This window comes from Pistacia vera, unplaced genomic scaffold (genome assembly GCF_008641045.1).
Source record: "Pistacia vera cultivar Batoury unplaced genomic scaffold, PisVer_v2 Contig80, whole genome shotgun sequence".
NCBI classification, from domain to species: Eukaryota; Viridiplantae; Streptophyta; class Magnoliopsida; order Sapindales; family Anacardiaceae; genus Pistacia; species Pistacia vera.
The window spans coordinates 391,069-462,036 of record NW_022196668.1 but is presented as its reverse complement, the minus strand read 5'-3'; the positions used below and the strand labels follow the sequence as shown (position 1 = coordinate 462,036).

The window sequence follows — 70,968 nt, the reverse complement described above, 5'->3', positions numbered from 1 at the left end:
TTATTGCAAATTGGGTGATATGAAGGAAGCAGCTAAACTTCTGACTTTGATGGAAAAAAAAAGGAATTTCACCAGATTCCATGCTAGGATTGGAATTGCATATTTCACATGGTGATTGACAAATAGAGCTGGTTCTAAACTTGTATGGATATTGTCATCAAAGAGACTTTGTTTTTATTGGGAGGAAAGGTTCAACAACAAAAAATGACTATATTCTTTAACATTTTGATTAATTTCTCTTTCGATTGTCTGTAATGTGATTGATTTTGATATTATACTGTTAAAGTGGGATACATGGTTATGCTGTATGTGCTTTGTGTTTGTGATATTGGTTTAATGTCATATATGTTTTGTCATATAACATGAATTACTTGTGGATATGTTTTTTTCAGGGTTTTAGAAGAAAGCAGAAAATGGTAAGAGCAAAAAACACAAACACTTCGGGTGGAGGCTCTTCGTCATCTGGCGTCCAATTTCGAGACGTGCAACATAAAAAGCAATACAAAGAGATGGCGAAAAGAGATATTTGTCTTGGAAGAACTTTGGATATAGGATTTATAAGTAGTTTGGGTTTAGGCGATGAGATTAATGGTTAGATTCGTAATTTGAAATGGGAGCAGTTGGCGAGTATTACATATGACGGATATAAGCATTTGATTTACGAGTTTTTTAGTAGTTTTGAAGTTGTGGAGACAAGTACTGATGATTTCCCGCCGTATACAATGTTTTTTAGATTAAAGAATCAGAATTGTGTAGTCAGGCCACAGGACTTAGCAAACTGGATAGGGATTGATTTTGAAGGTTTGGATAGCGTACCGAGAACGTGGGATTCTAAACAAGCTTGGACGAATGTTTCTGGAATAGGGGTTTATCATCCATATAGGTGTAAATCTACGAAGTGAAGAAATCCTGCTATGAGAGTTTTTCACAAATTTTTGATATTCACATTTAATGGCAAGAAAGAGACAAATAGAAATGTGACAGTGAAGGATTTATTGTTGATGGAAGCAGCAGTAATAGAGAAGCAAGTAAATTTAGCTAAGTTATTAATTAAAAAGTTGGGAGAGATTAAAGCAGAAAAAGATGACACTTATTGGGGGATGGTTGTTACGCTAATATGTCAGAAGTTGGGTTTTGAGATCACCCCTTCAGATGAAGGCACATTTTTTGCAAATAATTTGTTGGGGGATGTCACATTGTCTAAATGGATTTGATTAAAAAGAATGTGTCAGGAGAATGGTTGCTGATTAGGGATGAAATGGAGGAAGAGGCAATGTTGTAAGAAGGTATCCTTGTTCCAAAAGGGGAAAATGAAGGACGAGTCTATGTGCGGAAAAGAAGAAGAACAAACCTGGATCTTCTTAGAATGTAGAAGAAATGTCTTCTCATACCTTAGACGAAATAGTAAGCAGAATTGATCAGATCGAAAGGTTTCAAGAAGATAGTTTTTCACGTATTGAGAGGAAAATACAAGAACAACAAGATCAGTTGCAAAGTGATTTCAACTCGTTCGTATCAAGAATAGAAGAAACGGTTGACATCCTTGGGGAACGCATGACAAAAATATCCAACATGATGAAGAAATTGTCACCAGCCTCGTCCTCCTCTAGTCAGCCTCCACCCCGTACACTAGGATGATGAACTACTGAACAACCTCCACCTTCTCAACATCTGTGTAGTTAATTGGGGAACAGACTTTGAATGTTAATTGTAATTATGTGTAGTTCAGTATGTACGAAAATATGTTAATTAATAAAGTTTGATTTCACAATAAGTTCTCAATTAGCTGAACTTCTCAAATATCATATGACTGTTAATTCTTAGTATAAATGTTATGTACGAAGATTATATTTGCCATAGTATAATAAACCATGAAATGTAGAATAATCTGAAATGAAATGTGACGATAATATATACTGAAAACATCCAGAATAAGGATAATATATACATTTATGTTATTATTATGAATTCAACACCCTACAACCATTTGTCTACTGTTAGCCAACCAACAACAGAAATGAAAAAAACAAATCAGACACATCAACACCCTAAACCTTGAAATGTAGAATAATCTGAAATGAAATGTGATGATAATATATACTGAAAACATCCAGAATAAGGATAATATATACATTTACGTTATTATTATGAATTCAACACCCTACAACCATTTGTCTACTGTTAGCCAACCAACAACGGAAATGAAAAAAACAAAACAAATATACCAAAAGACACATCAACACCCTAAACCCTGAAATGTAGAATAATCTGAAATGAAATGTGACGATAATATATACTGAAAACATCCAGAATAAGGATAATATATACATTTATGTTATTATTATGAATTCAACACCCTATAACCAACAGTCTACTCTTACCCAACCAGCAACAAAAATAATAAAAACAAAGCAACTGATACCAAAAGACATATCAACACCCTAAATCTGAAATAAAATGTAGAATAATATGAAATGAAATGTGACGATAATATGTACTGAAAACATCTAGAATAAGGATAATATATACATTTCTATTATTATTATGAATTCAACACCCTACAACCAATAGTCTACTCTTACCCAACGAGCAACAAAAATAATAAAAACAAAACAACTGATTCAACATATAGCTCAACTGCATTAGTCAGAAATTAACCATAACACGGATAATTTCTACCGAATACAAATGCAACAATGCTCCAACCGGTTAAAGATATCAAATCTCTCCCAACGAAACATGTTCATAATTTACATCCTCCTGTCCAGGATATAAATTACTATTTGCTATGAGATTCTGAACCGGACCAGTGGACAACTGTCAATGTTTAATAACCACGATTTAGCACATGTTATAAAAAACTTAAGGTTTTTACAATTATACAACATACATAACACATACCTGAGTAGCAACAATATCATTTGACAACACTAGAGTTCCCGGTACACTTTCAGCAATGTTGTCTCGCTCTGTTGATGATTCTTTCCCTATAAAGTAGCATAACACATTAAGAATCAAGTATATATTATAATAAACTTCAAATAAGTAAATAATGTTTAAAAAACAAATATCATGTCAGAATGGGTGTATAACTTATACCAAGTCTTTGTTTTCGCAATTTTTTATTTTTAGCCCTATGTACAATTTTAACAACCTTCGATCGCTTTCTTTTGCATGGAGGATGACCTTTGCTGCGAGCTACCCGTGGACTATTAATTAGACTATTCCCCTCTTTCGGAGGATTGTCCCCCTCTTTACTACCAAACCCTCCCTCACTTTCCTTCTGCTCCAACTTATTTTTCACTCCAGTCATCAATTCCATCAACATGTTACAGTCTTCCTCATTGTTTGATGCTATATCAGCTACTGTCAGCATTAGATTAGACAACTTCTCAAAACGCTATCCTTCAACGTTTGTGCTCCACTTATTATAACTTACCTTGATTTTCGTATGACATCTTTTTATGTTTTTCCTCCAACGCCGTAGAATGTACTTATCTGGAATGTGTGAAACCCTTTTATGAATCAACACAATAATGGCATGTCTGCATAAAATCCCTTTGAACTCAAACAAATGACAATTGCAGCGAATATCACATGAAATTTCTTCAAAGTAAACCAGAAAGGGAACACGCCGATTACTATCTCCAAACCAAATATCTTCTAAAACCTGATACTCCTCATACGAATCGGACTTTTTCAGAAAAGATAATTCACAATAAATCTTCCCCGCAATCTCTTCTTGAAACTCTTTAAATTTTGCAGTTGTGTATGCATTTTGAAATTGTTTCTCAATGGGGTAATTCGTTATGCATGGTATCCAAGACTTGAAAGATCTAAAATCAGCCTCCCTCTCCTTTTCCACTTTATCTCGCAATGCATTATCATATTGTTCCACAAATTGTTTCAATGTTGTTTTGGAATTTACATATCCATCGAAAAATGCATGCATACTTTCACTACGTTGGGTAGTAGACATACCTGCCCAGAATGTATCTTTAAGAAATACAGGCACCCAACGTACTCTTTCTTTATACAATCCAGATAACCATTCATTCTCATGAAGGTTATACACATCAATGAATTTGTTCCACCGTTCTTCGAACTCTTCACGTGCCAACGAATCATACACAATATTTTGTAACGTAAACTTTATAGTTTCATATTCGTTATACCCTCTTAACTTCTCAGGCAGTTTCTTCATTATATGCCACAAACACCACCTATGTCTTGTACTAGGGAAAACAATCTCAATTGCATTTTGCATGGCCTTATCTTGATCAGTGATAATTCCATTAGGAGCAACATCCATGCATTCAAGCCAAGAACGAAATAGCCATACAAATGTCTCTGTGTCCTCATGTGAAATTAACCCACAACCTAACAATGTCGAATGTCCATGATGATCAACCCCCACAAAAGCTGCAAATGGCATATCATACTTGTTCGTCAGATACGTTGTGTCGATGGTCACAACATCACCGAAATCTTTATATGAGGCCCTACATCTAGCATCAACCTATAGCACATTCTTCAATTGACTCTCTTCATCTACATCAATCATGTACCAGAAATTTGAATTCTCCTTTTGCATTTTCATAAAATACTCTAGCACTGCCGAAGCATCTCCAACTCCAAGTCGTAGCCTTCTAACTTTTTCAATGTAATTCCTACAATCTTTTTGTAGAAATGTCAAATTCTCTACACCTCCTGCCTCAACTGAACATGACTGAAAATTTTTACAAAGTCTAATCCCAGTCTGATCATTAACTTTAAGCCTCCTTTTCACAAAAGGCTCTATCGTTCGATTTACCTTGAAATATCTTCTTTTCGTCGGACTTGTAAGATCATGGTTATGTTCAAGCACAACTAATTTAATTTCCCATTTGTATTCACCATTCAAAGCTGCACTAATAAGACTCTTACAATCTGTTTTTGCAACAGGTTGTTTTTTCAAGGTATTTCTGCATTTACTTCTCTCCTTCCCAGAACAAGAACACGCCACTATAGCGTATCTCATCTCCCCATCATCTCCTTTCTTTGACGTACGTATCATTGCTTCAAAACCCATTTTATTTCCACACCTTCTGTAATACTTCACCAAACTATCAACTGAATCAAACACCATTCCAATATGAGGCTCCACTTCTTCCTCTACACATCCCGTATCTTCTAATTCATCACATTCATTTTCCTGATCCAATGGTTTTATAATAAAGAAAATTATAATGTGAACACATCATAATAAACAATACAATACACCATATTTAAAAAAGTTTCGAACACAATTTACCTCAACATCATTGAAACGAGGCAAACTGGACTCTTCTAGATTCAGTTATTTCATGCACAACTAATATCAGTTTTTGCGTTCACAAATCTAGTTCACAACTGTCACAAAAAAATATTATCTATCAAACATATATTCAATCCAAAATAGAATAGGAAACTAAATGAATATATAAAATAAATAAAAAACTCTTTACCTTAACAAAAATCCTGGCTTTAACAGGTTTGATATTTATTTTTGTTTCAAGGTTATCTCTATAAAACGAGATATTGCTGCTGGTGCTTGATTGTTGAGGAAGCAACCGACGTCGAAGCAAGGAATCACAACACGCAACGAAGGAGAAGCTAAGAAAACCAAATGGCGCAGACGAAAAACAGAAGAAAAGCAAATGGCAGAGACGAAGGAGAAGAGAAGAAAAAGATTTTGACGCTTAAAAATGAAGCGTATTAGACAAGTCATTCATTAATATTAATTAACAAAATTTTTTTTTCAACAAATATGGACGCCAATCCATGTATGGACGGCCGTCCATTTACGTTGGACGGCCATCCATTCTATATGGATGGCAGTCCATGTACTTTGGACGGCCGTCCAAATTACATGGACGGCCAGTCCATCTACTAAGGACGACCGTCCAAATTACATGGACAGCCAGTCCATCTACTAAGGACGACCGTCCAAAGTACATGGACTGTCGTCCATATTTACATTATATTTAAAAATAAAATTTAAATAATTAAAAATTTTCACAAACTGGGGACAGCAATCCATCTAGTATGGACGGTAGTTCGTAAAATATGGACGGCCGTCCACAACAGATGGACTGCCGTCCTGTTATATTTTAAAACAATTTTTATAAAAAAAATTCACAAATATAGGGACGGGTGACGGGCGTACTAGCGTCCAAATTTGTTGGACGGACGTCCATTGTTTTTTTTTTTTTTAAAAACTAAATAACTTTTTATGGACGGTCGTCCATTCTACTATGAACAACCGTCTGGGATGTATGGACGACCGTCCAAAAATGTTGGACGACCGTCCGAAAACGTTGGACGACCATCCATTTATATCAATATTCAATGGGTCCAACGTGGCGGCCTCCACGTGTTTCGGTGCAACTTTTCGGTGGATATAGCATTTTTGTCATGGGAAATATGATTTCTCTTAAACTCGTAAAACAACATAGCCGATTTAGTATTCACTCTCATGTGAATAACAAAAGTTTAAGGATAATGTATATGACTATATTCCACAACTGAAAAAAATGTAAATATCAAATTATATAGCAACGCATCAAAGTTGAGCATATTGGAACCGGCTTGCCAGATGCTCTCATAATCTATTCCACAATTCTGTTGTCCTACACCCACCAAAAAAAAAAAAAGACATCAGTTTTAAATCCCTGCAGTAAACATGGAATTCGATAAATTTAAAGATAAAACACCTTAAGACAGTTCTCAGCTGGATTTTACGTTCAACCGATTTGGAAACTAAGAAGACTGCAGAGGTTGATGCCATGTTGTTGTATCAACCTGCGTATCAGATCAAATTTAAGTTGCATGTGTAGCCTTCTCGGCTGTCAAAATTTTATTGAGAGTTTGAGACGAAGCTGCAGTCTGATGATCTGTTTACACACCATCAAATAAGTCCAGTTCCATAAAAGTTCTTGAAGTTTATCAGTCAGTTGAAACTGGATAAAGTAACCATCTGGAAATTAGCCACATTGCTCCACTGGTTAACAAGCCACTTCATCCATGTAGCCAAGCAATGTTTGACAGGTTTCGGTAAATCCGCCTACAAAACAATGCAATAATCAGATAAAGGTTTATAGACTAAAAGAACTTATGTCACTATCTGCAGTAGAGTCAAACAGATGAACATCCATAATAAAATCACAAATGAAAAGAAAATCACAAAAAAAAGGGTAATATGTCAGATTACTGGTAAACATTTTACAGATTTGATAGATAAAAGATTGAAGTTTGTTACTAGCAAAAGGTTTAGGGGAAAAAAAATAACATTCTAGTCTTAGACTCTAATAAGGATCAACATGGTTGGTTGACAAGATTTTCAGTACATCACCATGTATGAAAACATGCTTCCTCTGCTCATAAACTAGTTTTGCAGCACAAAAAATTTCACGATTCAAGTACTAAAGACTTTGCTTTTCAATGAAAGAAATTCAAAAGTTACATGATAAAGAGTATAAACTCACACTAGTCCATGATGCAGAAAACCCATCAGTGGAGAGCACCCAGCTAATACCCTAGATTGCAAATTTCGCCCACTATCTGAGGTATCAAAATCCAGCAACTCGTTGTCATAACTTTCATCATCATCATAATTCTTCTCCTCCTTTTCTTTCTATTTTTTTTCTTCTTCTTGTGCCTACTTCTATTTGACGTTCTATTATCCAATTCTGACCCACTTTCTTCTGACAATTCATCATGCTTTAGCAATACATATTTACAGTTTGCGAACTGTATCCATTGCTCACAAATAACGATCCAAGACTCCATACCAGTCTTCTCAGATAGCCTAGAATAAATGACCCAAGAATGAAGTCCCATTATTTTAATGCTTCCGCGGTACTTAACTTTAAGCCTCCTCAAAATCGAAGACAAACTTTGACTTTGAGAGAAGCTGTGCTAATCTGTAGCACGATATCTTTAATTTTTGCTTGTTCTTCCTGGTATTCACCATCATGTAAGAACCCAAGAAGTTGGCGTCTTTGATTGATAACAAATTTACAAAAGTAGCCGATCAATAGATTTACAATCACTCACCTAGAAAGTATAATCTCAAGCCAGTAAGATGTGTGTACCAAAATTTTAGCTTCCATTCTTGGTTAATATTTACACAGCAACTCCAGGAAATGCGAATTCCGCCTTCAAGATAATAGAAGGCGGTGACAAGGATGAGAAAGATTCCTCTACAAAAACTCAGTTATAACTTCCCATACATCTCTTGCATCTTCTTTATACATCAAATTAATAAACATTCTATAAAGAATTTTGTATCAATGTACAAGATCTCACCATCTTTTACCGACTCCGCAAACTCATTGAGACCAAAATTCGGCACATTTTCAAGGAAATTTTCTACTGTCCTTTGGACATCCAAATCTAGAAAGTATGGGGCTTCGTAGCAACCATGGCAGGTGATTGCCCATGTTTTCCCTTCCACTCAAGCTCCTCCCAACAATATCCCGATTAACAAAAGCAAATTGGATATGGCTTTTGCACCTTTTTGGTGTCCCAATCCTCCACCACCATCAGAAATTAGAAAACCATTGCAGTATGCGCGTGGGATTTCCTGCTTTGTTCAAACAGTGGCACAATTAGAAATCGTTAAAATCTCTCATAATAGGAATTAATATCCAATAAAACGCCATTGAAGTAAATAAACCACCATACCTTCAAAGAACTTCTCAAGCACGTAACTTCTTGGCCAAGACTCGGCCAGCTTTGTAGGCCTCTTCTCAAATATCATTTGCAAAAGTTGGAGGCTAAACCTCGACTCAGTCGCTTGACCTCAGCAATTTCAAATAGCTCACGTTGCTGGTCAGCACTGATTGAACTTATACCTGATAAGTGTTGCAAAGCCATAGTCGAGCCTCCGACCGCCTCCAGAAGTTACAGAGACCAGATACAGATTCCAATTCTTCAAAAGAGATATTATCAGTTGGCAGAGTCAATTCTCCATCATCTTCCCGATTAGGCTTCGACAAAACAACTGAACCATTCTTTTATCCTCAAACTGTTCTCACACATAACAATTAAGAAAAAACAAGTCCTGCATCACACCTTTGAATAACTATAAATTCTAAAATTAAGATTACAATCACAACTAAAAATATGTAAATTTCAAAAAAGAGTACTACATAAAAAATTGGGCGGCACATAATAGATAAACTGAATAAACTGAAATTCTCTTTTTAAATAACAAAAACTGCGAAACTGGAACAAAAACATCATACTCAAAGTAGAAAAAGTATGCAAGTTTGACACCTAGAAACCTGAACAACCAACTACTAACCCATAGCAAATGCACTAAATGAAACTAAACTCATTCATTCAATTGGGAGATGAAAAAAGAGACTACCCACCTTCTTTTGAAGCTCGAGTCGATGGTTTGCGGAAGAAGAGTCGTCAGCTCGCTAAAAGAAAGAGGACCTGAAGAGCCTGGAATTGCTACCGTTCTTATTTTGGGCTGCTTCTGGGCCATGGTTTTATATCGTAAAATAACTAAGATCAGGCCTTTGAGCCCTGGCCCACTAACTCTTAGTTTTGCGATAGTGCTACTCAGCCTTATATATGTTTTCATTATCCGCTATTAACGACACAATAGAAGGTAATTGTCGCATTACTTATATATAATTTAGAGTCTGTATGTGTGTGTTACTCTCTTACATGACCGTAATTCTACCGATTAAAATTAGATTACATTTAAATGTATCAATTCAAAATTTTAAAATTAAAATAAATTATTATCCCAAAAGTTTAGATGTCAGAGATTTTAATCTATTATTTTGATTTGTTTAAATTTTGATAGAGTGGGATCTCCATATGAATTTTTTTTTTTAAAAACCATTTCTTCTCGCAAGCAAAAAAGTTTTATTCACTTACCCAAAAAAAAAAAAAAAAAAAGGTTTTATTTTATGCAATGGTTTTTCTACACTTTTCCCTTGCTTAACCCAATTAAACTTTAAGAAGAAACTTCAATTGAGTAAAGTATCCTAAAGAGAAAAAAATATTGGTTTCTTCCTTTTGTTGTAAAAGTCATTATTCCTTAGTTCATTTTCCAAATATTTCAATTGATATGCACAAGAAATAGATCAATTCCAAAGCCTTTCATTGAACCCTAAACTTGGTAGTTACCCTACCCGTGTTGTTCACTCAACCTTTTAACTTGTTACGGATTGTGGATTGGTGGTTCAAAGACGACTACGATGGTGGAAGTTGGTGTTTTAATAGAAATTTGAAGTGTACAGTAAATGGGTATCCGCGAGTCTACCCATCCTACATACAACAGGGTTCGATCTAATATTTTGATCCTTTAGAACTGATCCGTTTTGGGTTCATACTTGTTGGGCCCGTACCCACTAGGCTACCTGTGCCTGGCCCACCTGCTTATTTTGCTCATATATAAACTCTTATAAACTCATTCATATAACCGATCTAGTATATTATTATAATATATCATTAATTCAAACTGTATATAATTATATTATTATTGAAACACTAGGAATGATTAGTTTGTATTATAATCTTATTCATAGTCTAATTTAGTGTTTTTAACTTTTTAAAGGATGATTTAGTTATAGAAGTTCTAATATAGTATAATTTCGTTAAGTGAGATAACCTAACAAGCATTTATGTTAAGATAAAATTAACAATTAGTTATAGTTAGGTGGATAAATTTCTTCTCCTAATCACTAATTACTCGGTTTTTATCATCCACCCCTTGAGAATGAGGAAGTTTCAAAGGTTTCCATAGTTTTTGAAAAATTTATATATCCCCTAGGTTCGTGGGGGTTAAATGATAAAACCCCTAATTTTCCCTGCAACTACCATGGCGCCCCGCCCGCGTTCCACCTAACATCACTGTCCACGTGCCATATCGACCGGGCCTATCGGGCCTAATGTTGGCCCATGATCCAACTCCCTTTTTATTTTAAAAACAGAAAACAACAAACTACTCTTATCGCTTTTCACTGTGGTGTCTTCTTCCTCTCTCATTTCTTCACCTTCACGCTTCAACTCTCTTTCATTTTTTCCAGAATATATTTATTTATTTTCGTTTTGATATTAGATTATTAACAGCTTTGTAATGTTGAATCATGACTTCCTCTGTATCTTGAATCTCTTATTCGCGTCGGCGTTTGGTGTAGCGCGTACATTGCAGTCGCCATTCTCTCTTTGTTTCGTATCTTGCATTCGCTTTGTCTCTGAATATCACTGAACCACTTGCTTCGTAGCTTCCGCTGCAAAAGTTGGTTTTTGCCCTTTTTTTATTTTCATGAGAAAGTAAATTTATTGTTCTTTGTAGTTAGATCAAACCTCAGGGGATGTGATAAAATTTACATATTATAAGCAATTAGATTTTTTTTTGTTTGTGGTGGTATCCAATTACCTTGCAAAATGTTACAGAAAATAGTTTAGAATTTTTTTTGGTTAAATTTGTTAGTATTATGGTGTGGCCAACCATTGTCAAGATTGTTCTTTTTAAGTGATGATTAATTGTTTATGTTGATTGATACTTCTTGTATGTCCAGTGGACCACTGATGAAAGCAACAATGTGTTTCCGCTTGTCATAGGCCTTCAAGAATTGCTTGTAGTATCTATGGTTGTTGTTGTGTTAGATGGATTTGTATAGCCGGGTGAATTTTGTACCATCATTTTCCTCCTACATCTCCATGTGTTTTATCGCAAAGTGTGGCACTCTTTTTAAACTTTTGAGATAATTGGAATTAACGCCATATCCGGCAGCGAATTTGTTAGTTAATTGCAAAGTTTTAGAAAAGAGAAAGAGAGAGGGGTTTGAGATGGCCGTGATGGATTTTTTTTTTTATATCATTGTGTCCTTCTTTGCAGTGGCGAAGATGATGGTGTGTACTTGGCGCTTGTGCTAGAGTTTCCCAAACTCGCTTGGTTTGTGTTTTTTTTTTTTTTTTCCTCTGGTTCCCGCCCTCGGTTTATGCTTGTTTGTTGATGTTTAGAGTTGGAGGGTTCCGCAGCCTTTTTTTTTACACAAGTTTTGAGACAAGTTTGTGTCCTTGGATTAAAGCCAATGAATCAAAACTTGTGTTAAAAAGAGGGTGCGGAACCCTCCCCTTTGAGTTAGTCACAAGTGCTTGACTCATTTCTGACACTTAAAGATTGAATCATAGTTGTTCTTTAAATTACTCATGAACTTCTTTGGGTAAAAATGGATGATAGTTTTGGTAAACCTTTCAAGAATAAGAAAGCATAGCTGTAAATGAGCCCTGGGTTTTGTGATTTGATAATTCTATTCCAATGGATGACCAAACGAAAAAAAGGTAGTGGATTATGGATTTGATCTCTTTTGATTTCTTTCTGTTCGAGTAATGTTTCTAGTCGGAATACCATTGATCTCATGGAAGACAATAATTAACAGAAACTGCATTCTTATTTTCTGTGACCACATTTCACATAATCAATGTGTAATATTTGTGGGCTCGCTCCTTTTGCAGTATACAGTATGTACTGGCTCAAATTGTGACCGCAGCAAATATGAAAGACGAAGAATTGAAGGTAACGACTTTGATCGTCGCTGCAGAAGATGATGAGAGGTTTGAGGACTTTTACCATGTGCCAATCCAACTGAGTAATTTTAGATGTACATATGTTATGAAGATGGCAAGTTTTTTTTTGAAACTTTTGGTGCTTGCTACAATTTGTGACATGAATTTCAACAATGTCAAAACAAATTTTCTTAGGCTTTACAATATTTGGAGTTTGATGGGCTAGTATCTCCTCTAAATCTCCTCACCTGCAAATTAAAATAAACCATAGTTCTCGCTTCAATGGGATCTTGAAAGCGCTTTCGTGGCTATATATTTGGTTTACCTAATAGTTTGATAAAAGGGCACTTAATAAGTTTTTTTTTCGGCTATTAGAAATCAACAGCTTCTTAAAATTTGTTTTTGGGCAAATTTACAAATTTTCCTTCCTCACAGAATGTTCTGTTACAATTTTGATTAAATATTATACATCAGATTTTATTAATTTACTTTGTAATTTAAATCTTGTAATATAGATATATATATATATTATTATATACATATATATATATTAGATATACATGAACATTATTGAATCACAATAATTACTTAATTAGTAATCAAGTGCCAACGTTTTCCATATAAAAAAATTAAAACCTTGAACCAATAGCCCTCTTTTGATCCGCATAAAGGATTTTCAGTAAGATAAGTTTATTTAATTAGGATGAAGTTACCGGTAAAATTAACATCTTTTGAGGTATAAATGTTTTACTTTAGTAGCCATTCATCTTATAATTCAATTAAACCAAATATATTTTATCATATCCTTCTATCACAGAATTGATCTAAATTCTGAGGGTATCTTGTCCATAAATCAATCAAACTTTTACACATTTCTGGAAATCTTTGCACTTATAACTTTTGTCAAATGATTGATTTGAAGCTAAATCCTGGAATTTTCAATAAAACCATGGTCTTATCGCACAATCCAAAAACTTCTCAACCTAATAAATGCCATGTTTTTGGATTGTTAAGTAAAATCGCAGATATAGCAAGATAAAAGATTCTAGTAAATATGCTTCAAAATTTCTAGTATTGGATTCACTCATCATCTTCATCAGCCTCAGCTGCATTCAGTGCTTTCAACCTTTCGATTAACTAACCTTCCTTTCCTCGTAAGTCAGCTTCTTTAAGTTGTACCTGTTACGCGATGAAATTTCAATCATCAATGGCTCAATACTAGGACTCACATTTTACATCCAATGCAAGAAGATGCTATCCTTCAACATAACCAAAACGCACAGAAGAATACAAAGCTGGGGAGATTTAAGGCTTAAACAAATCAAGTGAATGCATTGATCATACCTCTGTTGCTCTTTAGGAGGCTGCTTGTCAGATTTCTTTGGTGTGGGGTCAGCACGAATGGCACATGAACCTTCTTATACAAGCTTCAAGTTTATCGGCCTCAATACCTCCTTGATGTACTCACTGAATTGAGACTGGTACTTTTCTGGCTCATCTTCCATCAAAGTCTGCATAACACACAAATTGTTGTGAGAAGAAGTGCATCTCTAAACAAATAAGTTTCTTTTTTCTTGATTGGGCACCATGGTTTACAGAATAAATCTCATACTTAGCAAGAATCCAAAGCTTACCCTCATGTAGCTCGCAACATGTCCACCGTAGATATACTTGCGGTGAACTTCAGCATCTAGTTGTTTACTGTCCTTGCTGAATCCAGCAAATCTCTGTCACTGTGAGGATATCAAGGCCACAATCCGTGCACCCTAAAATTAGAATAATGAAAAATAAAGGATTATTTCCTTCACATTATCCTTTCCTTCTCCAAAATAATCCATAGTAACAATTGTAACACAAGCATGGCTAATAAGAGATTGATTCATTGCCCCATGTGAAATATAATTGCTTGAATGTCCAAATCTTCATGATGGATTTGTCAGCTAAATGGTATCGGTAGTTCAGAGCAATATCAAAACCCAGGCCCTGACAAATAGACAACACTACTTCACAGCATGAGAAAGCTCATGGCGATATTACCTTCCTAAGAAAATCCACTATATATACTTCACAAAGCTTTAATTTCATGACATAATTTTATCTATACATTTAGGAATGGAATATCACAAGATTGAGCGAATTCGCCATCCACGAAGTAAGGCTTACGGAAATTGCAAACCATTCTAAACAGAACTATAGAAAGTCATCATCACCAAAACTTTCCACTGCAGAGTGCAACTGATCTGGTCTGCCCAGGAGCTTGGGCGGCTTTTGCAGAGGGATAATTAGGCTGAAATAATATCAAACTAGAATATGGATTAACTTTGCATGAAAAAAGCAGATAGATATTTTTTTTGAAAGGGAGGATCTTCAACTTTTTGTTGGCAGTACTGCTGAAATCTCAGATCTTACTAATTCTAAATAATTGCGCACTCTATTTGATTCAAAACTTTATAATATTTGCAGGTTCGTAAGTATCCACAAAGTACCCAGATGTCACACAGCATAAGCATCCGCAAACAAAATTCTTGTTAAGAAAACCAAGATTAAATCAAAGATCATGTAATTGGACTGAGATATCCAATATGTAAGAAGCCAGGCCAAAGCACTCGTATAAACATATGGGCACCAAAGAATTAAGCAAGGGGATTCATAATACCTTGAGAGCACCGAAAACACAGTTTCCGGTAGTTTTCTTCACAAGACCAACATCAAGGAGAGCACGGAAAGGTCTCCTGGTATCTGTTGGCTCGACAGAGTAATCCTCCCCAGTTGCCTGTCGCAATAGATTTGAAACTTAGCTTTCTATTCAATAGGATAAAATAATTTTTGTCAATGAATACAAATATACACCGTACCTCCACATTTCCTTCATACTCTTCATCCTTTCAAGCTTTTTTAGGACTCGGCGAGCCAAGAGAGTCCAGTGCAGTAAGCAAGGATCATTGAATAAGCAATAAGGACCTTTCTGATTGCAAGAAAAGGACCACGTCTAGAATAACAGTGAATCTTATTAACCTGCTGCATAATTTGTAAGGCCCACCTCAAGCCCATATGAGGAAGCTCATGAGCATAAGCAGATGCAAGGATCATATCACCAGCAATGCTAGCAGATATGATTGTGCAGTTATATCTTTATTGGTCTAACAATGGAGTTAAGGGTAAGATGTAAAATAAATATTAACAAAACAATTAAACATACTTGAGGTAAAAAATGCTATAAGAAAACCTCAGTGACATGTAAGCCAAGTTTATATTAATTTCTCTTTAATGATTCACACCAGGTTCAAATCACAAATTCCATGCGGCACAACCAACTTTTCCAAAGTAGCCACATGAATATAAGTCTCATAGTACGCTATCACTTCAGAGAAAAGACAGCACAAAATAATTATAGAAATAGTCAGGATACACGCACAACAAAACATATTTCGGAGTGTTGTACTTGTTCTTGTCCTGAATGAGGCGAATCCTGGCACGGTAGTCAGTCTTTCCCTCTACAAAAATTCAAGCAAAAATTAATTATAAAAAGTAAAATAATCAAAATAAAGTACCATCATACCCCAAAAAATAGAATAAAAAAACCTCGTCTCCTCTTGTACTTCACTTGAAACCGCTTAAAGTAAGCTCTCGACTTTTGTGCTTTGACAAAAACCTGTAATCCATAAATTTCATTCAGAGAGAATCACTACAAGGGAGGAATCCCATATAAAATTGCATCGACCTAAATCATGTTAGGCCTCAAAATTCCAAACCTAAAACCTCTAGAGGTTAGATTTGAAGTGCATACTATTGTAAATAAAAATATCCATCTAAGTAGATATACACAAACCCTCTTTCTAATCCTGTAATCCATAAATTTCATTCAGAGAGCAATCACTACAGGAGGAATCCCATATAAAATTGCATCGACCTAAATCATGTTAGGCCCAAAAATTCCCAACCTAACACTCTAGAGGTTAGATTTGAAGTGCATACTATTGTAAATAAAAATATCCATCTAAATTAGATACACACAACCCCTCTTTCTAATCCTCACAGCTGACGCAGAGAACTCTCAGCACCTAACTAACTGATAAAAGAAAAACACAAGAAAAAACAACTAATTGAACTTACTAATAATAAGAACGAACCCACTTTTTTTTTTTTTCTCAGCTGGGTTTTTTTTTCCTTTTTACTCCACTTGGTAAAAAATAATATAAATCAAACTAACAACAGAACCCACTTCTCTTATCACCGAAACTCGAATGCATAACAAAGATCCTACACAAACGTGAACTACGAAGCCGTAAAATGTAAAACAAAAAAACGAAACGAAATCAAAGATCAAAAGTAATATCAGCGAAATTAGTAGATATGCAAATTCGAAACACAGAGGGTAATTACCTTGTTGAAGCTCAAGTGTTGCAGCAGCAAAAACTTGAAGACGTAAAAGAAACGAAGAGCCACGGCTAAAATACTAAAACCCTAGCTGTATTTTACAAGATAAACCAACGCCACGATTCATTTTCTATTACATGGTAGGGTTTTTTAACTTTTATCGTGAAGTTGGCGACTTGGCGGGTGTGCCTCTCGTGTACAGTGTAACGGTACACCTTAGTCCTTTAAAGGACACGTTTTTTCTTGAAATCAATTTAATACAAAGTACAAATTTTGCCCTCCCAAACAGGTGTTTGGGTCACAACCTTAGGAGTGATTTGTGTGCACTGTGCATACATCTTCATGTTTCTATTATTTGAGTTATTTTTAATTGATAATTTAATTTAAAAATATATTTTTAGACAAACTAAGCTTTGTATTTTTAAAATCCTGAAATCATGTAACACATATTTGATTTTCTGAATACACATAATATATATCATTATTTTAATTTTTTTCACAAACACAAAACAAATTTATAAATGGTTGGTATACTCTTTAATACTATTTAGTTTTTCCAATAAGCTAAACAGAAAATCAATCCAAAATGTATTTGTTTCATATTCTCAAAATCCTATATACTTTTTCATCTCACAAAACGTTAATAATTTTTTTCGTAAAGATATCCCAATTTTTTTTTTTCAAAATACTATATAAAAATCATCCAATAATAACCAACGAAGCATATCTCTTGATTGATTAGTTCACTAATATAAAAATACATTTTTCAAATATTATGTGTTTTGTTTTATAATCAGATTCATGGATTTCTTTACTAATTACTTAAGTCAATATCAAACATTTCATTTTAATTTGTTTTTAAAGAAACAAGAAAGATATTTTTGGAAAAATGTAGAAATTAAGAATTCTAGGTTTGATATGTTTTCAAGTATCATTTTATTATATTATTATTATTATTTGATATTAGTTGACATCCGTCTCATATATATAAAAATACAAATTGGGTGCGCTTTATTTTGATAATGTTTTTGAAATATTATATTTGGTTCACTATTTTACTTTTTAGAATAGTTTTTTTTGAAAAAACTTGAGTTCAGTTGTATTTAATAGATAGAGTTTGAATTTGAAATGTATTTGGTTCATTATTTGAATATTATATTTGAGTTAAATAAATTGATGAATAATTGTTTGATAATTTTTTCAAAAAGGATTTTAAGATAGATATTTTTGTGCATTTTATTAAAAATTTTTATTATTTGATTATTGAACTTTTCAATTTACATTTAAATAACTTAATTAGTTGTTTGGTAATTTTTTTTATCATGAATTAAAAACAAATTCTCCATAATAATTTCAACTACTATATATCATTTAAAAAACACCACATTATACATCTCAACTTAATAATACGAAGCTACTAATATCATCCCTTAGAATTCTTCGTACCCAAATTTCAGTTAACAATACAGATAGACTTGTTATGCCCACATAACAGTAGTTATGCCATCCCATAGTTCCCATGTCGTATGTATTACGTTGAGTCTTGTTTCGAACCCGTCCCATTTCCTTCCTCATAAACTCCATCAGCATTAAACTTTTGGAAGATAGGTCGTTCATATCAAACCTTCTGATAAAATTATGAATTACACAACATCCATAACAATTTTAGCTTACTTTTCCAACGGGTAATTGTTCACCCATCAAGAATGTGGAACCTTTTTTTCAAAACACCAAAGGTCCTCTCCATAACATTTCGAAGCGATGCATGTCTATAATTAAACAACTCCTAGGTCCAGAAAGGTTATGACGCGAATCGAGAACATGATAGGAACCTGTCTATGTGGGGCAAGGAACCCACCTTTCTTCGCATAACCCATCCCCTAAGTAATATTTGCCTATAATGAAATACTGAAGTTATTTGAAGAATCATAAAAAAAAAATGTTTACAGTTTAGCTAGAATACATAAAGAGTTAGTTATACTTGAGGAGGATGTGGGAAACCCGAATCAGGATCATCTAGAATTGAATTTAACCCTTGCTCATGCATATCCCTTCCCAGCCTGACGACTATGTGAACAACTATTGAAGTCGCAGACGGCCATCACATTTTGCGACAATGCCCCTTTACGATTTGGTACTATCGGCTACCTCAACTAGTGCCCACGCATGTACATGTGTATCATCAATCGCTCCAAGACAATCCCATCAACAAAATTGCATTTTAGTAATATGTGAAGACGATCAACAATTATGAAACATGAACTTAACTATCAACTAATTAAAAATAATTAAGTACCTTAAAGATGGGTATTACTTTGGGTTGATCGATACTCCAATGGAACATCAGTGAAGTCAGTGGGCTTGATAAAGTCTAACGTCAACTCCATATCGCATCACAAATTGCATGGACATATCTAGAGACTATCTATCGGAATGTTGGTAATCCTCCATAGAATCACTATTTGACACATTTTTCCCAACTGTGTCAAAAATATCATTACTTGCTCTTCAATACTTATGTGCCTGGTTACCGCAGTTTGCCTTGTCCAATATATAACATAAGGTCTAAACATCGTTTGCTCAAGCGACACTTATTGTATATTCTTGTATGATGACCATTTAGTGTTCCACCATATAATCATGCCATTTAATGTAGATATATGTATAGGTTTTGGTTCCCTGCATGCTGAACTCCATTTCATATGTAATAGCCCCACACAATGTGGCTGCAGCATGTATATATAACTTTACTTCCTCACTTTCATTATCTCGGTTATGGTTTGTATGGCTAGACAACACCATCTATACCTGTCCATTAGTTCATACTTTTTTAATACTAACCAAAGGATAAATAACATTCAATTTTAAAATCAGTTGACCATATCCAACATATATGAAACATTGCACAACAACACATGGTGTATGGGTTCTTAGAACAAAGCAAGTTAAGTCTTTAATATGAAGAAAGTAAATATAAAATATCTCAAATGTCAAAGGAATAAATAAAGACTAACAAGTGAAAAATACAAGTTTAACAAGGAAGTCAAACGCCGTCATCTACATATTACGAAAGTCATTATAAACCCAAAATTCCCTTGTCTCTGGTGACATGTTCACCATTAGCTGATGCCACTCTGGGTTGGCAATTAAGTACTTCACAACATCCAAATATAGTTGCGGTGGAAGTTGCACACTTTCCAAAATTGCTTGACAATTTTCTAGGGAATATCGATCCATCTTAGCACTTGTGGTCTCTTGGGTCCTATCACCGGCATTGCGATTTGATGTCGCAGATCCCATAGTCCTATTGGAAATAGCTTCCGCCAACTGACCAATCACACCCAATAATGGTTTTCCCTGCACCTCCTCCTCCTATTTACGGATCTGCTATCTCTAGACCTGTTAGATCGTTTTTCCCTAGTTGATCTATCTGGATCAGGATCAAAGTCATTTGGATCCATGTCTGCCTTGATAGGATCGGGAAAACCCATGTTGGATGCCGGAGTTTGAGACGCAAATGTGTAAGCAAATTTATTAGTTGCATTTTGCTTCTCGAATATGACCTCATATTTTCCCTTATGTAGGAATTGCTGTGCACTAGGGTTTTGCTATTAATGAAAACAGACATACATTAATTCATATTTTCCAAAAAAAAAAAAAAAAATGCATACCGACTACTGCGTTATAAGAATTGGAAAAAAAAAATGATGGTTACCTTTATATATTCTTCGCATATCTCTTTAGGACATGTTGGAGTTTGGGACTCGTGATCCCAACCAAACCCCATATGTTCTATTAGTGCATGCCAAGACTTGTATGTCGATTGCAAGCATTGGTATTTAGAAGACAACTGTGACACTTCCAGTTTCTTGTTCGCTACATTTTGTAATTGTTCACTAATCCTCCTGTGGTCAGAAGATTTTATTGCGGTACCGTGGGCTATTTTCACCCGCTTAGCCAACAGTTCAAAAAACCTATGGGTGAGTTCAGTAGTCTATTGAACAAACTCACTCATCTAATAATAATAGGGTGGGAACAACAACCAGGATTGAAATATTGTAACAATCAACAAACATATCAATATGAACATATGCAACATACAACATTATAAAAAAAACATATAGAAAATATTACCTTGCTTGACCCAACACTGCTTTCAATGGAAAGTACGGGGGACACTATGGTAAAGGTAGACCAACAAGGTCTTCTGTGTACCAATTTCAGAAAAACGTCGAAAGTAATCATCAATTCTGCGTCGGCGGGCTGAGTGACACGTACATTTGTTCATCGCATCGTAAGTAGCTATTACGATCAACTTAGAGTTATCAACTTACAAAATGATTAATACATAAGTTAGACAAATAATTTCAGCCTTTTGCTTCAACTTGGAGTTATCAACAACCACTGATATGTGGCTTGGCAAGATTTAAAATCAAACCTACCCCAACCAACACCTGCTTCTGTTAACCATTCAAATTCAGTCCATCTATTAGAGTGTTATAACCTAAAAGGCATGTTAATGGCTCTAAAGAAAATCTTACCACCATATGCAAACTTATAATAATTAGTCCAAAGGATATAGTGTTTACTTTACCTCATTTTAATTTTAAAAAAAAAAAGTCCAAGCTCTAATAATAACAATAACACAAATTCAAAGAAAGAAAAGTTTGCAAGAAAATAATTTGGTGCAAATGGAAAAGCCACCAATCTGTAATAACTTATAACATGGGGGCAAAAAAATTCAAACATACAAGGGAGGCAATAAGTATGAAACTGGCCATAAGGCCACCATTCAATTGAAGTGATACTTAACCTTCCAAGTGTAAATTCCTACATTTATTGTACACCATGGAATGAATGGTCTAATCTAACAGACATTTACATATACAACATATCACCTTTGGCCAAGCTTTGCCCCTTAGTTGTAAAAGCTGATAGCTAGAAATCAATTTTCTCAACATCAGAAATTTACATGTTATTGCGAAGCCAAAATTTGCAATGGGAACTATACAATGACCAGATCTCATTCTCAAAGTACTCACCCCCAAATTAAACTTAATTTGTCCAACGCAACATAAGAGAATATAAAACAAAAGATTAAAGAGAAAATTAGCCCCTTATCGGAAAAAGCAAGTGTTGATTAGTAACTAAAAGCAACATCAATGTGACTAACCTAACAGTAAGGGCAAAGCAACTGTGCAACATGAATGTCCATTTTTTTTAACATGCATTTGCTTCAAACCATGATGACATGAAGCAACATACATTCTTTTGAAGAGTATGAACTATCAAGTATTTGCATCAAAGAATATATGAGAATGTAGGCAGTGTTCACTGTACATAGCAAAAATACTAAGGAAAAATGAAAGAAAAAAATAATAAAAAAACAAACAAAGGGTTAATGGGCTTACGTATGTGCATCTAATCTAAGATATTGAGGACGAAATCGGAGAGATGAGCTCAGTTGCATTTGGATCTGAAACGAAATTGATTCCAGGAAGGATTCTTGACGGAAGGAGAGAGAACACACAAAAGAGAACTAAGGTGGCCTTCACGGGAGTGATGAAGTTATGAGGAAAAGCCACAATTGGTGCAGATTGGTTGTTGTCGGAAGGAGGGAGAGAGAGATCGCAATGGAGAAAGTTTTCTATGGGTTTCTATGGGTCTGAAACTTTGAGTGAAGAAGGAGAAGAAGAAGGAAAAATGGTCTCTGAAGGTGTAAGAGGAAAAGTGCAGGAAACCTTTTAAGTGAAGAATAGAAGAAAAATGGGTGCTTTGTGCTTGGTTGATGGACTGAGAGACAGGAAGGGATTCACGGCTGTGTTCTGGTGGAGAATAGGCAGAGTAAATAAAGAGAAGAAGATGAAATAAAAATGTCAGTAGGAGTTGGGAGAAATAATCAGAAAAGTTATTGACAAAGACTTGACACAAACGGTCAAAAATATTATGAGTAATATTTTGAATTGTTTGGATTGATATGTGAACCAAAGACCAATTTTACTGTTTAACTTTATTGGGAAAACTAGAATTATATTTTAAAGAGTGAACCAAAGGGGCCCTAAGAGTTGGGTGGGAATAACGAGGTAGGATTTGAAAACTAACAAAAACACCCCATAGGTTTGTTAATTTACTAAACACCCCTGTAATAAAAACATTAAAAATTATAAAAACACCCCCACCCACCCATTAAATACCGACAGCTAGCCACCACCGTCGGAGGGTGGCCGGAGTCACCGTATCGACGCACAATTAGTTGGACATGGCCGGTCGTGCGTTGAGATGACCTTTTCCAGCCATATCCACTGTGGATCTGGTTGAAAAGGCCAGATCTACGGCTAGATCTAGCCATTAATGGCTAGATCTGGTTGTGCTTGGTCGTTGAAAAGATCTGGCATCAACGACCAGATCTTTGGCCATAGATCTAACCTTTTCCAACCAGGTCCATGGTAGATTTGGCTGAAAAAAGCTATATCAGCGCACTACCGCCCAGATCTAACTGATAGTGTGCCATTAAACTAGATTCCGGCCACCTTCCGGCGGTGCTATCCAGAATCTAGCAAATGTGGGTGGTAGGGGGTGTTTTTGTCAATTTCTAAACTTTTTTTGGGGGTTGTTTAGTTAAATTAACAAACTTAGGGGATTTAAAAAATGATTGTATTTTCATAATAGGGAAACAAATGTGTATTTTGAAAATAGTAGGAATAGGATAGGGGAAAATATTGAAACAAACGGACCCATATTACTTTGCAAAATCTTATATAATTAATGGAATGTTAATACATCAATAATCACATGAATTATTAAGCCTTAAATTTCCATCTTCATGCTAAATTTTTTTATTTTTTTGCATGTGAGTATTGTGTGATTTTGGTATACATGTTGATTTTATTGGGCTTATGTTCCTTGTAGACTAAACCATTGTTATAGCTTTTTAGTAACATGGCTTACCCTAAATTGAAATTGCATAAAAAATGGTTTATCATAATAAAAATGATTATATAAATTAAATGGAGACTAAGTGAAGTCTTCATAAAATACTCCCCCATAAAGAAGTTCATTGAAATCATCTAAGAGAAACTCAAAAGTTTCTCCAGATGTTGATCCACAAGGTATATATGTCATGAATATAATAGAGGCAGCTAAAGTAAAGAATTCCACAGAGTTATGGGGTCTAACACAATTAAACATTACATCCCCGACTCTATCACAATCAATAAGTATTAAGTAGTTTTGCTTTTGCCGGTGACCCTTGTGTGTTGTAGACATGTTTTAACTTACGGGGACTGAGCGCTCAATTACTAATACTAGCAACATGACAAACTTTGATGCATTGTCATTTCACCTATCAGAAAGTAGCAAGACATAGTGAGAAACAAGATTATTCACTAAAGTTTCTCCATGTTCGTAGATTTCTTATATGGTGTGTACATTGCGACCGTTAATTATGGTTTGAATAATGTACTTAATTAATTGTAATATTTCTAGATGAAGAAGCTAGCTAGCTTCATGTTAGTATTAGAGTTATTATATATTTACTATAAGGGTAGTTTAGTCTTTTACTATTTTTTGCCTTGTAAGACTATATTATTTCTTTTTCTCTCTTTTGTAGATTTATTGTATTTTCCCTTCTTTTGCAATGAGAAACCATAGCCCGCATTTTCTCTTTTCTTTAGTCTCTTTGAATCTTTGATTTTGCTTTTGGATAAATCACATGGTATTAGAGCTTTGATTATTGAAGCTAGTTTAATCTTTCTAAGAACAAGGGCAAGGTTTAGGAGTTTTCAAGCTTCTCATCTGATTCAAACTTCTCCGGTTTGTTCTATGGCTTCAATCAAGTAAGGATTTGCTATTCTAGTATTGGATAATCAATTTCTTTCTAGTTCCACAAAGATTGAGCATGTTTGGATAGAGATCGGGTTGTAATTTTGACATATTAGGGCTATTTCGAATGTGTGCTTATATCTTGGATTGTTGCTGCTCTGTTGAGAAACTGATTATTGTTTGAAGATATTCTTATTTGGGGTATTCTATATTAAGGGGATTGAAGAATTTACAAGGGTTATTCTATTAAAATTTCAAGATTTTTGGGCTTGTTTGTTTTTGCAATGGCTGGTAATAGAGATGATTCGCTTTAGTCCATTACTGTAAGGTTGGATGGAAAAAATTATTCGTATTAGAGTTTTGTTATGAAGAATTTTTTGAAAGGGAAAAGGATGTGGGGTTATATTTTTGGAACTTTGGGTAAATCCACAAATGAGAAAGAGGATGATTATGAAAAGTTGTTAGATATTTGGAAAGTAGATAATTAAAAAATTATCACTTGGATAAACAACTTTGTTGAATACTCAATAGGTACCTAATTGACAAAGGATGAAACAATGAAGGAGGTTTGGCAACATCTGACAGGACTGTATATGAAAGACTTAATTCCTTTACCAAGTGAATTAAACCTAAAGCGGAATGGGTTGCTATGTTGATTTTAAGAGTTCTTTGATCATAAACATAAAGCAATAAAAATAAACCAAGGAAAAACAACACCATATTTTTACATGGTTCGACAACATGCCTACATCCATGGGACCTCGTCCAGATGAAGCCAATCTACTATGGTAAACATTTATAGTTCAATTACAAAGCCAAAGTTAAGCATTAGGTACAAGAACATTCCCTGTTGTGCAACGCTTCAAACTCCACCATTTGGTTGAACTTCAAACTACCATAGCAAGCTTCGTGTCCACAAGACCACCTGGTCAGCCTTGAGCTTCTCTCAAGGATCAACACCGAAGATGCACTTCAGCTCCAAAAGCTTGAAATCCCATCAAGCATCACCAATAGAAACCCATGTTCTAGCCATAAACAAATAAACAAAGTTTGTGCAAGGTATTTGTAAGCCTACCTAAGGCATATGAAACCTAATTCAAAACAAAAGAAACCTCAAGGAATTTTCAGAGTAATATTAGAGGAATAATCAGGCTTGAAAAGAGTTGCATTGGAGGAGACGAATATATATAAAACTTGGGCTCTAATGCAAGGGGACATGTGGCAAGGAATAACTTTATTGAATTCACCTTTATAAAAGTTTATTCTAATATCAAGATGCCACATATCAAAGAGAATAAAACTTTCCAGCACATTGAATATGAAATTGACAAGTGTTATGGACCACACAAATATCTCAAAAGAGAATATAACAGCTCATATATTCTAGAAGCATGACACGTGTTACCCAAATAAAATTTGCCAGATGCATTGTGACCACTTTGACTTAGAGGTGCTCACCCGATATAGCAGATAAACAACATCATAGAAGGTGGTCATTTTTAACACAAGGTCATCACACTGGAAATTTAAACAAGAATGATTGTGCAATAATCAAAGTGAAATGTTCATACCATGACTAGTGTTACACCACAAGAATCTAAGTTGAAAAAATAACTTACAATATATATAGTCTAACTTTGCAAAGCAATTCTAGTTAGAATCTGACATTCGAGCTCTTGAGCAAAAAGACATGAATATTCAAGATTTCTATTTTCAAATGACAAATCTTGGAATTAGTTGGCTTTTATAGAATTAACATAACTACAAGCTTGTGCAGCTTATATTGTTGATAGAGAGGAACAATGTTTGGTTTAGTTCTTGATGGCACTTTGTAATGATTTTCAGAGACTTCGTGGTTCTATTCGGCATAGTAGCCTGCTTCCTTTTGATGATTTGATAGTTAGCAAACTTTTGGCTGATGAGATACAACTTAAATCTGAGGCAGGAAAAGGAATTCTCCTGGCACTCAATTCGTCAGTTATGACAGTTCCTTCTAGACCTCTTGCTCACTATGAGAACAAGCCTCACTCAATGGTTGAGATTGATGACTGTAGCTTTTTTGCAAGCAAAAGGGTCATTGGAAGCCTAATGTCCTAAGCCATTGAATAGAGAACCACAACCACACTAGCAAAAACATCAATTCAATCCCCCATAGTTTGATAACCAATAGCAACCACAACCATATCGACCTTCATAGTTTAACATTGCAGCAATTGTACCACCATCAGACTCCTTTGGATTTGGAGCCTCATCCTCAAATCTCACACTTGATGCCTTTACTGAGTAGTTTAAGAAGTTCCTTGCTACATAGTCGTATGTTATGTCCATTTTTTCTTCGATAGGTCAGTTACCTTCTAGTTCTTCAAGTTTGTCTTCCTCCATATGAGTTTTAGATTTTGGAACTTCACACAATATGTCTCATGATTCGAAATCCTTTGTTTCCTTGTATCCATCATCATTGTTTCTTCATAACTACTGATTCACCCCTTTCCATTAGCAGGATTTGGTTCTATTGTCACACCTCATTTATTTCTTTCTAATGTTTACTATATTCCTAAGCTCAAATTGAACCTTGTCTCTGTTAGTTAATTGTGTGATTTTGGTTACTCAGTCTATTTTTCTACCTCTTTCATATGCAGATCCGCAATCCTAGAAGCTGATTGGGACAGGCTGTAGGGAGAGGGATTATGTTTTAAATGAGCTGAGATTACTAGTATTTGTAGCTCCCAATGCTGACTTGTCTTCGTTTCGTTTGTGCCATTCATATTCTAACTTTTATTTATGGCATTTCATCTTGGTCATGTTTCAACTTCTTGCTAAGTTTTCAGGGTAGTTGGTAGTTCGATTGGTGGCTGCATTACATCAGGTTGGTGGTTTTTTTAGACTACTGCATGTTGATTTTTTTGTAAGCTATTATAGGTCTTGATGTAGATTTTGTTGCGATGGGCTTTTGTTTGGAGTTTTCCCTTTTTTTTTTTTTAATTTTTAGTTTGTATAGACTCTTCTGTTTTTGATCTGGTTTGGGGTGTTAGGAGCCTACTTTTGGCTTGCTTTCTTGGATGGGTTTTCGAGAGTGTGATCAAAGGATAGTTTTATCCTTTCTCTTTGGTTTCTTGTTGCTTGAGTTGTCTCTTTGGCTTGTAAAGGGATGCTTTGTGGAGGGGTCCTCCCCTTTTTTGTTGTATTCTTTATTCTTTATAAAATTACCAATTACCAAAAAAAAAAAAAAAAAAATCACAATTCAGATATCAAAAAAGATACATGTATATTGTGAGGTTTAATTTAATTTAATTTATTTATTTTGGGTAGGAATGTGATTATGAGTTAAATGAGTAATATTAGAAATGAAATAACTTCCATCACAGTAGACTTGTCATGAGTTTTGGACTGTGCAATGCAACGCAAGGTTTATAGTTAAATATTGAAGTTATTGACAATGATGGTAAGGGTTGTAGTTGTGAGTTGCCTCATGCGGTAGAGTGCAATGATGTCATCCTTGTAGGTTTTCAATATAATAACAATAATGACCACACTAGTCATATTTGTACTAAGTTTGCTCATATGGTTGGAGTGATGATTCATCATGGTGAGTTTTTGCTGATTTTCTGTTAGGTGTTTTATCTAGTTGTAGTTAGCAATGTTTTGATAACCAACTCGGGTGAAACCGACAAAACTGGTCAGGTCCTGGTTGGGTTAAACGTTGAACCGTTGAGCCGGCGACGTCATCACATGACGTTAGATAAAATTACATTTATATTTTTTAAATACATTTTATTAAAACCTTAGGGGTGCATGCAAGATTTGCAGTTTTTAATTGGATTAAAGGTAAAATTTTGTGATGGCAGCACGCCCATGGTTTTGTCAAAGCCTATAAAAAGAAAAGATTTTTTTTTTTTTTTTAATAATAAACGGATTGCATTATTTGAATTGAAAGGAGACAGAGAATTGAGAGTGAGTCATGGGTGAGAAGAGAAAATGGGAGAAATGGAGTTTACTTTCTAAAAATTCTTCCTCCATCTTCTTTTGTGTAAATTTATGACAGGAAGAAGCAAAATTAAAGTTGAATTGGTGTAGCACACCAGCCCCTGGCAACAACCAAACCACTCCGCATCAAAAAGGCGCAGCACACCAACCCAATCAAGTAGAAAATAAAGGCAGCAAACCCTCCCCAAAACCAGGACCTTAGCTACCCATTGCATCACACTAGCCAACACATAGCCGTAACCAACTAGAGAAAACACCACCCTCCTCACATCAGACACCAGACTGCTCAGGAAAGCAGGCCACCAAACATTCATTCCCAAAGCACCAATCAATCCACTAGCCGCAGGGCCACCACACAGGAAGAATCTAAAAAGACAATCAATAGAAAAACACGAAAAAACAAAAAAAAACATGCCCACAACCCACCTTACCAAGCACCAACCTCACCCTTTAAACCTTCCAATGAACCAGCAAAAAGAAAACGAAGTGAAATGAAATGTGCTGTCATGAAATGAAGGAGAACTGAAGAGAAGAAATGAAGAAATCGCAAGTGGAAGGGAGAAACATGGGTTTAGGGCTCGACAGAGAACCCAAATATGGGAAAAAAACCGAAAGAAATTTGGTTTTTAGGGCATGAAAATGGGGGTTAAGTGTCACCTGGTTTTCTCCTAAAACCGGTTGGACCGGTGGGTTGCTATAGCAACCCTTGTCCAATCATGGGTCAAATTGGGGTGAATATATATTTTTGTTGAGACTGGCCCAACTCGGCTTAAAGGTCGATTCTCGGTCGAACAGGTTTAACCGGTTGGCCATGTTTAAACATTGGTAGTTAAGTACAAATGTCTTGGAGGACTGCCATTGGTGTGTAGCAAGATAGATTTTTGTGTAAATTAGAATTCTCGGTGCAAAGTTTAGAGGATTTACCATGGTTGTTTTATTTGAGTTTCTTCTAAGCTTTTTTTTTTTTTTTTGTTTTTTTTTTTGGTCCCTTCATATTTGGCTTAAAATTTGGATTGTCCAAGATTTCCGTGCGTGAATCATTGTTTGTTTGTTTATCATTTTGTATTGAGCTAATTTTCTTAGCAACTAATGCATAATGCTATATCATTATTAGTAATTTTTTTCATTTGTCAAATGTCATTCAAAGTCCTATTGTTGCTTGTGAATTATTGTGATCTTTTATGGGTTGACATCTTTTGAGGGTTTTTGTTGGGAAATATGATCAATTCTCCCTTTTGAAACTCATAACTTGTTCATTTGTCATAATGGTTTTCATGGTTTCTACTTGTTTAAACATTGTATTGTTGGATTAACTATTATTACTTTGTGTACCTATTTTGGATTTCTTCATTCCCATGGGAGAAAAACATAACGTTGGATAAATGGGGTCAATATTATATTGGTTAAAACATGTGAGTGCGTGCATGCAAACATATGATAATGCTAGAGCGGAGTCTGTGTGTTGCTGTTTGATGTCAAACAACATTATTATGGAGGTATCTAGGGAAGCTTTCATGGTTGATTCATTAAGAAACTTGTGTGTGACACAGTTGCTAGAGTTTTGTAAACCAATAAGTTACCCAAATCATATGATAATTTCATATATTTTTTGATTCCTTTCCATTTCCATTTTTAGGAACCTACATGCACAAACACAAGTAGTTGTTTTTTTGAGACTTTTCTTGAAATTTCCAAGAACCAGAAAAATGTCAGAGTCTAGTAGCTAATTGCTAAAGAGCCCTCTTGAACATTGTAATGTATTCTTTATCCTTATTTGAGGTTCTTTGCCTCTAGCAAATTTAAGAGAAAGAATTAAGAGTTTTTGTTTGTGTATGTGGTTTGGTTATTAGTGGTGGTTTCTAGCTCAAACATATGTTAAATTTGTGCTGGAATAAATTATGTGGAGGTGACTGCATTCGTTCCCCTTGCCCCCATCCCCACCCCCTTTTTGTGATATTTATTGATGAAGCCTTCATTCACTATTTTAAAAAATAGAAATTTTGATGCTAAAAAAGCACCAACCAAGTATCCAATTGATCGTGATGGAATCGGAATGGTGTGTGTGCGTGATTAATTAAAATCAACAAAGAGTGTAGTGTGATGTTGAATCCAAAGAAATAAAACTGGCACAACAAGCTTTTAAAAGTGGTTTAGCGAGTTATTCTTCAAACCTACATCCCTGTGTTTTATTGCTTTTCTTTTACTGAATCAAGATCATTAACCCCTTACATTGTCTTTGGGGGGAATTTATATAAGAATTTCACATAAATGAATGAGATAAATCTGGGATAGCAATCACACTTGATTTTATCCCGTGATTTCGGTGATAGCCTGCCAAAATTGTGCTAAAATAGATATTGGAATATTTCCTCTGAGATACTAGGAGATAGGGCTATCTTCTAATCTGTAGACAACTTTTAAGTGGTCGCGACGGACTTTGCTTTGATCGAGCTTTATCTTCTTACGAGCTAGATTGGTTGAGCCACTGAAATCTCTAAGCTTACAGCAAATTCATGCACAACATCTACCCCCTAGTGTTTGGAGGTCATGTCGAGCTTCGAAGACTGAATTCCTGAGGTTTGCTGTTAATGCTCGAATCCTTCATTAGCCTAACTCAAATACACATAAATTGTTAAAATTTTGTCGAGCTTTCATATGCGACCTTCGCTTACAGCGACATGATCAAAACTTAGCTATTCATTCAATGGTTTCAAATTCAAACTTGAAATAAAGGGCATTAAGGAAACTTCCGGGTTGGCGTGTCAAGCATTTAATGTGTCGTACATGGCAGTTACTTTTTGCTACACTTTCATCATAACTGCAGCTGCACGCTACTAGAAAATGCATCGACTAGAGTGATCAGATTGACCGTGATGGAATCAGAACGGATGTGTACGTGATTAATTAAAGTCAGCAAAGAGTGTGATGTTGAATCCAAAGAAATAAAAATGACACAAAAACTTTTTAAAGTAGTTCGGCAAGTTATTCCTCAAACCTACATCCATTGTGTTTTATTGTCTTTCTTTTATTGAATCAGAATCATTAACCCCTTCTGCATTGTCTTTTTGGGGTATTTATAAAAGAATTTTCACATAAATAAATGAGATAAATTTGGGATAGCGATCACACATGATTCATATCCCGTGATTTTCGCGATTGCGTGCCAAAATCGTGCTAAAATAGATATTGGCAATGTCTCCTCCGAGATACTAGGAGATATGGCTTATCTTCTAATTTGTCGGACAACTGTTAAGTAGGTTGCAATGAACTTTGCTTTGATTGAGCTTTATCCTCCTGCGAGCTTAAGATCACAGAGCACTAGATATGTTTGAACCACTAAAATCTCTGAGCTTATGGCAAATTCACGCACAACAAGAATAAGGAAGAATTTTTAGATTGTTTGCCACTTGATGAATTACATGTTCAAATCAGTGAATGTCATATTTTTTAAATTTGCTAACTTGAATGTGGTAACTGAAACATGTTCATGTTTATCTTCATGTTTTCTCTCAACCTCTAACAAAACAAACGATAAAAATTTCAAACTGGTCTCTCAACCTCTAACAAAACAAACTATTATAATTATTTTTGTTGCTTCACTATTTGGGTTTTTGTTGGGAAATATGATCAACTGATTTACCGAATTTGTTTATCTTAGATGAAGTGGTGGGACTTTTTTAATTTTTCATTAGGATCTTCAAGGGAAATGTTTCAAACCAAGGGCGATTTCTTGGTTTGGACGTCGAAACAAAATATGTTGGAGTGGTTGTTTTGACTGCGGATAATAACAATACAATTGGTTTAGGGTATGAGTCTGCATAATTTAGTGTTGTAATTTAATTTTTGTTTACGTGGGCATTAATATGAAGAAATTAATTTGGGTTATTTGTCAATGTTGCAGTGTTTTGCATAGGATGAAAAGAATTGATAGGATTGCTCATCAATTTCAAAACATAGTAAAGTTTCCCAATTACATTATATTCTTACCTCTTTTTTCTTTAACCAATTAGTATCTATTAATCTTTATTTATGTAGATTTCATTCTATAATGTGGAAGGTTTTATTATTAGATATCTATACAGTACACCGGATAACACGACTAACGTGAGTTTTCTTACTATAATCTTTCCTTTAGTCCTAATCTCACTAAATTATTTATATTTGGTTAGTCATTTAGTCCATATCTCATTCAAATTATTTTTATTTGGTCAAAAAATGAATAAAGAAGTGGAGGATTTTATTGATTAGCTCTCTAGAGCTGGAAAACTTGAAAGTTTAAGTTACTTATACGAAGATGAGAGCTATTCAACAAAGGTACAACTTTTTTCATATTAGCATACAAAATGTTAATGCTAAGTAGAAGTCAATTTATTTATTTTTTGGGTATGGTAATTGGTGGCCACCCCTTGCCCTTGCTATAGTTTGAACCCAAGACCCCTTGGTCTCTTAGCCCCTCAATCCATCCCTCAATCCATTGGGCAACAAGGAGTGGTCATTTAGCCATTCATTCATTTTGTGTTTTCTAAGTGCCTATTTATGATACTGTCTTCGGCTTTAATAATTAACATGACTGAATCCTGTATTCATATTATTCGCAGGATGTAGAACAACTCTTAATGAAATGGGACTCAAAGTTTGCTAGTTTGTCTTACGCTTCAAAAAAGCCAATGCTCGACAAAGTTGTTGCTCGTGTGATATTGTAGGTGAGTTCTTTTTTATCCTGTCTATAGAGTGTTGGTTTTATTATAAATAATAATTTGCATTTTGCAATAGAAAGTATTATAAGTTCTAAACTTAATTATGATATATTTTCTTGCATTTCACAAAGGTATCTTAATAAAGTGAACCAGAGGTATCTTAATAAAGTGAACCACCAGGTGAAGTAGAATGGATGCAAGAGGAAGGTTTTTTTTTTTTTGTTTTTTTTTTTTCATGGGTGGTGTGTTGTTCCTTTCTTTTTATCCGCTTTCAATTTGGTTGTATTTTATTTTCTCTTATGTATGGATGATGCTATATTTTTACTTTTGAACGATGACTTTTTATATTACGTGTATGTTTTTGTGCTTTTTATTAATAAATTCCCCTGGTACTTTTGAGGTTTGCTTTTTTAAGTAATAATTATGATTTCTGTTCATTTTTTATACTAATTTTATCAATGCAATTATGTAAACTTTACTAAATATAGATTTTCTTATTTGATAAAAAAGCTAAGGACATGAAGATGCTATAAATAATTGATTGAATTTAATTTTGGTGTTATAGTTATATATGGTGAACAAAACATTTCAAAATAAATCCACGATTTTCCCACAATGAAGATCCATTACTAGCCAAAAATGGGAAAAATGTAAGGAATAGGGTACGCACTTGTATAGGGATTTTCTCATTGTTTTGACCACAACTATTTGTGATTCTCAATCATGTTATCTACCTCACATCAGTAGATAATAGATGGTGGAGAAAACACTTCGAAAAAAATACATGATTCTCCCATAATAAAGATCCATTATTGGTCAAAAATTGGGAGAAATGAAGGGACTAGGGTGTGCACATGTGAAAGGTTTTTCACATTGCTTTAGTCATAGAATTTAGTGATTATCAGTCACATAATCTACCTCACCTCAGGGGAGGATCGATGGTGAAGAAAACACTTTGATAAAAGTACACAATTTCCCTACAATGAAGACCCGTTACTAGCCAAACAAGGGAAAATAAGAAGGGAATAAGGTGTGCAATTGTATTTGTTTTTTGCATCATTTTGGCCACAAATTTTAGCAATTCTCGATGATGTTATCTACCTCACCTTGAAGAAGGGTCGATGGTGAAGAATACACAAATAATTCACAATTTTCCCATAATGAAGAAATATTACTAGCCAAAAAAGGGAAAAAACGAATGGATTTAAACCTGACCTCCACTTTAATGAATCCTAACTCACTACCTTTTAAATTATTGGGAAATTATCATGGCAATTGTCTTATGCCAATTGTTGAACTATTTTTATAATGAAAAATAAATCCATATGGACCTTTGATTTCATCTGTTTAGAACTTGTCAAGAATAGTGTAAATATAGGTTAAGGGTAATTATGTAATGTGATAGAGTAAATATATTAGGGCTATATATTGCATTTTTTTAATTAATGAAAATAAATAGTAAAGTGTATTCCTTCTCTACGAACATGGTATCAGAGCCAGAACCCTAGAAACCACATTTGGTTTTTTTTTTTTTTTTTTTGGTTTTTCTGGTGGTTGGGTCTTTTGTGCATTTTTTGGCATCTTTTGTGCTTTTTCCGGCGACCTCCGGCGTCTTCTGTGATCTTCGGTTACCAATAATCGTTGATCTGGTCTCTCTTAGTTTTCCAACAACTGTCCTTTTTTTTAATCTGATCTCTTAGTTTTCCGATTTGGTTTCTCTCCATTATTGCTGATTTGGTCTGTCCTTGTTTCTCATTGTGCTCTTGATGATCGGTGAATATTCAGTATTTTCGGCAATTTTTGGTGACTCCAATGAACTCCTTATCTCAATTTCTAGTGATTTCGGTGAACTCCTTATCTCACACTCTCTTGTTTTTCTGATGATCTGATTTCTGGTCAGATTGTTTATTTATTTTATCCTACAATTATTTGACTTGGAAGTGTGGATTTATTGTTTTGAGTTTTAAAAGTAATTTGGAAGTGTTGATTGTTTGTTTGAATTGGAAGTGATTGAATTTGGTTGTTGGGTTTATTGAGCTGTGGTGAATTAATTATAATATGGGAGATTCCAGTAAACATACAATGACTAAAATTTTAGTCACTTCTTCCACCAAAATTATAGATATGAAACTATTAGGAAAGCAGAATTTTGTTCAATGGTAACAAACTGTTAGACGATATGTTTCTAGCATTGACATGGGGGATCTTTTAACTGAGGATCTACCCTCGGAAAGAGAGACTGATGAAAACTAGGAAGAAATGGTATATAGAGGATGATAAATTGTTCAATTAGTTTCAGAACACTTTGGATCCAACATTAGATGATATTACTAATCACTGTGATATAGTTAAAAAGTTGTGGGAGTATCTTGAGTTTTTATACGCTAGTAAACAAGACTTGTCTTATGTTCATGATTTGTTGTTGAGGATTTATCAAGCTGATATGCAGGAAAATACGTTACTTGAGTACTGTACAGAAGTGAAACAAGCTGTTCAAGACAAACGGGCTATATTTCCTGTCATTGCAGATGTTGTAAAGAGGAAGGAACAAGAAGATCAAGTGATTGTGCAATGTTTTCTTGTTGGGTTGAGGTCAAAATATGATGTGGTTCGGACACAGCTCCTAACTAATGACAAACTTCCTTCTCGTACTGATGTTTATGCTCATCTTCTTAGGGTTAGTAAAGGGGAAAATAAAGGCATTGCACAAGATTCTACTACAGATCATGCTGCTTTAGCTAGCATGAAGACTAACAATGGTAAAGGAAACAAAGAGGTGAGTCAGGATATGGGGAGTAGTCGTGGTTGTGGTACTTGCATTTGTTTCCATTGTGGTGCTAAGGGACATGTAAAAAAAAATTGTTGGAAACTTCATGGGAAGCCTCAGAATCCGCAAGGGTCTCAGAAACATGCCCATATTGCCACTCAAGATGGTCTCTTACCTACTCCTTTCATGGTTACTATTCCTGCCAATGAGTATGCTCGCCTCACACAGGTTGCTAGTCCTTTGTTATCCATTCTATCGAGTGCTGCTATATTGACATAATTAGGTAATCCTACAGCTTGTGTGTCTACTTCTAGTTGCAATTGGGTCATTGATTCTGGTGCTACTCACCATATGACAGGTGATACATGCATCCTTTTGTCATTCCCATCATATTCTGATTTGTCTTTTGTTACTTTGGCTAATGGGTCTACTATGTCTGTTGTAAGATGTGGTACTACTAATCCCACCAAATCTATATCTCTCTCCTCTGTTTTGTGTCTTCCTCACTTTCGTTTTAATTTATTATCTGTGAGTCAAATCACTAATACATTCAATTGGGGTGTTTATTTTTTCCCTACTCATTGTGTCTTTCAGGATCTTGGGATGAAGTAGATTATTGGTAGGGGTCGTGTTTCAGGTGGCTTGTACGTGCTTGATGACATTTCTACTCCAATGCCACAACTTATTATTGGTACTAGTGATTCATCATTGTCTCTCTTCATGGTCGGTTCGAACATCCTCCTGTCCCCAATCTTGAAGAAATTGTGTCCCATTTATAGTTGGTGTCACATTTTGTATGTGAGTCATGTCAGTTTTTTGTAATACCTTCTTGTCTACTAGTATACTTAGAAAATATACTATGAAAAATATACATACTTATAAATGAAAAGTATTGGGCCCAAAATTTTTCTTTATTTACATATATTATTCTGTACATACAAAACCACATATACAAAAGCTTTTACAACGGTGGACAGTAATGCCATTTCTCTCTGCTTGTCGACATTCATCCGATCGCTTCTCACCTAGTTCCTGCAAAACATGGAAAAAAAACAACGGGGTAGACCACAAAAATGCTCAATAAGTAAATCCTTTTACTCCTTTATCCCCACGACTTATACTTTGGTTCTTTTCTACTCTATTCTTTTCTTCTTCATTCTTTTTCTGTTTCTAGTTCTCACTGTTCTTTCCTTCTATTTTCTTCTTTCTTTCTATTCTCACTAACCATGATGGAAATCATGGTAACATGCATGAATGAAATGCATATGCAATCTGCATACATGCGTTTTCTTTTCTTCTTTCTATTTCTTATTTTGTTTCTTTCTTGCTTGCTCAAGGTTTTTTTTTTTTTTTTTTTTTTTTTTTTTTTTTCTTGCTTGCTCAAGCTTCTCATTCTTTCTTCTTTCTTTTCTTTCTTATTCTATTCTTATTCCTTTTTCTTTTTCTTTGCCGATCGGACTGGTTGATGCATGAATTCGGAATCCTGCCGTGTGAGTGAGTACAGTCCTCATCTACATACACTCTTGCGAACTGTACAAATTCTTTCTTCTTCTTAGGCCACTCGATTAGGTGGCGTGCATGTAGGAAATTCTTCTTGGTACACCCTCATCTACATACACTCTTACGGGCCGTACAATTTCTTCTTCTTCTTATGCCATCAATTAAGTGGCGTGTGTGGAGAATTTCTTCTTCTTATCACCCATGGGTTCCCCATCGCAACACCTATTCTTTATCTTCTTTAGCACTTCTTTATTTAATTCTTTAGTACTTTTCTTTCTCTCTTTATTCTTAAAAAAAAAATCCTTATTCTTTCTTTAAGTTCTTATGCATATCAAATATATGCATGTGGATGGCTCATGTTATGTTTCTTCTTAGGTACAATTATCAATACATGTGCATGTTGCACAAATTAAGTTTCTCTACTCATGCATATGCTTCTCTTAGGCATTTCATCAAACAATAAGCATACATACAAAATTCTATTTTAACCAAATTCTCTTCTTTCTTGGACCATCCATAATTGGAGTACAACTCCTTTGAATCATCACAAATCTTGATCAGAAAATACACTTCCAATATTATACTCAAATTCTTTCTAATTGTAATCAACTTCACTTGGTCACTACAATCTCAACTCCACTTTTCATGGCTCAAATCTACTCATCAAAAGCCATATACTCAACAATAGATCATCTCAACTCATATACCTATACATGCTACAAATCATGATTGCTTAAATCTTGCTTGAGTTGATTTACTTACATTTTTCTTGAGTAGTTTCACAAAAGCTCACTATCTTTGTTAGACTTGTCTTTTCTCAAACCTTTTTGATGCTTAGGATCAAATCCTTGTCAAAATCCACCAAAAGCCCTCAATTTCCCTAGCAAATGGATGATAATGTGGAGAGGGAAGTGGAGGTGTATGTGGGTGTAGGAATGGAGTGGGTTCTAAGGCTACACCCTAGCTCATATAATAAACACTCCTTCCCATTTTGCCCTTGCACTTTCTTAAAAATTCCATCTTTACCCTTTATTCTTTACAAATACACCCTCACTCTAATGCATTCTCCTGAAATTTCCTTGCATTTCACTCCCCACTTTTCGCTAATTAGGGGTAGAATGGCACTTCACCTCTATGGAATTTCTCGACTCATAAGAAAATTAGCTAACTCTTCGCCCTGGCGAAAAAAAAAACAGAGTGTATGTCACCGCGCAAAGCTTTTCTTCGCCCTGGCAAAGTTTGCACTTCCATGATTTCGCCAATCCTTCAACAAAATCAGGGCTTCCAGCAACTTCAACAACTTACAAACTTAACCAAGGACACCAACAACAAAACAACATATCAATCTAACTTAGGGCCAACAAACAACACCAAGACAAAAAGTAAGCATACAAACTACGTACTCAAAGTGGGCATTACAAGTTTGGTAAACACCATCGAGTGTCGTACAATTCTAGAATAATAAATGAGCTGCTGCTCCTTTTGATATTATCATTCGAATATTTGGGGTCCTTGTCCTGTTTTGTCTAAATCTGGGTATAAAACTTTGGTACTTTGTTTATGATTTTTCCCGTGTAACTTGGCTATATTTTATGGAAAATTGTTTTGGGTTATTTCCATTTTTGTGACTTTTATGATGAGATACAAAATAAATTTACCTCTTCTATTAAATTTTGTAGAGTGTAATGCCAAAGAATATTTCTCTACATCTTTTTCTTCTTTTTTTGTCCACCATGGGTATTATTCACCAGTCTCCTGTATGTATACACCTCAACAAAATGGGGTTGTTGAAAAAAAATCGCATTTGTTGGAGTCGCTCTTACACTTTTTCTAAAGAGTTATGGGCAGATGCGGTTTCTACTGCTTGTTATTTGATTAATTGAATGCCCTCCTCTGTTTTGGGTGGTCGATTCCTTACTCTATTCTTTTTCCTTCTCAGTCTTTATTTCCTCTCTCCCAAAGGGTTATTGTTGCTTTTCTCCTACATGGGTCGTATATTGTCTCAACTGATGTTTAGTTTTTTGAAAATACTTTTATGTAGACTCATCAGATTCATCCCCCCCTAGTGTCCCTGATGATATTCTATTTATACAATTACTAGCACCATTCCTCACCCCCTCCTCATCCTCCTCTCACCAAGTTTACATTCGTCAGGAACTCAGCACACACTTATGACACTCATATCGCACTTCTAACTCATTTCCCCTACCGTCCTTCGTCTTAGGATCCAGATCCTTCTGACCTTGATCTTCCCATTGCTCTTCGTATTTTTACCTTGATTTCCACTTGGAATCGCGAATATCTTCGTTCTTTTGGATTGTTCACCTTCAAAAAACCACATCTTTTCAAACAAGATAGCTATTAGTCATCAAGCACGCTTTGGGAAACAAAAAACCTTTTGTATTCTATGCCACTTTTGTACTACATGCGTGCCATATGCTCATAACACGTGTGCCACGCACATAGGATGTGCCTTGCAAACATCTCATACATACCACTTGAACACCCTATACGAATTTGTTACATACCTCTTCTTGAAAAGCACCACACTATTGTTGGGATTCATGCATTTTGGACATGGAAATGGAGAGAAAATGATGATCAAGATGATGGACATAAGGTAGAAAACAAACCATTATAACATTAACATATTAATGTAAGAAAATGATAGAAAATTACCAACTCCTTTTGCTATTAAAAGCTTGATGTTGAAACTTGGAGTCTAGATTCTTCAAAAGTGAATGAAGACACTCAAAATGAAGTCCACCCAATCCAAAGATGAGAGAGCCGAGAGAGTGAGAGAGAAAGTGAGAGATTGCTTTTTGTTTCAATTGATTCAATTGAATTAAAATGGTATAAAACTTAATTTATATACCATGGGCACAAAGTGTAATTTTAAATTGTTTTGGGAAGACCTCAAACAATTTAAAATTAACTTGAGAATAAACATTTATGTCAAGTCCTTGGTTTTATGGTTAATTCATAATTAGACCAAATTTCAATTCCATTAAATATTCTAACCCTTTAGAATAAAACCAATGCACTTTTGCCCCCATCATTGAATCTAATTCAATAATAATATTTAATAAATCCTTATTACCCTGGGTTAGTACTAGCTATCCATAGATAATCATTTCTTACCAATACATTAATTCGGATGCAACCGTTTACGTTCGAACATCATTAATTTGATTAATGATATGTATTTCTCTCTCTCATTGAGCTTGGTTTTATGTGTGACCATTTTGGTTCATTATGATCTAGCCGTGGGCTCAATATCTGATTTTGATATGTTTCGTTATAGTTCTTTATAATCAAAATTCCCACTGATGGTGGTAGACGTCTAGCAATGTTCCATAACCCCTAAACCATAATGAAGTGTAAACTCCAATGAACCTATTCTGATCCTACGAACCGTGTAGTCAAATCCCTTCGTTATCTAATCCCGATTAAGAATGGTTCATGGTATGTCAAAACATTTAACTTAATCTTTAATCGAATTGTCAATCGATACAATAGAACTCGTCAACATGAAACTACTTTTCATCTGACATTCACATGAAACTACTTTTCATCTGACATTCATTATACTCTGGCCAGAGATTTCCCGTCTGGGAACTCGAGATTGGACTATTTTGAGTTAACGTATCCCATCTTGACCATCACTTGTCCTCGCACATGAATAACATATGACCAAACTGGCTTATTACACAAGACATGATTAGTCTCGTGCTTATACACCATATGAACTATATGCATCCTATGTTGAATCCAACCATGATGTCTCAAGTCTAAGGATCAGTGGTACACTAGCACGATCCTACGATGCATCATTGACCATATCCATGTGATTCATCGTAATCAGTCGTATTCGATAAACAGTTTACTAACCGTTTATCTATGCTAATGCCTTAGTGAGATACCTCTTATAATCACCCACACTAATACCATCACATGATATTCAATGGAGACATTTAGCATGCCTACTATGCAATGTTATTGCCCAATTAACATTACTTACGTAGGGAATTCTTTGATGATTTGATCTTCTAAAGATCCATGTCATCCTTACATTTCACATGCAATATTGAATATAATATAATATAAATGAAGTAGAAAATCAACATGTGAAATAAGAACACCTTCTTTTATTCATAATACATTTACAAGATATAATGTCATGAAACCGACAACACGATTGATTCCTAGGGCATACACTAACAACTATAATGTCGAGCTGACCTAAAAACACAAACTTAGTCAACACTCATTTCAAGAACAAACACCAGACAACGTCGTGTGACAATCGAGCCTCAATGAGCTAGAAATCAACTCTAATTGACTTAACTTTGAGCAGACCTCATGCTTCAAAGTGCATGAAGGAGTGTGCCTATGTAAGGAACCCCAAGCTCTTGCTCGATATGTTAGCTCGAGACCTTGTTGAGTCGGGTTCTATAAGCTTTAATGCTCAAGCCACAAACTCATTGGCCTCTATGCTTTGCTCGACACGACATGTCGAGTGAGCTATTAACATTTAACATGACATGTCATTCGTCGAGCAACATGCACCTTTCACTTGACATTGTCCCACTTCGTTGAATACACCGCTTGACATAGAATGTCGAGCTAACTACTCCAACTCATATCAACTCGACATTTCCATCTCGTGATTTATCATTCAGTTCAAACCTTGTCCTTCTCATACCCATTTGACATAATGATGAGCAAGGGGTTTCTAAGTTCCTCCTCCTTTTTGCTCAACACGAATTGTCGAGTAGATGTATACGACAACCGTATGACAGGTCAAACTAACATCCACGAGATCAAAGTAGACGTCATTTTTTCATTGGTCTATTCGACTTACATGCTTCTAGACACCAACTTATTCACTTGGACCTTGTATTCGACTTGATATACTCTTTTAAGCTAAGAACTTCTTAACTTAGAGAGTGGGGGACCAATTATATGGGAAAAAATCTTTACTGGGCCCATGTTAGACCTAATTGCTGTCAACTCTATGCCATGACCTAACCACATTAGGCTCTATGTCAAAGCATATCTCGTAGAGGACCCACTATATGAGGTGGCCCATTCTATATGCTGGTCCATTCCAAGAGCTAGCTCGTTCCACGAGTCAGGTCATTCTACGATATGGGTCGTTCTGCGATATGGACCGACCTACGGTTCATGCCATACTATGAATCGAGTCACTTTATGGGTTGGGTCATCCCATGCTCTAGTCTATCGGTTACACGACCTATCATCAACTTTACAAACCAAGTCTCACGTCCCTTCAACTAAGTCACAACTAAATTCGAACCTCCAGCCACGTAGCATGATACTCGAAAAAAGATTACAACGTCTTCACCAAGTCAGCTGACTTAGAGTCGACATTCATTCCTCAACGGGACTTTGAGTCTTGTGGAAGCTTTAACACCCCAGTCGCCTGTAAATATCAAGGTCGACCCTCTTAGAAGGGACCTCAGAACGTACTTTGTACTTTACTTTCACACTTTACAATTCATTCCTCACACTCTCACTTTTACTCTGTTGTAGTGCCACCATTTCACACCATAGAGTCAAGTTCCAACCACTCTATGACGATTGCCATGCCACAACTCCATGATCACGATGACTTCTATCAACTCCATCCCATTTTTTGCTTCGCTTTGCTTAATTCTTTTTCACTCGTTCTAACTTAACCGTCAAAGTCCTTTGGGCCAGCACCACCTTGGTGTTAAGGACTTTACGTTCATCCTCCTTTTCTCTTGATATCACCATGGATAGCTTACAGAACATGGATAAGGTTCTTACTAAATTGAACCATTCAATTGATTTGGAGCCGGAGGTGGAGGAGAAGGGGAGTTGCGATTGTGACCGCCATGATCTAGGCAAGAGGCAACCAAATTGGGTTGCTAAATTTTGGGCAGATAAGGTCTTGGTCATCTTGGAGAAGGGGAGGGGGAAAGAAAGATGAAGAGGATAGAAAGAGAGAAGAAGAAGAAAGAAGAAAGGTGAACAAAAAGAAAAGAGAAGGGTGGTGAAGGACAAAGAATAAAGAAGGGTATTTTCATCTTTACATTGTTTATATCATGTCAGTTACCTAATTTTACTAACCTGGTCTTAACTATTGGGAAAGTGTCGTTTTAAAACTTTTTGGGTGGGAAAGGGTCATGAGGCAAAACCTTGGGGGGTTGCTGTGGATGCGTATGTAATGTCGTGCACTATAAAACAGAGTCCGAAGTGAAAGCAGGTTTTAAATAATGAAAAAAGTCAAGTCACACCAATAAACAACTGGTGTTTCTGCAACAACACGACCAGAACAAATAAGTAATCAAAATATCTAGATCTGATTGGCTGTCAATCATTCTAATGAAATCAAATCGTGGACTTTTATCTGATCCTCAGCAAGATAATGTCCCAAGCTGATGTCTCTTACAGGTTCATCTCCTTTCTTTTTCTTAAATTTTTTTTTTTTTTAAATTTAAATTTGCGTTTTTATTGCTCAAGTTCATATTTTTTTGGGTAAGTTCAAGTTCATATTTTTACATGTGGGTCTGATGTAATTTCAGTTTATCTGTTGTAAAAATCTCATCTTTATTTATTTCGATTTTTAAAAATAACAAGTTGTCTAGTTCTGCTTTTTTTTTTAATTATTTTAATTTTAGCTTTTAATTGGATTATGGAAATTGGCCTTGATTGATTTTTTTATGGCGTCGTGGTGGTACTGTTTACAGAAGATTGTGGCATGTTTGATTTGTGATCTGGAAACAATTTTTTTTTTTTTTTTTGTTCTTAGAAACAAGGGATGTTAAAGATTTTAATAAATGTGTTTGATTGAGAGTATCTGAAAATAGTTTTCAGATACAATTTAAAAAAGTAGCTCAAAATGTAAAAACAATTTTAGGTTAGGAGTTGTGAGTTTTGGTTGATTGTAAGATGTTCATCAGAGCTAAATTATATTACACAATGACATAACAAGCTGAGATTGTTACATATAAAACCCGCGTTACTGGTAATAGCATGATGTGATTTTGACATTTCTTTAATTACTTGTTTGTTATCTGCAGTTGTGGTTGCAATTGTAGCATTAGCTAAACTGATATGTTTTTGCCCTTTTGCATACCAGCTGTGGGTCTTGCGGATACCCTCTAAACTTATCATCTTTGAATCGCATCACCTCTGGCATAGGATCTGAGTATCAGAAATCCATAAAGAAAGGTTTTATCTCTTTCCTTTCTGTTGATCTAAGTCGATTCACACAGGTTGATGAGGTGAATTGCTTTCCTGTATCTTGGGGACGTTATGGTTCAAAAACTAAACTCTTATGTCGTAAATGTGGGGTTCATATAGGCTATGGATATGGCTACTCACCTGCGCTTTGTGGTTTTGACTCCCCTAATACAACTAGCTCAGCGTATAAAAAGTTCACTATAAAGGTCCGAGCGCTACAGCCTTCAGAAGATTGCCAATAAGGTTGATATGGAAGATCCATCTGGTGATGGACGCACCTATATCATGCACCTGCCTGATGATTGCCTCTGTCATATTTTCCAAGGGCTTCGAGGTTGCTCTGACCGTGTATCTTTTGGTTTGACTTGCCATCGCTGGCTTAAAATTCAAAATTTATGTCGCAGATCCTTGGAATTCCAATGTTCATTCTCCCAACCCTCCCAGACTACTCTTAACATTAATTCCTACCATCTCTACAGGCTGCTCACTCGTTTTCAGCATTTAGAGTTTTTGTCTCTTTGTGGTTGCACTGAGCTACCTGATTCGGGCCTAAACCAGTTGCAGTATTATGGTTCAAAGTTACAAACTATTATTCTGGATTGTTGTTTCCGAATCACTGATAATGGACTTTCCCAGATTGGTGCTTGGTGTCCATCTATAACAAGTATTAGTCTGTATAGGTGCAATGTTACTGATGCAGGGTTAGAAATTTTGGCTAATGCTTGCTCAACTTTGATGCATGTGAATCTTTCATATTGCTTACAAATTTCTGACTGTGGGTTAAAAGTTCTTTCGCAAAGATGCAGTCAACTTGGAGCAGTAAAGATATCTTGTTGTAGCGGTATAACTGGTGTTGGCTTCAGAGGATGTTCAGCAACTTTAGCTTATATTGATGCTGAATCTTGCAACCTTAGACCAGAGGGGATAACAGGGATTGTTAGTGGAGGTGGGCTAGAGATTTTAAATGTTTCTTCCATAAACTGGCTTGGTCAAGGTGGATTGGCAGCGATTGGGACAGGATATGCCTCAAGGCTTAAAATTCTTAACTTTCGAATGTGCAGAAGTGTTGGTGATGCGGCTATTATGGCTATTGCGAAGGGGTGTCCCTTACTTAAAGAGTGGAACTTAGCAATATGCCATGGGGTAGGGTTTTCAGGATGGGAATCTATTGGATTAAACTGCAATAATTTGGTGAAACTGCATGTGAATCGCTGTCGGAATCTATGTCCTCGTGGACTGGACGCTATTAGAGATGGGTGCAGACGGCTCTTGGTCTTATACATGAATCAGAATCCTCGAATATCTACATATTCAATAGAGTTGTTTAAACTGTATAGAGGTGACGTGGAGATAAAGGAAGAAGAAATAATATGTGTAGGGCCCGATTGGAAGGATCATTAGATGGGCATTTGTGGGTACATACTTTTCAAAGACTGAACTTGGTTAGTATGCCATTAATGAAGCAGCAATTCTGATGAATGTTAAGATTTACTTTGGTAAGGTGGCTTATTGTTGTTCAATGATACTAATTGTATCAACATAATAATAACCTTTGAATAGGCATCTTAAATGTGATCTTTTCGCACAGCTATTTACATATTAGTATATTACAGGGTCGGAGGATCTTCATGTTCTGTTTTTATATAACTATTCGAAAAACACTTGGACGTTTGCTAATACCAAGTTGAGGTTATGCATCTTGCTTCCGCATGTCTTCGATCCTAAGCATGACATTTATTAGACATTTTGAGCTGTGTGATCAATAAGCTTAATTTTGTTGATGAACCAGTACATTGAATCTCTAATCTGTGTTTTTGAATAAGTCCACCTTGGCCTTATTGTTCTCCCTTGATAATCTTAGACTGGGGAAATCAGAGAGAAGTGCAGACTGCAGAGTAAAGGAAAAGAATCATGTTCTCTCCTTTTATCTCTTTCCATTTTCTGATTAATCACTCTGCCCAACTTGGCCTTTTTGTCATTGTGCTTGTCAGTACTCTGTAAGCTCTACCAGAATTGAACACAACATACATAATAAGTCTTCATAAAGAACTTACAAATCAAAGAAATGTATGTTATTAAAGTAACTCCTTTAAGTGTCATTGCTCTGGTATAAAATAAATCACATCAGCCAAAATAATCAAGAGAAACAATGTATAACTTTGCTTTATCAACCAATTTTTGCAAACACAGACAATTCTCCGGGACCATATGCAGAGCCTTTAACTCCATCATATATGCTCACATAAGACAGTATACAAGACACAATGAACTTTCGAAAACAAAAATTTATTCATGAGTAATTTCACATTTCGATATTGAAAGCCTATATATCCCTTACATTATAGGATATGTTATTGCAATTTTCCCATCTCAACACAGGTTGTCCTTTGGTACAAAAACAACAGATGCAGAAACACTATATTCTATTTCACAGAAAAATAACACATTTTTTCATGATAAAAAGAAACATTTTAAGCAAAAGGCGATCTTCATGTTCAGCCTAACCAATGCAATAAGAGTACATCGTTACTTCCTCCTGAATCCCAGCTACCACAAAGCTCCCGGTTTTTGGTTGGTTTCTCAGGGCAAAAACAGCAGACTGGGAGGTATTAACTAACTGCTGCCATTCTCTCCCCATACATTGTCCCATGCACCACCTGGGGCAGGTTTAGGGCCCTCAATGTAATTCTGATTCCCGTGGGGGTTGTGGGGGCCTGGAAGCCCATTTGGTCCTGGTTGATTAAGCTTTCTGGGCTTTGTTTTAATTCCCAGCAGTCTTAATACAAATCTAGCCAACTCACCATACAACATTCCAGAGCGATCAAAAAGCTGCAAGTGAAGATGTAATGAATCATTAAGATATACATTACATTTTATACAGGTCAAAGGAAGAACGCTAAGACTTCACTAGTCCAGTTATTTCTTTAATCTAGAAGATTCAAAGCAGATACCAATTATATATGACACATGAATACAGAGAATAAGCATGGAAAAAGAATAACCTGAAGAAGTGCAGTCATAAACAGGTGAAATGCTTGGGTATTCTGATCAATCAAAATTGATATCCGGCCGAAAAAGTTTACAACACCTTGCATCTGCCATCATTAAAAAATGAGTTGTTATCAGTATGTGACTCATCTTAAAAAAAGAGCACTTGCCCCAAACAAAATGTTTCCAACAAGACATATACACGATTAATAAGCTCATATTTATTGTACGAAAAGAATCTGGGTACGAAATTGAACTGTACCAACTATTTTCTACAGTTTGAGATTCATGTATAAATGCTAAATGTACAGAGACAAATAATATTAAGATCAAGATTAGATAATGGCCAGTCACATGAGATGAGGAAAAGCAAGATTCATGCACTAAAGCAATCGAGAGAAGTTCATGCACTAAAGAAAAAAAGTATACATAAAAGCATTCTTTATATTTTGGACCAGCTGATAAGTGAGTTTTGGAAAACTTAAAATCATAAGAGCCAGATTCTAATTAACTAATAGTACAATTTGGGGGGAGGGGGAAAGCAAAACCAATCTTTCTAAACTTAAAAAACTAAACAAAAATATCTGATTCATATTCATTTAGTCAACCACCTGATCAACAGCCAAAGTTGAGGTTTGGCCCAAGAACTAAAAGACTTGACAGTTAATATTAGTGTTTTTCTTCTTGTTAAAAAAACACATAAAATAATGAATCAGGCAATGATTGACGAAAGTAAGAGAAAATTAAAGATTAGTGCTTCCTTACCACTCGAAGGAAGGACATCCAAAAGCCAGGCGGAGATGGTGGACCACCATATGGATTATTTGGGTCTTGATCACCATATGGACCTGGACCCATACCCATACCCATTCCATAACTGCCCATTGACCCTCCAAACCCACTGTTATACATTCCTCCGGCTCCACCATACATGCTAGAACCTCCATACAAACCACCATAACCTCCTCTGTTGTACATGCTGTTACCGTATAATCCACCACCTAAAGACCCTCCCANGTTAATATTAGTGTTTTTCTTCTTGTTAAAAAAACACATAAAATAATGAATCAGGCAATGATTGACGAAAGTAAGAGAAAATTAAAGATTAGTGCTTCCTTACCACTCGAAGGAAGGACATCCAAAAGCCAGGCGGAGATGGTGGACCACCATATGGATTATTTGGGTCTTGATCACCATATGGACCTGGACCCATACCCATACCCATTCCATAACTGCCCATTGACCCTCCAAACCCACTGTTATACATTCCTCCGGCTCCACCATACATGCTAGAACCTCCATACAAACCACCATAACCTCCTCTGTTGTACATGCTGTTACCGTATAATCCACCACCTAAAGACCCTCCCAATCCACCATATGATGAACCATACATTCCTGATCCATAAGTTCCTGACCCATAACCCGAGTTATAATTCAGACCAGACCCATAACCTGCATCACCATGAAAATAATCAAGAACCATATAAGCAGCCATGGAACTGAAATATATTACAAAATAGAAGAACAATGTCATTACACAAATATTAGAAGAGCAACATATACCTCCATAAGTACTCCCATAATTTTGTTGCTCCCACGGCCTGGTGGGTGGTACAGGTCGACTAAGTGTGTTTCTATTTACAGCTGTATTCCTATCAGCAGCCGAAACAATTTCGCCCGGTCTTGCAGTACCAGAAGCCTCAACTACATCACTGGTACTGCCAGACGATGGTGGATTAAAAGGTGAAGGACCTGATGCAGTCCCTGTTCGCTCCCAAGGCTTCGCCGGAGCTCCAGTACCTACAAATAAAGCAATCACACATAAATTAACAAATCATAAAGAAGTTAAAAACATTGCACAAAATCAATGAAAATGCAAGAATGCTAAAACACTGTTTTAATAACATACAATGCCTGATTGAATAAAGCTACTATCTTTACATTATAACTGACCCAATAAGGGTACCAAGTACCCGCCAGTGGCCTCAAAAAGTGAAAAATCTATGCCTTTACCAAAATTAAAGATAACATATCAAAGACCAAATACGAAATACGAAATCAATAGCAGAAACTAAAGATAAACCCATCAGGACCATACAAATCATTATACAAAAAAACTAAACACAACCCATAAAAAAGAAACGACTTCTTAGCATGATTCCCGGCACAATTAAAAGATGAAAACCCTAAGAGAAAATTGATCAATAGAACCAATACAGAAACCAAAATTGGAAAAAAAATAAAACAAAATTGAATAAAACGGACCTGGTGGTTGCTGCGAATTGGAGTCCATGGGCGATTGAATGAATTATTGAGGCGTGTGTGTTATCTCTGACCTGACCTCACGCCCACCTATGAAACGCGGTATGCTCAGAGAAAGAGAGCAGCCAACAAATTGTTGTTTATTTTGCTTTGCTACTTGATTGACTTGTCTTTTTGTACAGTATATACTGAGGATTATCTTGTAATTTTATTTTTCTACTTTTGGCCCACACTCTCTTTTTACTACTAATTACTTAACCATTCATATCCAATTTAACTAATTTTCTTTTTAATATCTCAAAAATAAAAAAAATATATAAATATTTTTATTTAATATAAAAACAATTATATTTATGTGAATCTATATCTAAATTTTTTTTTATCTTATCTAATAAATATAAATATATTTAATACACCTATTAAACACTTCTTTGCTAATAATTTATTTCTTTATATTTTATGCTATTTTTTCCCCTTTTTGTGCATGTTTATTCCTTGATTTTGGGTTATTGGAAAATATATATAATTCTATATTATATATATACATATAAATATATATAATATTCGATTTTTCAAATTAATTATTTGATATAATTTAACGTTTAACTTAGGAAACAAACAAACAAAGAAGGAAATGGAAGAAAAGGGCATCTTATAAAGGATAAAAATATCCTTGAAAAGTGAAAAATAATTTTAAAAAAAAATTATTGAAACAAAAAAGAGAAGAAAAGAGAAACTAATTGCAAAGATTCGCAACAGTTTCTTCAACTTGTCCGAAAAAAAATCACTTAAAAAAATTCGCAAACGCAAACGTTAGATTGTCAGAAATCGTGATAGCTGTCCAGTCGTTTCGTCACCGTTTTGATGGCTGCAAGTGCGAATCCGTTAGGGAACAACCAGGAAGGCTCCTCGGCGGCGCAGAAGTCGACGTCCGCTAACGGCGGCGTTATTTCTAGCAACGGCGGAGCCAACACTCCGGCGGCTGATACCACAGCGACTACGTCGGCGTTGCGGCACAACACCGGTATTTCACTCGAGTGGACCCCTGATGAACAGTCAATTCTTGAAGATTTGCTCGCAAAGTTAGTTTTTTTTTTTTTTCTCCTGTTAATCTTGGTGAATTCATGTTTTTTTTTTTATCTGAAATATTTAATTTTGGTTTTGATTTTGTTTTTCTTGAGTGTGTTGTTGGTTAATTATGTCTTAAAAACTTGTAATTTTAAAGCAATTGAATGCAATCTTATTGACAAGTACTTGGCTGCTTGTTGCACCTATGTTTGTTTGAGGGTTTTTGTTTATTGGATAATTGAAAATTTAGTGTATTATACTTATTTATGCTTATTTTTGGCATGAAATTTATGGTTTAATGTCTTGTTATGTTTTGGGAATTTGTTGACTGGATGCATTTAAGTTAACAGTACCAAATGTGGGTGGTAATGAGTTTTCGTTATGGTGTTGAAAGATTGTGTTTATGTGTGTTGTGAAGTGATAGTAAAACCGTTGTCAACGGTAATTGTAAGGTTGCGTCGTGTGCTACACATTAAATATCTTGTATTTACTTTCTCTTCCAATCCAAACACTTCCTTCATCTTTGGAAATTTTGTACTTCTGTGCTCGATGTGTTGAGTCTTTACACTATGAATGATGATAAATATAGAGGTGTATGATTTCCTTTTGTGTGTGAGCTGGAGTTTAGTTAAAAGATTCTCGTTTTCAGCTATTTGTGATTAGTTGCATGCAATTTTTTTTTGTTTTTGTTTTTGTTTTGTTTTTAACGCAATGGGTGTATTTATTAACCATTTGGTGGTTGGTGGGATGGTAATTATATAAAGCAATTGGTGTATTTGTTACAAGTGTTTGACCATCTCTTGATGGAAATTATGTTAAGGAAATTGGTTTTCAAATATGTGCATATCTATGTGTCTTATTCTAACTGATGTTTTTTACAACCTTGGAGCTGAGTATTTATGGACGTGAGGAGAACAAGTCGAGGTTGTTAATAGTTGGGGACACCTTGATTTATATTATCATCAATTGCATACCATGTTTTGCTAGTCAATTTTATATCTTGCATTTTGTGTACGAATATTGAACAGTTGATGAATAGAGTGATAAAACCTTGTTGTAGGTTTGCCTCGGATTCAACTCTTGTTCGGTATGCTAAAATTGCAATGCAGTTAAAGGACAAAACTGTTCGAGATGTTGCTCTACGTTGTAGATGGATGAGTGTAAGTTTCCATAGTTTAGTTGTTGATGTTTTGTCAAGTTACGAAGGAAGTTGATATTTCTTCTCAATGAGCAAAATCATTTTGAAGCCCATGAAGGAAGTTTATCTACTGTACTGATATAATTGGAATTGGAATTGCAGTTATATTATTACAAATGTGTTTGAAGTGGATAATTATACTAGATAATATATAGAAATAAATATTATGTAATGATATTCTAGAATATCCATTTAGTGACATGAATCTAAATTTGTAAAATGCTACTGAAAATACATAGAGTTACTGTATACAATTCTTAGATCATCACTTTCTTCAAAGTTTACCATAAGTTTGTGGATATGAGGAAGAGTACGGTTATATATATGCGTAGTCAGTCTAACAGACTAAAACTCATGATTGCATAAGGGCTTTTCTCTATTTGTGTTCTGTTTCTGGCTGAGAGGCTGATAATTTGACAAAACATTGGCCCTATAGGACTGGTTTTTTTGGTTCTGTATCTCGAAGTCTTTTCTTTTAAATTTCTTCTTCTTCTTCTTGTTGGAAACCATCTCTTGATAGAAAAAAGGCTTAACTTAATTTTCTTTTTCTTTTTCTTCTTATTCCTTTTTCTTATTATTATTTAATAAAATTTCAAATGTACCGGTCAAATATTGCATTATAATTGATTTTATCATATGATTTATAATCATATATGGTATGTTATAAATTGTTCAAAACACTGTGCACGTGTTTATGGTTTACACTTTACAGTCTGTATTTTATATGTACCATTTTATAACAATCTAACTGGTTAGATTTACACCTACTTTCAGAAGAAGGAAAATGGCAAGCGAAGGAAAGAGGATCATAATTCAGCGCGGAAAAACAAAGACAGAAAAGTATGTTCTTATCTGGTTTCCGTTTGTAATATGTTTTATGCAACTCTATGTTTCTTACACATTTGTGTGCTAGATACGAATTTAATGAAACCATGTTTGCCAGCTCATTCTTCTTTGTTTGTTTGGCATTTAGGTGTTTTACTTATTTAAAAAAAATACTTGGAGGAAACACTTTTAGAAATGAGAAAAGTGTTTTAATTTAATATATGAATTAAATCATACCATAATTATTTAGGAAGAAAGAACATAATAGCAGCATACATAGATCAATATTACTTGGAATTTAAAACAGTATCATTAAGTGCATCCTATTTATACAGACATAGGTATGAATAATTTAAAGGTACGCTATATGTAGACTTTGAATTATGTGAAATTAAACTGAAAAATTAACTTGAATATTTTGACATCGCCTAGATGTCATGTTGACACTTGTCTGACATGGACATGTGAGTTACTAAGAAACTGTCAAACAGTTTCTCGTGGTGGTCCTATTGGATTCCAGTCTGTTGTTAATTTTGGCCTGTGTCTGTTTCTTGAGTTTTGAAATGCTGTGGGGCGGTGTTCATAGGAAAAGGCTACAGATTCATCCGCAAAATCGTCATCTCATTTAACAACTCGCCCGAATGGTCCTTCGTATGCTCCACCATTGATTCCCATGGACACTGATGATGGCATCCCGTATAAAGGTTTGTGTAGACACTTATTGCGAGGGCTTTTGTATCAAATTGATTATTGGCATTGAAAACAAATGAGAGAGATTTTATTTTCCAAGATTGTATTTAGATGAGTGAAAAATTGTTGTCATTTACCATTTATGCGTTTGCCTTTTTATGGGAAAAAATCATCGAATTTGATCAAACCTGGATAAAGCTTTGTGGGGTGAGCATGGCCAATTATTTGGCTGCAATTGGCAGACCCTAGCGAATGGGCAATATTTAAAATATATTTTGTGTTTATATTAATCAGCTTTTTTCTTTTTTTTCTTTTTTGGTACTTACAAAAACTATTTTTTCCAGCCATTGGGGGTGTTACGGGAGAGCTTCTTGAGCAGAATTCTCAAATGTTTAATCAAATTTCTGCAAATTTTGCGGCTTTCAAGGTGAAGTATAATGTTTGATTCTGGAGTAAGGCTTAATGACTATGATATCATTAGATATTGTTCAATATCCATCTGAGCTATTGTTTCTGTTTTGCTTTCTATAAATGATTGTTTTCCTTCATATTGCCTGCAGGTTCTACCAACTATTAGGACTAGAGTGTTGAAATGACCAAGGACATATGTAGCTTTTATTAGTGGAGCATTTGGACAGTTGTTGATAATTGAATTAGTTTATCATATTTGATGGAGGAGTTGAAATACTTGGAATATGTTCTTTTAATATGGTCTGAAGTAGCAGATGATTTCTTGTTAGATTTCAGTTTCCATAATTTTATGTGGACAATTGGTTTGATGCTCCAGTGAATTGCTCTTAAACACCAAAAATCAATAGATGTGATTTCTTACTAAATCAATAGATGTGATTTCTTACTTAATCACTGAGAATTATAGCATAGCCCCTTGGTGGGCCACAGACCCACAACACATAGCCCCTTGACTCTCTTAGATCTGCTATATTGTGATTTAACTCATTAATCAAATTTATTGGATGATCTTGACATCTGACGGCTTGTCTTGTTTGGGAATTGTTGCAGCATTGGATAACATGGTCTCTGTTTTAGCAAATTATTTTTGCCAAAACTATAGTCATATATTTTATTTTTTTGACTTGCAGATATGTGATAACATCGATCTCTTATGCAAGGCTCGGGACAACATCCTCTCAATCTTGAACGAGTATGTCTCTACCTCTGTTTAATTGTTTTTTGTGGGGTGGTTGCATACTTTTGTATGAATGTGTGTATTCACATCTTGAACATTCTCTGCTGGCTACATGTAGTTGTAGTTATATGTGGGTGGTATAACTATCAGCATTATCACCATATCATGGTTTTTGCTTGTCATGGTGTTTTAATCATCATATTAGCGGTTTCAGTTATGAAAATGCTTGAGGGTGCAAGAATTTGGGATACAAATGAATTCTATGTATATTCTTATTATTTGACTTTGAAAATTATGTTTAGAAGCAAAATAGTCTTTCAGAGATAAAATAGTTTAACAGAATTATTCTTCTGATTTGAATAATTATGCCAGCTTGAATGACCTGCCGGAGATAATGAAGCAGATGCCTCCACTTCCTGTGAAAGTTAACGACGAACTCGCCAATTCCATCCTTCCCCGTACATCCCATCAAATGAGTTCATGATCAGGGATTGGATTGCTGATGCTTCTGACTATTTCCCTCAAGTTGGGCCGTTCAAATTCAAATCAAGTCTGAAATATGAATAAAACCAGTTCCTTGGTAAAGTTATTTTATTAGTTAAAGAAGACACTCTAAATGTCCATTCAATCTGATGCTGTAGAATGTAAAGATTTATATTATTTAATTATCGTCCTTCTCTTGGTAGATTGATTGATTGTAGGAACTTTGTATTGTGTAGTAAGTACATAGTTGTGTGAGGGGAAATGTGAATGTAAAAATGATATGAAAGAAAAGTTTTTAACTCTAGACTGAACTAAACTTGCAGTTTCAATTGGACTGCACCCAATATGTAATTGCATGTTGCAACTGGTAATTGAATACTTTGCAACATATTATACCAGCAAAGCTGGTGTTGGTAATAAATGTTTAGGTTTTTTTAAAGATGGTATTTACAGGTTAGGTCATTTTAATCTAATTACCAAAAGGGAACTGCCTATTTTTCTCCATTCTCATCCAAAGACTGATATTATCAGGCTGGTGATATCTAATTGCCTTACCAAATGCGCAATGATTTTCCCTGCCATGTATAGAAGATCAGCTGCCTTCTTCTTTTCCAGTGACAATGGTTTGAGCAGTTTGGTACATTTTATCCTGGATTTCACCCGCACTTCAAAATTGACAGGTTTTGGCCCTTTTTCCAGTTCTGTAGTCATCGGGGCTTCTCGGATGTATATTTCATTTTGATACAAGATATGCTGTAAATTTTGCCTGTAAAAATCTTTCGCTAAAAATGCTGCTACTTAATCGCCCCAGGTTTTGGTTCAGAATTATTAGAATTACGTTTTGATTGGGATTTGATTTTGAGTATAGAGGCTTCTTTCATTATAGTTTTATGCTTGCTTGATCAATTGATAGTAAAATAAAATTTTGGTTCTCTCCATATTGACTCTCTTTCGCTCTTTTATTCTTTTAGACTTCCTTTCTTTCTGTTCTCCCTAGTCTATCCTCTTCTTCGGCCTGATTATATTGGTCTTCTGTCATTAACTGTTTATCATCGGCCTTCTAAATACTTTCAGCAGGAGTCAAACCATAGGTTGAAATCACGAAAGCCAATTTTTTTAAAAATAGCATCTAATGCGTTTGTTTAGAGTTTAGACAACAGCTCAAATTGGTAAAGAAATGGACACATTGATGCCTTCATCAAGAGCCAAAGATTTGTTTTTGCAAGGCAATGAGTTGCTCATCCCCTGCCTATATCAGAGCTCTGTGCTATCATTCTTTCCTCGCAATAAAATATACATGAGTGAATGAGAAAAAATTAATAACTGATTCGGAAAAAAAAAAAAAAAATTCTTTACTTAAAAGTCTCACAAAGAAATGTCAAGTACTTTTATGCTAAATTTTGCAGTATAATGTGACTTCCACAAGAAACATTTATGGAGTAATTTATCAAAATACTCATTACATCAGATACCTAAAGAAGCCAAACTGAACCATAATTGATCACTTCAGCTCCATTTTACATCTACCCTTCAACCTGCTAGTATGATAAACAAAAAAAACTTGTTATTGACCACTTCTGCACAATCATGAACTACAAAATTAACAAGAAATGATTCTGAAGATGCTAATCCATAACATTCTTTAAGCAAATATGTTTAAATTAAAAAAAAAAAAAAAAAAAAAACTGCACCAAATTATAGTGGAAGCATAATTTGTAAGATCATAGATTTATGGATCGCAAATAGAAACCCAAGTACAATCTGTGGTGACACGAAGAATAATTTTGAACAACACAGTGATGCCCATGTTAGGTAGATCAAACTCCTCACAACCATTTCAAGTCCCACTAATTCCCTGTTTGGCTAGATGATATTCAACATAAAGATATTAGTATTCTTAACCTGAACGAGATTTAATCCATTAAGAAAACAAAACAAAATGGAAGCCAAGTAATCCATGTTCAATCATAATCATTACTTAAACATCCAACTACAATATCAACGGTTCATTGGTGATTTGCCACCAAACACAAAACAATAGGTTTATCTCTTGCAATTCTATGTATAATGTGTATTCCACACCTATGACCTATCCATTCACAAACTAAAACATTCTTATTATATGGTTAACACAGTTAAAATAAGTCACCATTAGGTAACACAAATAAAAAGACACAAGTTTAGATTGCAGGTTTGTGTAGGGGCCTGGTTCTGAACTCCATCTTACTCACAGGTTCAGGGCCTTTAGTCTAGAAAACAAAAGAGAGAGAGAGAGAGAGCATCATCTACAATTGCTCTAGAAGAAAGTCCTCAAGACAGATGCATAGAATCACGGTGTGCATTAAAAACACACATTGATGCGACCACTGTGATTTTGGAGGGGCACAAATATGTCCTTCCCAGCTATTAGATATTGAAAAAAAATTAAAAATAAAAATATAACTCAAATGGGATTCCTATTAGTATATTGTAATTTTCACAAAATGAACAATTGAGTCACATTAGACATGGCCATTGAGCAATCTTACTATGACCAAATCACCATTTCTCTAACAAAAACCATCTTCACAATAATAATCAACAATAAAACCCCATAATCAATCAACTACCTATAAGAAAAGCTTAATTACCTGACTCACATTTGACTCGAGATTCGACACTCTGGCTTCCAGGTTTTCAAATTTCTGTTTAGTCTACAAGAAAATAAAACCCAGTAAAACCGTCAACAGTCTTTCATATCCATTTATAAAAACACACACAAAAATAAATAAATAATAAACAAATTTGAAGGAGGGAAGAGGAGAGTTACATCAGCAGAAAGGGCATAACTTCGAGAAAAAAGATCTTTACAGATGAAGTGGGCAATTGCACCTCCTGCTACTGAAAACCCAGCTGTGAACCAAAGCAATCGAGTTCTCAACATCGCTTCTTTGCCGTGGCAATGACAACTCCAATTTTTGCAATAAAATTGAATTAGTCTGGGCTGTTATTCTCTAGATTATAAAGGGAGGCCCATATATAAAAAGGTCTTTTTTTTTTTTTATCATTTTGAGGGCGATTTACATTTTTACCCCTATGAAGGTTAGTGCCTGATTGGATTGAATCATTGATGATGTGTGTGATTAGGTTTTCTATTAAAAAAAAAAAAAAAAAAAAAAAGGGTATTTTGATGGTTTTGTTATAAAGCATAATATTTTGTGTTACTTGATGTCATATTTCATATCAATGGTGAATGAATTTGAGATTCAATTTATAAGGTTTGAGTCTACTTAATTAAATAGACACTTACATGAAGTTTAAAAGCAAATATTTGCAGGTTTAGGCCAAAAGCAAACAATATTCACTCAACCGGATATAAGATATGACAAATAGTATTAGAACGGGTTTAGTTATCTGAGGATGTGATGTGACAATCTCACAAAAGACATGAGATGAGATCCATACGGTGTAAGTTGTCACAAAGACATGAGATGAGATCCATAAGGTATAAGTTGTAATATCTTATACCGTTGATGAATGAGTATGCGATTTAATTAATAAGGTTTAGGTTCAATTAACTGAATAAGCATGTTTTAAGTGAATGATGCGTGAGTGAAGCGCAAAAACAAATTTGTGACACTTTAAAAAGTATGTTTTGTGTAAAAATATCATTATAGATTAGTTCAAAGGTAGTTATTCAATTATCATTTTTAATAATATCATTATAATAATTCTCTTATGATTTTATTTTAGTAAGAAATTGTATTATTTTTTTAGAAGTCTTGTGTTCGAATCCCATCAAATGGTCACTTATCACATTAAGTTTGTAGGGTGTTCAATGGATCATGAGGACTAGTCGAGATGCGTACAAACTGACCTAAACACCACAGCTACCAAAAAAAAAAAAAAAAATATTATATTATTGCCAGTACTTAAGTTATGAATTTTGACCCAATTGCACAAAGAGGAATAAGTGGGTAACAATGTTTTTATTCTTGTAGCTTCAACTAAAAGATTGATTCTAAAGTAACGATTGTAATGTACAACCTTAACAAGTTGAATAGGACTAGGACTGTTACACGAATCGAGCGACTTGCGAGCCAACTCGAAAAAAGCTCGTCAGGAGCTCGACTCGAGCTTAATTGATCCGGCTCGGCTTGATTCGTAAAGCATATGTGAGCCGAGTTTGAACAATGCTCGGGTTGACTTGACGATTCGAGTCGGCTTGCGAGCCGATTCTGGCTCGATATAGAGGGTAACGCAGAGGGTTTTCAATCTATTAGGGGTTAAATGAAATTTGCCTTTATTAAGCATAATAGTTTAAAATTTCACAAATTCCCCCATTGTGATAAACTAAAACACGATTTTTACCCCCAAATCCAAATCCCTAAATTGAAAAAATAACCCCATGACAATCCCGATCATCCTTCGCCGGTGCTGGTGCCGTTGCTCAAGGTTGTCGTCTTCCACTATTACAACTGCCAGTGTCACTTGTTACGCATTTCACCTTCTTCTCCCTCATTTCGCCATTTTCGTCGGCCAGGCCAAGCTCTCTTCGTTGCAATCTACTTCTTCTCCTGCCGAAGATCTTGCCCGTTGTCTCGCCGTCACAATATCTCAATTAGGCTTTTTTTTTTGGCCCATTTTCTTCTTTGTTTTCTCAATGTAAATAGTTGTATGGAAATATGAATGATTGAAATGTGAAAATGCTTTGGGATGTTGAAAAATGCCAATGTTGTGCACTGTGCTGAAACCGCTATTGGCTGTTGCGTTTGTGTTCACTATTGAGGAAGTGTTTGTGCTGTGTAAGTGTAATGTTTGTGTTGTGTAACTGTAAGGTGTTTGTGCCATGGTCCTGTGGAGTGTTTGTGTTGTGTAAGTCAGTAAGTGTAAGGTGTTTGTGCTGTGTAAAATCAATATTTGTGTTGTGGAGTGTTTGTGTTGTGCTGTGCTGCCTTGCCACTTATTCGGGTGTGTTGAGATGACTGAATGAGGAGGAAATGAAAATGAGTAATGACACATTCACTTTAAATAAAGCTCCACTGTTGGAAAAAAAAAAAAAAAAAAAAAAAAAGAACTTTGTATTAAATGCAGTAAGGCTTTAAATAAATGTATGTGTTATGTCACTAATGTTGAAAAATGAAAATGCTTTGGGATGTATAATGTGTTTGTGTTGTGGACTGTGGACTGTGCTGTTTAGGATTTGCTTTTACTTTATATTAAATGTAGCTAATCCCTTTGTTTTTATTTTGCATTATAGGTTTGGAAATGGCCGGCAGTGCCTCAAGCAGCCCTACAAAGCAAGATACAATTACGATTACACCAGGCAATAAACTTTCCTTGAATGAGACCACCACAAATAAGAAACACAATTTTAGTATCCCAGATAATGTTGGGTAGAATGAGAATCCAATTCAGAGGAAAAAGAGAGCTAAGTTTGGACAGAGTTTACGGAGGTGGTTCTCCTAGGGGGTACAAAAAAGGCCAAGTGTATCCATTACAAAGCCAAGTTGTCTATTAATGCCAGCAGAAGCACCACCCAGTTTGATAGACATTTGAAACGATGTTCAAAGAGAATAACTTCCATGAAGGAACAACACATTACTTTTCTCGTTGTCGATTCTGATGTTGGAACTTCTGTTTTGCCTGCTTTTATTGGAAAGTTTGACATGATGAATATGAGAGAACTTATCGCCCATTGGCTGTTTATGCATGAGCATCCATTTTCAATTATCGAGGAAGAGAGCTTGAACAATATGATGAAGTATGAGATTCTTGAATGGAGTCCGGTTTCCATAATTGCAAAAATGATTCAATGAAAATATGTGAGAGTGAAAAAGCGAAGTTGAAGATGCTGTTGAAGAATGTGGCCAAGATTAGTTTGACTACGGATTTGTGGCATTCTGGCAATCAGAAGATAGAGTATATGGTGTTTACTGGGCATTGGATAGATGGTACTTGGAGGTTGAATAGACGTGTCCTCAACTTTGTGCATTTACCTCCTCCTCGTACTGGTGTTATGATTGTTGACTCCATTTCCAAGTGCCTTACGGAATGGAGGATTGAAAATAAGGTATACACTGTCTCAGTGGATAACGCTTTAAGTAATAATGTTGCAATCAAAATTCTGAGGGAAAATTTAGAAGTTATGGGGAATTTGATTTGTGGAGGGAAATTGTTTCATGTTAGATGTTGTGCCCATATCTTGAACCTCATTGTCTTTACTGAGATTGTGCAACAACTTAAATTGTCGTTTCAGAAGCTTATTCTATATTATAAAACAAGATGGAATTTGACGTATGAAATGTTGGCAATGGCGATTAAGTTTAAAAAAGTATTTCCCAGGTTGAAAGAAAAGGATTCAAGTTATCATTACTATCCACAGGATGAGGATTGGGAGAAAGTGTGTGACATTTCAAAGGTTTTTAGTGGTACAACCAATCTCATTAGTGGGAGTGATTGTCCGACATCTAATATATTTTTAAAAGAGGTTTGTTTAGTGAAAATGATGTTGGATAGTAAGAGTGAAGATGAAGATGAGTTTATTAGAAACATGGTGAGGAAGATGAAGGAGAAGTTCGATAAATATTGAGGGGAATGTAATGTGCTGATGTCTGTGGCTGCTGTATTGGATCCTCGATTGAAAATGAGGGTAATTCAATAGGTCTTCCCCAAAATGTATTTTGAGTTAGAAGCCCGTGCAAATATTCTAACTGTTCGGGATGTACTATATGAGCTATATGGAGAGTATGTTGAAGCTAATAAAGCTTCAACTATTTCTCGTGGGCCTCCAGAAGTAGGGGATGGAGTTGGAGCCGTTGGTGAGGAGGCAATGACTCTGGGAGCCTCGAGTTGGGATGATTTTAGCAGTTTTTTAGATGTGGTGGAGACTATTGAGCCAAGTAAGTCTGAGCTAGATTGTTATTTGAGAGAGGGGTGTCATAAGTGCGTGGGGGATCATGAGGCATTCGGTGCTTTACAATGGTGGAAGACAAATTCAACCAAGTACCCTACATTGTCTTTGATGGCTCGTGAGATACTAGCCATCCCGATCACTACAGTTGCTTCAGAGTCTGCATTCAATGCTGAGAGTAGGGTTATTGACAATTATCAAGCTTCTTTGTCTTCGGACACGGTGGAAATGCTTTTATGTGGATGTGATTGATGTCAATAATTGAGTTCCCTTGATTATATTTTTAGTGCAATTCAATATTTACAATTATTTTATAGTAATATAAACTTATTTTTTATTTTTTATTTCGTTTCAAAAAGAGCAAGACCACTTGGAGATTGTTCTTCCTATCCTGTCAATTGACGGGAATTAGTAGATTGTTTGATTCTGTTACATGTCATTGGTTGTGGCAGTAGGATTGTACAAGTTTGATTTAACTAATTTTTTGTTTGGGTTCGCATATTCATCTTTATGTACTTATGTCCTTAAGTGATTATTATTATTATTATTATTTTGTTTGTAGGAGTGGAACAAGAATGATTTTGGGATGTAGCTACCCAACATACATCCATTTTTTTGATAAAACATTATATTTTAATGTTTTGGGATTAAATTTGTATATAATCCCTCTTTGTTCTGATGAAAGATGAATAAAGTAAAGTGAATCAAACAAAAACTTTAATTCACTTCACTTAGTCTGTTGAAACAGATCGACTATAGTATTTTGTATATAGTATGATGAAATGATCACATGTAGAGATTCAGTTGTTTGCCAAATACATGCAAGTTTACTTGTGTTTGTCAAATATTTTGTGCCTTTGTGGCATTAAAATGGAATATACTATACATGCATGTCCCCAACATTTCTTTTATGTTTAATTTGTAAAGAGATTTAGTCGTTGTTTTAATTTATAGGACAGAAAATGTATTGAATACCATGAGAAAACAGGTTTGATCCAAAAAAAATAAAAATTGGATGCTTTAGTACCAGCTCGCGAGGTGGCTCGAGCTCGACTTGACAAGCCGACTCGTGAGCCAAGCTCGATTGCCCTATATCCCTAACGAGTTCAAGCCGAGCCAGCAATCTACGATTCGGCTCGGCTCGGCTCGAACTCGTTTAACCCTTCCCCCCTCACGAGCCAAGCTCGTTTAGCAGAATACTCAGCTCGGCTCGTTAACAGCCCTAAATAAGACATTATCTACTGATTCTCTATAACATGTATTCAATTATAATTGATAACAGATTTCATAAACCTCATTGGGATAATAGCATTAAAGGCTCATTGGGATAGATATAAATGAAAGGATGTACCGTAAGACAGAAAAGTCATATGAAGGCCAGTCTTTTCTTTTTCCCCTCAAATGTAAATAATAGTATGCAACCAATTGGGGCAATTTTCTTCCAACAAATATCCTCATTTTTCAGAAAATAAACATGATAAAATCTATATTAATGAGGGTGCAAAACTAATAAAGAGGTGTTTATCAAGATTAATTATCAGGATCTAGCACTCAACTCGATATTATATTAAATATTCACATCAATATTTTGTTCTAGAAAAGTTTTGATTCTTAGAGTCATACACAGTTTCAAACATTGTTGATGATGAGCTCTCTTGAGTTCCAGAAAAGCTTACTTGGCTTTTCCCATAGTACTCAGAATCAGACAATAAATCATCTTCGGAATCTGATTCACTTATCGATAAGTCTTCATCTTCAAATTTTGATAGTTCTGAAATACCTGGAGAAAAGACATTATAAGTGGTGGAACCATGCCCTTTCCTTTTCAGCATTTCATGTTTTTGTGATTCCCGGGCGACTTTTGTAGGACCGTCCAAGATTGAAATGGGATTCCGATCATTCGGGTCACCGTATAGTGCCATATGTCTGTAATATAGCTCCAATTCCTTCTCTGCAATGGCAATAAAGCGCCTAACAGATTCCAGTGATTGCTCATATTTTGATTTTTCTAGTGCCTGTAAAGATAACGCAAACTTAAGTGAAGAGAATGACTAATTCTATGTGATTCCCATTGTTCACTAAATAAAACAGATCATATCATCATAGAGGCTCTTCCACTTTAACAAACTGATCATTCAATAATCAAGAAGATCCCAATGTGTAGACTACAATCATAAAATGAAACAAATGGAAAAAGTTTCAGTGAAGAAATGCTCTAAGCTTTCCCCACCCATATTTTAAACTAATAATATACTAGATAAAATCTTACTGATTCTCGAATATTATCTTACACACACAAGTTTAGGTACTCTGGATCATCTTATGAACATCAAAAGGTTATAAAAAATAACAAAAGAAGACCTTAGTTTATCGTAATCAAGTACCATAGTTTAAGAAGATATGTGACTAGGCATCCAAAGTTTCAACATTCAGACCAGAAAATGCAAATTCCAACTCTTACAACCACAAAAGCTTGTAATCAAGATAAATACTCAAATTCTTAGGTATTAGCAGGAATTGGGTGAAAAAGAAAAAGAAAAAATCCAGAAGATATGTGACTAGGCATCTGAAATTTAAACATTCCAGAATCTTTTCAATTTTTATTTTTTATTGGAGCATGGAAGGGTTATGATTAGCTTGCAAACCAAAGAAGATCAAGAAGGAATTCCGTGAAGCTCCATAAACATGGTCATGCATGTTAGTTGCTTAAAACTGTGAATTCATTTGTGAGAAACATAACATAGATATCCGACATGAAATGTTCCTCATGCTATGAGACAATATCAAGCTACCATCAATAAGATAATTTTACTACTGAGCATTACAATCAGGTTGTTTATTTTTATCATCAATAAGATAATTTTACAACTGAGCATTACAATCAGGTTGTTTATTTTTATTTTCTTTTTAATGCTGCAATAAGCTCTCATTTACAGGAATTAAGTAGTTGATTCAGCAAACATTTCATTAAGTTGCTTATCCTTAGTGCACCTTGGATTCTCTGGATGGAAATGAGTGTTTAGAATTGACAATATTTACTAACTGGTAAACAGTTTCATCCACAAGACTTCATGGATGATGAGAAAATACATTTGAGAATACAAATTCAGTGAAATCAGGTTTGGTAATTAAAGTTATAAATTATGACTTAAAATATAAGTAATACATTTAGTAGACCAAATGGTTCTAGTTTTGCGCTATTCCAAAAAAAAAAAAAAAAACAAAAAGAGTTATCCATAGTACTTTATATTTATAATTAAAAATATAGGAATTTTTTAACATTGAAGTTGAAGAACTCACCCTTTTTTTGGACAACGTGTCTATTGGTGACATGATTTCTGGCTGCACATAGTTCTTCCCTCGATAAAATATTATGGTATCATCTCCAATGACGTGAATTGGGATTCCACCACTCAATCTGGCAATTTCCTGGGCATACTCATGTACTTGGCCAGGTTTACAAGGCTTGAAAATGACCTTAACAGTTTCATGTTTCTTCCAATGCATATGCATATTAAGAATAACTCCACCAAATATTCCTCTTCTGCCAACTGGCACGTAGTTAGATCTTTTCTGTGCCATCTTCTTGAAATAGAAGCGTTCCTCGCCAGTCAATTCATGTGGTTTAACCACAGGACCTTGAAGCTTTGAAACCTCATATCGCTTAAGTCTTTCAATCAGTAAGGCTTCCTTGATTTTTGCCTGCCATAAGAAAATAAATTATATAAATGAACAAAAACAAAGAAAAACAAATAAAACAAGTATAAGGCTTCAAAATATTACAAAGATTCAGAACAAGTTTGTAGTCCAATCAGAATCCTATAATATGTATACAGAGTATACCATTTATGATAATTTTGAGAAGTGTCCACAAATGCAAGGAAAAGAGAACTTTTCTTTTTGATTAATAGCACAAACTTGTAAAGAAAAAGTTACTATTTCCCATCAACTTTGGATGAAAGAAAGTGAAGGAGATAAAGGATCTGGGACATATACAGATTAATGCAACTTTGGAATACTCCTCACAAAAAAAAAAAAAAATATAAATAATAAAAGTTAGAGCTTAACGGAAAGCATCTCATCACATGGCCAACTGAACTTTGATAGTAAAAACAACGAATTTAATGTGCATACGATAATTACTAGAGCTGGACTCTGAAAATAGCACTTTCTCCACTTCATCCAATAATTTCATTGCAATCATTTTCAAGTAGGCTTAGCTTGCCAAATTATTAAAAACTCAAAACCAAACAAATTAGCCAACAATTCAGTAGATTTACAATTGTATTAATTTCTAGATTTTAGCAAAAGTAAATCACTCTACAACCTAGACAATTCTACCCAAATCACATCCTAACATTTTCATAGACAGATATCATAGAGCCCTTTTAGTGTCTCATTGTGACCCATATGTCATAGGACATCCTCTTGAACAAAATACTCTCAAGTCCATACCCCATCCTTGGGAAAATAACATCAAAAGTATGAGAGAGAGATAGAGTACAAAGAACTAGAAAGAGATCTCCACAAACTGCATTAGAAGAAAAAAGATTGAAAAGATTAATTGAAAAAGAAAAGAGAGAGCCAAAGCCACCAAATTTATCATATGATAAACTTTTCAAGAAATAACCAAGAACTAGAGCTCGCCAATTAGCAAGGATCACCCCTGCCATCAGCCATCTGTGGAACCCAGTAAATGAGCAATTCACAGAAAACAGCTCAATATTCTTCATTGATAAAGTGAACATAATTTTACAAAGCAATTGGCCAAAAGGGAAAATGCAAACCTAATTCTATAGTATTAGATCAATGTGTAATTCCAGATTTTAAAAAACCAGAAATTACAGCATCCATTATGCCTTACACAAATCGCTCAGGATGGTGGTTTTTTATTTTTTGATAAAAAATTATAGACGGTGGTTAGAAGAAGGAAAACAGGAATAAAGCTCACATGATTTCAGAAAAGAATATATTGCCGATTCCTTTATAAATATATAACCAAAATCCTGTACTATTCTTCTCCAAGAAAGCATCAGAACTGAAACAGCTGCCACCAGACATACTCTTCCCAAACTATTCATTCATCATGAAAGTTCTATATGACGTTGACTTTAGCTTTTCAGTATCATCAAATCTGTTCAGAGAGCCAAGAAGGAAACTCAAAAGAAAGAAAACAGGAAAAAATTGAGACCATTCTCTTGATGTTTTGAAAAACTCCTTGAAGCAAGGGTATTTTATGTACAGGTAAAATAAGAATAAATAGAAAGCAAGAATTAAATACAACATGTAGAAGATGTAGATAACCACCAAAATAATGATCTTTAAAAGATACTCAGTTATGCATAGGAAGCTCTATGCTCTAAAACGTATGGATAAACAAAATTCCTTTGTACAACTTGTCCTTATTTTTGTGGTTGGCATGTCCTTTAGTAATGTTTTTGAATTAAAGCACTTACTCCTTTTGTTTCCTAGCAAAAAAATTCAATTTCAATATAGGTAAGGCATCATTCCTATTCTGCATGACATGTTAATAGTCTGGTTAAGGGAACTTGATATGTATTACGCTAAAGTTATGATGTTCAAAACCAAGCAACACCTGGAGTTGAATAGAATAACCTGACTGTTCTAATAAGGAACAGAAAAAAGTTCCAGTATTTCATCTTCAGGGTAACCTCTTAACATTCCACAACATAACTATCTAGAATGAAGTTTGTCATAGCACACTTCTAATCCCAATACATGTACTCTGAAATACAAGTAGATATTTATACTAAACATCTAATTTGTAATAGCACTTTACAAGTCCTAGATTCAAATATTACAAGTTTTATGTTCAATATTAAGATTTACCTCGTTACAAGTTTTTCATTCAATATTACAATTTTATCATTCCACATTACAAGTCATTAGTGTCCAATTACAAGTTTCACATTTTTTTCCCTATCAAAACTTTAATGCGCGTTAGAATTGCCTTTCAACAAATGGCCTTAGCAACAGAGTTAATAATCGAACAAAGAGTTAATTTGAAACACTGAGCACTACTTCATACCAAATACAGTAACAGTAACAACAAAACTGACCTTCTCAAGCTTGTACATGATTCTCTCCTCAGCATTTGCAAACTTCTGCTTCTTCTTCTTCCCTTTAACAGTAAGCCGACGTGGGTCCTTCTTATTGGCCGCTTTTCGCTTCTCTTTCTCTCTCTTTCTCTTCAACTTCAACCTCTTTTTAGTCATCCACTTCTCCTTCTTAGGAGGGTCTATTTCATGAGTTTCAAACTTAGGTTTTCCTTCTGAAATCACAAGACTCACAGTTCCATGACTGAAATTTCTCATTACCCATGAAGGGTTTGTCCGTTTTAGTGAAGTTAAGTGAGCATTTGAACACAAAATTGATTCTTTAGCTGGAAAAACCGACCTGGTAGACACATAAAATTACATTATGAGAATGAAATAACCGTTGTTTATAAAAAGAAAAAAAGGGAAAAACATCCTATACTAATTAAAACCCGCAAAATAAAATGAGGCGTAATCGAGAGGAAGATGGGCGGTGAAACTGAAAGAATTGTGACTTTAAGAAACTGAGCTGAAGCTAAAAGAAAAGATAAACAAAAGAAATATGGGTAAGCATAGAAAGAAATTTCAAAGAAATTTTTTAAGATAGAGTGCGTGTTCGTATACCTGAGGGAGAAAGGGTCCGATGACAAGGGTTTGAGGAGGGAAGAAACTCTTCGGAAGTTGCGAAATAATGCTTTCGCCATTGCAGCTAAAGATAATGACACAGTTTAATGTTGCCTAAAACCCCTGTTTTTTCCGAGGAAATTTAACTCTCCGAGACCTCCCGAGTTTGCATTTAAAAAAACAGGCCTGAAAATATTTTTGAATTTTTTTAATTTAGAAAAGCTGACATAGACACAATTAGAATCCATTCAACATGTGAAATAGGTTAAATTAAAAAGATTTAAACATAGGTAAGTAAAATTATAATTAATAAAAGTTTTTTTCAATTTTGAAATTTGAAAACAAGCCTCTACCCTTCAAAATCGCTTAATTAAGCCATATACCCAAAAAACAACCTAGAACACATTTTGTTTCTCAGCGATTTTCGGTGACGATAATGCCTTAATTTTGGCAAATATTCGATCCTAAAACTTCCTTACACAGAACCATGGTTGACATTCACAAAGAGGAGGAAAACCCAACCCCACTTCGAATCCTAGACTTCAGCGGCACCAATAGTTCAAAGGCTATCGAAGAAGACGCTCCGATGGATCATCTGATGAGTCAAGGTGGTCCAGAGGTAGAGAAGATAACGGCGACACAAGAAAAGAGATAAGAATCGGGAAATGGTTTTAAAAGGGAGGACAGCGGTGAAGAAAGGGTACGTTTTTTACTTTTGTTTTGAATTTGATGAGAAATTTGATTGATTTGTGCTTTGGGGATATATAGTTGGTTTTATTGTTATGATAGTTGTGGCCTTTTGTCAAGCAGTTGGCAGGCATGGGGGAGTGGCTTTGTTTGGGTTCCAAAAGATGGGGAAAGGCAAGGGAGGCCATAGGGAGGTTGTTTGTGGGAGGTTGGAGGGCTGGGGATGGCAGGAGGTGGTAGAATAGGGGGGCTGGAGGGCTGCCCTGCATATTGCAGGGTTGGCCACGCACCGCCACCTCCTACCATCCCCAGCTGTCCAACCTCATGGAACCTGCTACAACGGGCTCTATAGGGCTTGCATTGGCTTCCCCGATCCTGTCGAGGCCAAAAACACTCACTCCTCGTTGCCCTCGAAGGCCATATCCCCCAAATTGTCAGCCTACTGGTTGTTTTGGTCTCTTTTTTTGCTGATATGTAGTTTAATCGTTTGTGCAGATTTTGCAAAGCATAAATTATAAAGACTATGAGTTGAAGATTGTAAGTGATAAGGTACTGTACTTCCCTGTAAGGGTGACAATTAGGTCGAGTTGGCAAGTTTTTACGAGAATAATAGTGATTTTAAAGGAACAGAAGAAAGGTATGAACCAATTTAAAGATAGTTGCTTCGGTCATTTTGTGAACATCGGAAAAAATTGGAAACCCTTTATAGCAGGACCGTAAGCAACAAAAACATATTTAAACCTTATATTCTTGTCCCACTTCAAAGCCGTCTTGCTACCTTGGTTTGTCAACTCAAGCATATAATGATACACTTCTAATACTGCGTACCCATGCTCCGGCGTGCCCCTCACAAAATCTTGTGCATGTTGTCTCCCTTTCCAGTATTTCCAGTAACTAACAACACATCCCAACTCTGTACGCTCAAGTCTCTGAATGTCTTTAGGAGATGGACGTTTCCCTTCAACGAACTGAATTTTGACAAATTGTCCAATAACATCAGCGGAGACTTGTCGATGCTCACTTGAAATATGGCACAAACCATATGTGTGCTCACAGATATATGTGCTAACAATAAATTTTTCGAACTGCGCCAACCTTCTACAATAAA

General features: G+C 35.1%; 7 protein-coding genes and 1 pseudogene across 14 annotated transcripts; 3 read left to right on the top strand and 5 right to left on the bottom strand.

The window, feature by feature from the left end:
- Positions 1 to 2,563: 2,563 nt before the first annotated feature.
- On the bottom strand, positions 2,564 to 3,739 carry LOC116117126. The gene is made up of 3 exons (XM_031403145.1): positions 3,100 to 3,739; positions 2,902 to 2,987; positions 2,564 to 2,817 (listed from the first exon to the last, which is right to left on the bottom strand). Exons 1-3 carry the CDS (start codon positions 3,374 to 3,376, stop codon positions 2,719 to 2,721), a joined length of 462 nt encoding a protein of 153 aa, XP_031259005.1. The 5' UTR covers positions 3,377 to 3,739; the 3' UTR covers positions 2,564 to 2,718.
- Positions 3,740 to 13,638: 9,899 nt separating this feature from the next.
- Positions 13,639 to 16,222, bottom strand: LOC116117137 (annotated as a pseudogene).
- Positions 16,223 to 43,483: 27,261 nt separating this feature from the next.
- On the top strand, positions 43,484 to 45,179 carry LOC116117136 (uncharacterized protein At4g08330, chloroplastic-like). The gene is made up of 2 exons (XM_031403155.1): positions 43,484 to 43,602; positions 44,834 to 45,179. Exons 1-2 carry the CDS (start codon positions 43,484 to 43,486, stop codon positions 45,177 to 45,179), a joined length of 465 nt encoding a protein of 154 aa, XP_031259015.1.
- Positions 43,978 to 46,521, top strand: LOC116117160 (F-box/LRR-repeat protein 12). Of its 2 annotated transcripts, XM_031403187.1 has the most exons (3): positions 43,978 to 44,145; positions 44,834 to 44,925; positions 45,058 to 46,521. In XM_031403187.1, exon 3 carries the CDS (start codon positions 45,187 to 45,189, stop codon positions 46,336 to 46,338), a length of 1,152 nt encoding a protein of 383 aa, XP_031259047.1. In that variant the 5' UTR covers positions 43,978 to 44,145; positions 44,834 to 44,925; positions 45,058 to 45,186; the 3' UTR covers positions 46,339 to 46,521. The 2 variants fall into 2 exon arrangements, with proteins under 2 accessions (XP_031259047.1, XP_031259046.1); XM_031403186.1 differs by having other exon boundaries at positions 44,834 to 46,521.
- Positions 46,522 to 47,190: 669 nt separating this feature from the next.
- LOC116117162 (peroxisomal membrane protein 13) lies at positions 47,191 to 50,344 on the bottom strand. 3 transcript variants are annotated; one of them, XM_031403190.1, is made up of 6 exons: positions 50,194 to 50,344; positions 49,492 to 49,728; positions 49,279 to 49,380; positions 48,691 to 48,923; positions 47,940 to 48,032; positions 47,191 to 47,766 (listed from the first exon to the last, which is right to left on the bottom strand). In XM_031403190.1, exons 1-6 carry the CDS (start codon positions 50,219 to 50,221, stop codon positions 47,551 to 47,553), a joined length of 909 nt encoding a protein of 302 aa, XP_031259050.1. In that variant the 5' UTR covers positions 50,222 to 50,344; the 3' UTR covers positions 47,191 to 47,550. The 3 variants fall into 3 exon arrangements, with proteins under 3 accessions (XP_031259050.1, XP_031259049.1, XP_031259051.1); XM_031403189.1 differs by having other exon boundaries at positions 48,691 to 48,926; positions 49,282 to 49,380; XM_031403191.1 differs by lacking the exon at positions 48,691 to 48,923 and having other exon boundaries at positions 49,046 to 49,380.
- Positions 50,345 to 50,828: 484 nt separating this feature from the next.
- LOC116117171 lies at positions 50,829 to 56,040 on the top strand. 2 transcript variants are annotated; one of them, XM_031403203.1, is made up of 7 exons: positions 50,833 to 51,272; positions 52,319 to 52,418; positions 53,231 to 53,296; positions 53,868 to 53,985; positions 54,316 to 54,398; positions 55,072 to 55,133; positions 55,491 to 56,040. In XM_031403203.1, exons 1-7 carry the CDS (start codon positions 51,055 to 51,057, stop codon positions 55,600 to 55,602), a joined length of 759 nt encoding a protein of 252 aa, XP_031259063.1. In that variant the 5' UTR covers positions 50,833 to 51,054; the 3' UTR covers positions 55,603 to 56,040. The 2 variants fall into 2 exon arrangements, with proteins under 2 accessions (XP_031259064.1, XP_031259063.1); XM_031403204.1 differs by lacking the exons at positions 55,072 to 55,133; positions 55,491 to 56,040 and adding an exon at positions 54,532 to 54,804 and having other exon boundaries at positions 50,829 to 51,272.
- An 899-nt stretch (positions 56,041 to 56,939) lies between these two features.
- Positions 56,940 to 58,578, bottom strand: LOC116117167. 4 transcript variants are annotated; one of them, XM_031403195.1, is made up of 3 exons: positions 58,411 to 58,578; positions 58,232 to 58,294; positions 56,940 to 57,139 (listed from the first exon to the last, which is right to left on the bottom strand). In XM_031403195.1, the coding sequence occupies exons 1-3, from the start codon at positions 58,522 to 58,524 to the stop codon at positions 57,125 to 57,127; spliced, it is 192 nt and encodes a 63-aa protein (XP_031259055.1). In that variant the 5' UTR covers positions 58,525 to 58,578; the 3' UTR covers positions 56,940 to 57,124. The 4 variants fall into 4 exon arrangements, with proteins under 4 accessions (XP_031259055.1, XP_031259057.1, XP_031259058.1 ...); XM_031403197.1 differs by having other exon boundaries at positions 56,940 to 57,136; XM_031403198.1 differs by having other exon boundaries at positions 58,241 to 58,294.
- A 5,366-nt stretch (positions 58,579 to 63,944) lies between these two features.
- LOC116117170 (uncharacterized CRM domain-containing protein At3g25440, chloroplastic) lies at positions 63,945 to 69,263 on the bottom strand. The gene is made up of 4 exons (XM_031403202.1): positions 69,174 to 69,263; positions 68,574 to 68,910; positions 65,794 to 66,195; positions 63,945 to 64,508 (listed from the first exon to the last, which is right to left on the bottom strand). The coding sequence occupies exons 1-4, from the start codon at positions 69,251 to 69,253 to the stop codon at positions 64,074 to 64,076; spliced, it is 1,254 nt and encodes a 417-aa protein (XP_031259062.1). The 5' UTR covers positions 69,254 to 69,263; the 3' UTR covers positions 63,945 to 64,073.
- Positions 69,264 to 70,968: the final 1,705 nt, after the last annotated feature.

Bases quoted from the DNA above. Each gene is read 5' to 3' on its own strand.
- LOC116117160 (XM_031403187.1), top strand. From the start codon at position 45,187: ATGGAAGATCCATCTGGTGATGGACGCACCTATATCATGCACCTGCCT.
- LOC116117170 (XM_031403202.1), bottom strand. From the start codon at position 69,253: ATGGCGAAAGCATTATTTCGCAACTTCCGAAGAGTTTCTTCCCTCCTC. The intron at 68,911-69,173 runs GTATACGAACAC...TGTGTCTACCAG, and splicing joins TCGGACCCTTTCTCCCTCAG to GTCGGTTTTTCCAGCTAAAG. The intron at 66,196-68,573 runs GTCAGTTTTGTT...TTCTTATGGCAG, and splicing joins TCATGTACAAGCTTGAGAAG to GCAAAAATCAAGGAAGCCTT.
- LOC116117136 (XM_031403155.1), top strand. From the start codon at position 43,484: ATGGATAGCTTACAGAACATGGATAAGGTTCTTACTAAATTGAACCAT. The intron at 43,603-44,833 runs GCAACCAAATTG...TTTGCATACCAG, and splicing joins CGCCATGATCTAGGCAAGAG to CTGTGGGTCTTGCGGATACC.
- LOC116117126 (XM_031403145.1), bottom strand. From the start codon at position 3,376: ATGCTGACAGTAGCTGATATAGCATCAAACAATGAGGAAGACTGTAAC. The intron at 2,988-3,099 runs GTATAAGTTATA...GCTACTTTATAG, and splicing joins ATTGCGAAAACAAAGACTTG to GGAAAGAATCATCAACAGAG. The intron at 2,818-2,901 runs GTATGTGTTATG...AAACATTGACAG, and splicing joins ATGATATTGTTGCTACTCAG to TTGTCCACTGGTCCGGTTCA.
- LOC116117167 (XM_031403195.1), bottom strand. From the start codon at position 58,524: ATGTTGAGAACTCGATTGCTTTGGTTCACAGCTGGGTTTTCAGTAGCA. The intron at 58,295-58,410 runs GTAACTCTCCTC...ATTTTCTTGTAG, and splicing joins GTTATGCCCTTTCTGCTGAT to ACTAAACAGAAATTTGAAAA.
- LOC116117171 (XM_031403203.1), top strand. From the start codon at position 51,055: ATGGCTGCAAGTGCGAATCCGTTAGGGAACAACCAGGAAGGCTCCTCG. The intron at 52,419-53,230 runs GTAAGTTTCCAT...ACCTACTTTCAG, and splicing joins TACGTTGTAGATGGATGAGT to AAGAAGGAAAATGGCAAGCG. The intron at 55,134-55,490 runs GTATGTCTCTAC...TAATTATGCCAG, and splicing joins ATCCTCTCAATCTTGAACGA to CTTGAATGACCTGCCGGAGA.
- LOC116117162 (XM_031403191.1), bottom strand. From the start codon at position 50,221: ATGGACTCCAATTCGCAGCAACCACCAG. The intron at 49,729-50,193 runs GTCCGTTTTATT...CTTTATTTGTAG, and splicing joins CAATTCGCAGCAACCACCAG to GTACTGGAGCTCCGGCGAAG. The intron at 48,033-49,045 runs GTAAGGAAGCAC...TAATGATGGCAG, and splicing joins GGATGTCCTTCCTTCGAGTG to ATGCAAGGTGTTGTAAACTT.